The sequence below is a fragment of the Jaculus jaculus genome, chromosome 9, assembly GCF_020740685.1.
Source record: "Jaculus jaculus isolate mJacJac1 chromosome 9, mJacJac1.mat.Y.cur, whole genome shotgun sequence".
NCBI lineage: Eukaryota > Metazoa > Chordata > Mammalia > Rodentia > Dipodidae > Jaculus > Jaculus jaculus.
Window position 1 is genome coordinate 52,905,403 of NC_059110.1, and position 72,089 is coordinate 52,977,491.

General features: G+C 39.1%; 1 protein-coding gene across 2 annotated transcripts; it reads left to right on the plus strand.

Annotated features, from left to right (window-relative positions):
* The first annotated feature begins 8,034 nt into the window (after positions 1 to 8,034).
* On the plus strand, positions 8,035 to 49,066 carry Zup1 (zinc finger containing ubiquitin peptidase 1). 2 transcript variants are annotated; one of them, XM_004651249.2, is made up of 10 exons: positions 8,035 to 8,151; positions 9,660 to 10,228; positions 25,694 to 25,804; positions 30,399 to 30,514; positions 31,059 to 31,227; positions 39,654 to 39,842; positions 40,155 to 40,320; positions 42,917 to 43,068; positions 43,519 to 43,739; positions 48,806 to 49,066. In XM_004651249.2, the coding sequence occupies exons 1-10, from the start codon at positions 8,066 to 8,068 to the stop codon at positions 48,851 to 48,853; spliced, it is 1,827 nt and encodes a 608-aa protein (XP_004651306.2). In that variant the 5' UTR covers positions 8,035 to 8,065; the 3' UTR covers positions 48,854 to 49,066. The 2 variants fall into 2 exon arrangements, with proteins under 2 accessions (XP_004651306.2, XP_045015517.1); XM_045159582.1 differs by having other exon boundaries at positions 9,660 to 9,937.
* The last annotated feature ends 23,023 nt before the right edge of the window (positions 49,067 to 72,089 follow it).

The window sequence follows — 72,089 nt, forward strand, 5'->3', positions numbered from 1 at the left end:
TTGAGCCATCTCTCCAGACCACCAATGCTCATATTTAACAGTGATTCCTACTTCAGTGCATTTTCCTCTCTGACTCTAAAATAATAAACTAATATCATAATAAGTAATAAATTTAGTCATACCCATAAAACCTACAAACCTTAATTTGTGACATATCTGGCCTTTTGTTTCTATTCTAAACTAGCTGGTACATGAAAAAAAAAATTGTTACAAGATAATGTTTGTTATTTGATTTCTTCTGTGATGTAACAATCAATTAGTTCCCCTCGTAGGGTCCTGGTATAATACTAAAATAAATATATACAGGTCAAATTATTATCTACAAATAAGAATTAAAATAATTTGTGCATTTTAAAAATAAATTTTCCTAGAAAGACAATAGCAAGACACTCCACAAGAGATTGTAGCTATAGGGCTGGAGAGATGGCTTAGCGGTTAAGTGCTTGCCTGTGAAGCCTAAGGACCCCGGTTCGAGGCTCGGTTCCCCAGGTCCCACGTTAGCCAGATGCACAAGGGGGCGCACGCATCTGGAGTTCGTTTGCAGAGGCTGGAAGCCCTGGCGTGCCCATTCTCTCTCTCTCCCTCTACCTGTCGTTCTCTCTGTGTCTGTCGCTCTCAAATAAATAAATAAAAAGTTAAAATATATATATATTTTTTTAAAAAAAAGAGAGATTGTAGCTATAGAAACAAACAGGCCAAAAGAAAAACTAAAATTGAAAGATAAATTATTTTATGTGTTCTAAACTTCAAATCAAGTAAAGTATTTTATAAAATAGAAATGACTGTGAACACAGGGCAAAGCATATGATCAATCTAATTTTAAATATATAAATAATTTCTAGTTGGTTAAAATGTCTACTTCTCTCATCTGCTACCTTAACGTTGTTAGGACAGACATATTCTTCATTATGTTTTAATTTTAAATATAACATTGCTATTATATGTCACATGTACATATTATGTCACACACAGAGGATAAAGAAGACCAAATACCATCGGTCAACCTGACGGAAAGAGGGCCATCACCTCGCAGCAGTATGGAAGCTCTGGGATTCTTCCTCTTGTGGAAATCCTCTAGACCTAGATAGTTTTCACTTTCCCCAGGGAATTTTTACCTTGTCATGACGTCTGGCTCAGGCTCATCTGCTTCCACTGAGGAACTTTGGCCCTGGGCTTCATAGTCTCCTAGGGCCACCTGGAAAGGGAACCTGCAATCATGTCAGTGGCACGTGCTTTCCAGTTTCAGGGACCTTTGGCTGGAAGGCCCAAGAGCCTTCCTGACCAACCTGGATCTTGGTGAAGGAAAACGTACCTGGGGCCTCCAAAGATGTTGAAATTTTCTGGAAAGATCACTCCAACACTAAAATGAGTGAAACTAGAGTTTATTACCCAGGGGCCAAGAAGCTTGAGGTAGTCCTCCAAAGTAGCGTTGGCCCAAGATGTGATTTTATTTCCATTTTATAGGTTTCATAGCCAAGGGGAGGGTTAAGTAAATAAGATGTGACAATTTATATATCAATCATTTTTATAGTCAGGCAACCCTACCAATAAATTCCATTGTACTTTGTTTTAGCCTGAACTGTCTTTTCATCATCCTTTTAGGTCTTTTCTGGACAGTTCTTTCTTTGGGGTTTTTCCATCTGCTGACAAAGATAAGTTTTAGCTCCTCAGCAATTAACTCTTACAGTAACTCAATTCTTTTAGCTTCGTTTCTACCACACTTCCAAATATATGCACGATATTTTCATTTGGATCACAACTGGCTACTGAGGGGTGCAACCCAGAAGGCCAGCACCAACAGGGCTAATGGTAGAGACCACTCACCAGGGCAGCACAGTGATTCCCCAGGATCCATCTTTTCTGCAGGCACTGTGGCATTTCCACAGTGACATTTGGCAAGAAGACTTTGTGCCAAGAACTACCAAAAAATGGTGACTAAGCAGGGCTGGAGGCGAGAGAGGATAAGCTGCCTAGAGTGCCTTTCCAAAGTATACCCAGCCCACAAGTGAAGCTCCGTCCCCACCCCCACATGTGGCTGCCTTGAGACCACACCCCGCCAGGCCAGGAATGGATTGAGTCAAAGCAGTGGCCCCAGGATAGCAGCAACAACCAAGTCCACTTGAAACTCTCTGCCCAGCCTGAGTCGCTTCCACTCACTCATGAATGCCGTACCTTAGGGCATCCAGCTTGCCAGTCCCTGGCAGCGACTGCTGCTGTGGATGCACTGGGGCAGTCAATCTTCCTGCGTGGAGCACTAGGACCTGGCTGGCAGCCCTTGCACACCACGGTGGCAGAGGTGCCAGAGCTGGGCCCGCCCCAGCTCCACTCCCTCCCCCGCTTGGAGGCTTAAACCAGACCACCGAACTGTGTGCATACTTTGGGATCTTGTGATTGTTGCTGTCCTCCACATGCCATCAAAGGGAAGGATCTCAGTTCATTAATTATTCATCTAGCCATCTATCCTGCCATATAGTACTGAGGGTTTTAATATACTGGGCACATCTTTAGATACTTATCTAGCAAATATACCTGTGAAAGTTTCAGCCTCATGCAGGTCAGACAGTGTTTTATGTTCTCATTGTTCTACCTTTTATTTATTTATATCGTGAACTAAAGTTCCCACGAAAGCACTGTTTCTGTTGCACCTACCTCCAGTAAGGCCAAAACCTAATTACCTTGGGCTACCTGATCTAACATCCAGTGTGACTATCAGTTGATCAGGAGCAACCTTTTTGAAATATACTGACAGACCACCAGCTTTCACCAACCCAAGGGCTAAGAATGTCATCAGACAGCATATGAGGCCTATGGTGGAGATTCCCCTGCTTTGCTGTAACCGCCTCCCTGATGGTCAGCCAATGTATCAGAAAAGTGCCTTGATTTATGACTTCCTTTTATCTGTAATCATAAAACCTTCATGAAATTATTGACACATTTGAATATGGAATTTGGGGTAGACTAAATCTTTGTTCCCAGGCCATGGTCGCTCATATTTGGCTCCAGAATAAACTATCTCTTATCCCTTTTGAGATGAGAGCTGTGTCCTTTGTGTCAACAATATTTGTTGACCTGTTTATTTATTGATTGATTGAGACAAGATGTTGGTATGTAGCCCAGGCTGACCTAGAACTAAGTAGCTCAGAGTATTCTCAAAGCTGTGGCAATCTGCCTGCCTCAGCCACCCAAGTGCTTTTAAAAGCCTTTTAATTTGGCATTATTTTGTAATTTTCATTACATAACACTTGCAGCTTTTTACAAAAATTTATTCACATCTTAATACAACAAGAAACTCCAGATGAAGTACTCTGAATCATAAAATACAAGTCTCATATTCACCTTGGAGTTCTCCAAGCAGTCTTGTCCAGAGGCCAAGCTAGGTACAAAATATGCAAGGTAAACATGATTCCTTTGAAAACAACAGCTATGTTTTCAATGCTCACTGGCTGATAAATAAACAGAGGAGAGAAAAAGTACATATGAGTGAATGAAGAGAAGGAAATGTTAATGAAAGAACTTGAATGGGACTTTTGAAATATTAATAGGATTTTGACATTTGGCCAGTCTGTTCCTTTATTTTCCCCTCTCCTCCCTCCCAAGAAACAAGAAACGTGTGTTTTTTTTGTGGGGAGGTTTCAAGGGAGGGTCTCACTCTAGCCCAGGTTGACATGGAATTCATATGTATTATCAGGGTGGCCTCAAACTCATGGCAATCCTTCTACCTCTGCCTCCTGAGCCAATAAATTTTTAACACATGTAAACAACTGTCCTCTTATGAGGACTTTTGGAATCACATTGCATCCACCAGGATAATATACTCATCTCAAAATCATCCTTATCTCAAGATCATCCTCATCTCAAGATCGTTAATTCCTTCTGCAAATACCCTTTTGCCATGAAAGCAATACACCCATAGATTCCAGAAATTAAGACAAGTATATCTCTAAAGGAATTATTATGCTTATATATCAATTTAGTCCTAAATAGAGGTGATCTCAGTTACTTCTCCCCACCCCATTTATTTCCTCCTTCATTCAGATAAAGATTTTTGTTTTATTCTTTATTTTTCACTTTCTTTGCTTCTTACCTCATTTTAGTAGGAGCTTCTTGCTACTACTATGTTTGGGGAAAATGATCATTAATTTAATTTCTTTGATAATTTCAAATTTATTTCTTTCTTCCTTTCTTTTCTTTTTTTTTTTTTTTTTTGTTTTTGTTTTTCGAGGTAGCCTTTCACTCTAGTCCAGGCTGACCTGGAATTCATTATGTAGTCTCAGGGTGGCCTCGAATTCAAGATGATCCTCTTACCTCTGCCTCCTGAGTGTTGGGATTAAAGGAGTGAGCCACTATACTCAGCTCTTTTTTTTTTTTTTTTTTTTTTGAGGTAAGGTCTCACTTTAGCCCAGGCTGACATGGAATTCACTATGTATTCTCAGGCTAGCCTAGAACTCACAGGGATTCTCCTACCTCTGCCTCTGCCTCCTGATTGGTGGAATTAAAGTCATGCACCACCACACCCAGCCTTCAGAATTCTTTTTAGTTAGAGGAAGAATTCAATTTATTGTCTGATTTTATAATTTCCTATTTTCCATCCCTTCCTCTTTTTGTTCTGTTTTCAGAGAACATTTATCAGCTTTATCTTCCAAGCTTCGGTTGATTTTTCAGTCCCAAGAACTACTCATATTTTCAATTCAATAATTAAATACATTTTATTTTTTTTTTCAGTAACATTCTTTTTATTATTATTATTTGCATTCATTTATTTGCAAACAGAGAGAGATAGAAGAGACAGATAGAGAGAGAACGGGCACGCTAGAGCCTCCAGCCACTGCAAACAAACTCCAGACACATGTGCCACCTTGTGCATCTGGCTAACAGGAGTCCTAGGGAATCAAACCTGGGTCCTTTGGCCACACAGGCAAATGCCTTAACCACTAAGCCATCTCTCTAGCCCCTAACATTCTTTTTAAAACAGATTTCATTCTGTTACAAATATGGACTGAGAAAAAGGGGAGGGAAAGAGAAGGCCAGGGACATTATGTGACTGCTTGCTTGCTTGGTTTTTTTCCTTTTCATTCAGGATTCCTTCAGCCAATGACATTTGGGCCAAGCCTTCCAAAAGGCCCGTGTTGGCTGGGCCTCCCACGTCACTCTCTGCTGTAGCCTGGCTGGATTTAAAATTGAACAGGAGACTTGAAGGTGAAGAGTGATGGATGGAATGGAGAAGACAGCCTCTTTTCCTTCTTACTGTGTCCAATCCTGTGAAAAGACATCTGGGAGTTGATCCTGTCCTCAGCGCCAACCAACCCTAAATGGCCAGGAACTGAAGCATTTAAACACAGCCCACAGCACACAGAGGGGCTCAGGTCAGAGAATTAACAAGACTCAGAGTAGTCTGGGTGACCTTGGGCTGGGCACAAGCAGCCTCTCTTCCACAGCTTTGAGTGTCCCCTAGTTAGGGCAAGACACATATAAGGTGCCACAGACAAATAAAAGCTCTTCTTGGGCCCTCACTGTTAACTGCTACGGTGCCACGGATTCACCAACTCAGAAATTTTTACCTTGGAAGCTCCACCCAAATCTGCCCCTTGTCTTTCCTAGCAGACACCCACCGCTCAGACGTAAACAATGTACTTCCCCATGCCGGCCGCTGTCTCTGGTCAGGCTCTCGTGGGCTTCATCTGCCCAGCTGCCTGCTTGAGGGGCAGGAGAGCAGGGCAGGTCTCAGGAGCAGAGCAGGGTAAGAGAAATCGCTCCACAGGCCTTTGTGTCACACGCCTCCAGGACCCACAGATCCGTCGGCCCTTCTTTGAAAGAAAGACGTCTATTCTCTGCTCCGAGGGGGGAAAAAAGTTTGTTTACTGGACTCTGAGAGGAGTGCTTCTAGAAGCAATGCAACTTGCTGGCGTCTTACAGCAGACATTTTTTCTCACGCAGTCACCGTACCACATCCCAAGGACTAAATGAAACGCAGCCACAGATCAGTGGACCATTTCGGATGGACCGGACTAATGATCCTGGCCCTTGCTCTCCAGCAGATCGCTGTGAACTCATCAAACTCCACGGAGATACTCTTCACTTAAGTGCACCTAAGCACAGGCCGTCTGGGGACACCTGCAGACCGACGCTAGAGAACAACCTTAATGCTACACTGAGCAGGAGTCTCAGACCCGTCTCACGGCGACCGGGAGCGGAGAGAGCGCGAGAGAGGGATCAGGAAGTTCTCAGTTTTTTTCCACTGTCCTTTCCTCCTCGCTCCCCAGCCCAGAAATGCTCGGCGGGCAGCCGGAAGCGGTCATTTAAGAAGTTTCTGGCGGCGGCGACGGCGGCGGCGGCAGCATCCCCCGGCGACGGGTGTCCCGGGGGATCCGGAGCGCGGGGCGCGGGGCGCGCGGCGAAGAGGGCGCGGGGCAGCCGCTGCGGGTTCGAGTCCCCGGCGCGGCGCGGCGACCCCGGGGCGCAGCCGGCCGGCCTCGCGTCTCCCTACATTTTATTTTCTAATCTCTCTGAGGATATTGAAGTTTGAAAATTTTTCTTCACACTTGGTTATTTTTTCAGAGTTAACTTAATTGTTTTGGTTTTATGTTACCTGACCTCTACTCAAATGCCTGATGATTCTGGCATATCAATTCCTACTTAATAATAAAACACTGAAGATACCTATATACCTACTGCAAGTTATGTATAAGTGAAGCATGCTTATTTATTCACCGGTTCTGTGCACTGTAATGCAATGAGACTCTTGTTTTTTTCAGAACAGACTAATGAAAACGCAGGCCTTAAAGTCTGTTTGTATTCCTTCTTTTTCTCTTGGCCCTTCCCCACAGAAATTTTCATTCTCTTCCCTTGGAGACAGACAGGATGTGATGGGGTAAACAGGAGAAAGGATTCATAATTCCATAGTTAACCATTTTTCTGTTTCCTATTTTCGTACTAGTGCCTTGACCCTATCATAATCTGTGCACTTTTTGGGTTCATGGGTCTGGAAAAGATGCCTCACTTGTGAATGAGACAATAGTGGAAATTTAGAGGTAAAGGTCTAAGTGCCCCTTAATCAGACATTGTACATTTATCATCTTTTTCAGAAGTATATCTTTTCTTTGTTTTCTTCTGTACATTTCTATACTTTTTAAAAACTTCTCAGCTAAATTGATTACTACTGTTAATCCATCCTCTTTATACATTTCAATGTTTTGAAAAGATATTATTCGCTGTTATGACTTCTTTTCTTTTTTCTTTCTTCTTTTTCACTTTTGGTTTTTCGAGGTAGGGTCTGGCTCTAGCTCAGTCTGACTTGGAATTCACTATGTAGTCTCAGGTTGGCCTGAAACTCATGGCGATTCTCCTATCTCTGTCTCCCTAGTGTTGGGATTAAAGGCGTGCAGCGCCACGCTGGGCTTGTTTGGACTTTTATTCTTTTATTGTCTTTTTAGTAGATTGAGTGGCAGAGAAATATATATTTGCACAATATATCATATTTAACATTTCTTTAGAATTATCTTTATTTAAAATATTTTATTTATTTGAGACAGAGAAAGAGAGAGCGAGGCAGTGAAGGAGGGGGGGGGGGGAATGAATGGATGTGCCAGGGCACCCAGCCACTGCAAACGAACTTCACACACATAGGCCACCCTGTGCATCTGGATTACCTGGGTCCTGGGGAATCGAATCTCGGTCCTTTGGCTTTGCGGGCAAGTGCTTTAACCGCTAAGCCATCTCTCCAGCCCAGAATTATCTTTTAAAATATAACAATCAAATGACATAAATATCCCAAATAGATTTAAGTCTGACATAATGTTGCCATTGTAAGAAAGTGCTTTTAACCACTAAGCCATCTCCAGTTCATAATTTTACCACTGTGTACAACGGATCCTCTATAATAATTTACTCAGTCGAAGTCTTGGAAATCTCAGAGCTTAGTTTCTCTTCCTGATGGGTATCCCCACTGGGAAGGACACAAAAAAAATGACTTCGACTCCCAGCATGCTCTACGACTCAGTCAGCATGGACCGGGGCATGCTGGGATTCCCTCTTTTCCGGAGTATTAAGGAAGTGGAGTGGTGTATGTATGTGTGTGTTTTCTTTTTCTAAACGTGATACTGAGCTCTGGAGTTTCTTGGAGTCCTGGATTGTTTCTTCTAGTGCCGTGAAGCTGTGAGTACTTGAAGGCCTGGCGGGGGGTCTTTTGTGCGAGCGGAGGAGCGGGCGCGGCGGGGCAGACGCGAAGCAGGGCGAGCTCTGGGCCTCTGATGGCTTGTTCTCCCGAAGGCTAAGAACTGACCTCACCCTCCCTGTCCCCACGCTTCGAGCTCTGGAACTAGGTCTGGTTAGTTTTCGTGCCCTCGATCTGGACCTTGGCCAGGGTTTGTCAGACTTACCCTTCACTTCCTCTCATCACGCACCAGGCTGCCACAGGCATCAGCAAGAAGCCCATCCCCTCCTGAGTCCGGTCCAGGCATACCTTTTACCTGCCAGTATGGCCCAGGCGCTGGAAGAAAAGAAACGACGTGGCGTTTCTCCCTCTTGGGAGTCAAAAGAACTTCTAAAATTAGAAACTTACTTTCGTTTCTCTGCAAAGAAACGACAAAAAGAACAATGTGGAAGTTTTGTAAAGCTCAGTTTACTTAAATTAAGGGAAAATGCCCTCTTTTTTCTTTTGCTCCTTGCTTTTAAGTACTTCTTAACTGAGCGATGTAAAGTGGTGGTGCGATTCCTTAAAAAAAAAAAGATTTAACACCACCATCATAAGTAGAAAGTACTTTATTACTTCATAAAACTTAAAATTGATGATTGATCAAGTATAACCTGATAGAGGGAACCTCAGAGAGATGAGATCTTTCCTAAAATGATGAAACATGGGCCTACAGTTCAATTCCCTCCAACTGAGAAAGGTTTTCTCCATGTGTGTAGAATGAAGGCAGTAATACTTAGTTTGATCTATTTTAGTAAAGATTTTAAGTGTTATTAAGTTATATCTACCTTCCCCATTGAAATGTACATTAAATTTCAGTGTTCAGATACGTTAGCGGATGAATCGACTTCTTCGGTGTATTTTCACCAAATTTTCCATTGATAATTTGTTACACATAATTTGTTTACATCCCTCCAAACCAAACACACTTTGGAATATTCTTAAGTTATTTGGTTTCATTATTATTATTGTGGATACCTGGAAGAGACAAACTTGAATATCCCTCAACTAAACTGCTTAGGAGTGGAAATGTTTCAGATTTTGGATATTTTAGGATTTTGGAGTGTTTACACACCCATGAGGCATTATGAGATGGAACTGTAAACACAATTCATTTATGTGTCATACACATAATTATATGCACATGTATTAATATTTTTAGTGTGCTTGTGTATTGACTGCCATTCATCAGATGAAGTCAGGTGTAGATCCACTTCTAATAACATGTCAGAGCTCAAGTGTTGTGAATTTTGGAAAATTTGGATTCTCATAGTAAGGATGCTTAACCTGTAATGAGATTTTGCTTGAGATTTGTGAAGTCTATAATTGAGGAAGAGTAAATACTTTGAAAATTTCTTGATCAAAGTGATGTACCTCAATATACAAAAGAATATTTCCAAATCATTTTATGAAATGCATTTTTCTTCATTTATTACTTTGAAACTTAGAGTGACTTTGTGTTCATTTCTAGATACCTGCACACCATGCTTTCTTGTGATATATGTGGTGAAACAGTAACCTCAGAACCAGACATGAAGGCTCACCTAACTGTTCACATGGAAAATGAAGTTATATGTCCATTTTGCAAGTTGCCAGGCATAAATTATGATGAAATGTGTTTTCATATTGAAACTGCTCATTTTGAACAGAACATGTCAAAAAGAAACTTTGAGAAGATAGATACAATACAGTATGGAACTTCATATAGGAAGGACAACACCTTACAGAGCGCAATGGAAGTTAATTCAGGTATTCATTCAGATGGTGCATCTAGTCATCCAAAGAGTTCAACTCAAAACCTACCTAATGATGGTACTTTAACATATGGAGCCTTTTATTTAGAGAACTTAACTGAGTCTGGAAAGTTCCTGAAAAGTAAGGGAAAGCAATGTGAATTATATGGGGTAAAAGGATCAATTTATGAAGCAACATATAGTCCCCCTGTATGTCCATTCTGTGGGGAAAAAGAGAAATATAGCGAAGATATAGAAATTCATGTAAAAACAAAGCATGCCAATCTTTTGGACACTCCATTAGAAGGTAAAATGTTCAATTTATTATTGTATGTCATTTTAAGTAGTAGTAGCCTCCATTTAATATGTGATGTCCTAAAGTTGGTTTATAAGTCAGATTACTACCCAATTTATGACCATAACATTGTTTATTTATTGTCATTGGAATATAAAACTACTATGCTGAAAAACAATTGATACAGACAGAAAATACTTCAGCTACATTTAGAATAGTTTTGGAAACTTTCTGTCTAATTTCTAGAACATATTCAGTTTATTTCCAGCATCACAGTGATATTAGACTATCCTGGGTTCTGAGTTCATCATGGTTATAGAATACACCCAGTATGATGTCAAGTCCTTTCAATTTGTTGAGACTGGCTTTACAGCTCAAGATACATTATATGGTCTGCCTTGGTATCTGTTTCATGGGTGCTTGAAAAGGCTGAAGTTTTGTTGGGCATTGTTCTATTTCTTTTCTTTTTGACTTTTTTAAAATTAGTTTTGCACTCAGTGTATACATTCAAGTTGATACCTTCATTAGCCTCCTCCCTGTTCTCCCCCCTCCACAGGGACCCTCCTCATTGGGGAATATGGGTTGTGCATTGTGGGGTTAGCCATCAGTTAAGGATATGAGGCAATGTCTGTATGTATCAGGACCCAACATGTGGCTCTGAAATTCTTCCCACCCCCTCTTCTGCAAATTTCCCTGAGCCTTCTTTGGGTTCATTTTAGGTCTGTGTCAGTGATGAGGTCTTGGGAGCCTCTGTGTCTCTGGATATCTGGTTTGGTAGGATTTGAGGGTTCTCTGTGTCTATCTCCTTCACTGTGTGCTGGTACCATGTTCACAAGGAAAACAGCACTATTGTTTACTTCACCAATTACTCTTAGTTACAGCTGAAGCCTGTTTGAAGTATGATGGGCAAGTTCTCTCCTTAGGATTTTCTGTCTGAAAAAGACAAGCAAACTCTCCAATGGAGAGTAAAGTTAACACCAGATAAATGTGATAACAAATGCTTTTTTTATGAAGAATTTAATAGGTGTAGGCCCTCTTTAGCCCATGATTGGTAGTAGCTTGATAATGGAGAGTAGGCTCATTTTTGGATATGGTTCTGACTTGTTTCCCAGCTCCAGCTTTGGGTTCCATTCCACTGAGCTGATCAGTTACCCAAATCAAGAGCAGTTGGTTTCCCACCATGGCTGTGTGCCACTATTGCACTTGTGTGAGCATCACATCAGGTTGGTTGCTGCTGAGTAGCTTAGACCACAAGTTGCTTGGACAGATATTGGTCATTTTCCCCCAGTGGCTCATGTAGCAACTTCTGGCATTAGACAAGCTAACTGACTGGGGACTGACTCTCTTCCAGGTTCCAGCCATGTCACTCCATGTTACATGCCAACAGCATATGGCGTCTTCAGCAATGGAGTCTTACCACTAACTTTTGGTGGATCATCAAGTACTCTGACAGAAATCTGTCTTCTTTTGGGAAACCTTGTAGGTCTCTCTGATCAAGAGCTCATTGTGGATGATAGCCACATGCTGGTACTGGGAGTTACAGGTCAGCACCCAAGAAAAGAAGGAAAAAGAAGATAGGCAATATAAAAGAAAGAGAAGAGAAAGAAGTGGCAGGGGGTGGGAGGAAGAAATAGAAACAGGAGAAGATTAAGGTCAGTCTTCATTGTATTCTCTCCAGGACCTTGTGATTCAGGTGTTCCCTCTAAGGGCCTGGTGAAGGTTCAATCATTTAGTCTGTTAGTTAAGATGTAGAATATGGGCTGGAGAGATGGCTTAGCGGTTAAGCACTTGCCTATGAAGCCCAAGGACCCCGGTTTGAGGCTTGATTCCCCAGGACCCACGTTAGCCAGATGCACAAGGGGGCACATGCGTCTGGAGTTCATTTGTAGTGGCTGGAGGCACTGGCGTGCCCATTCTCTCACTCTCTCTCTCTGCCTTTCTCTGTCTGTCATTCTCAAATAAATAAGTAAAAATAAACAAACAAAAAAAAACTTTAAAAAAAAGATGTAGAATATTATGGTACCATTGCCACTTGGGTCTAGTTTTGTGTCCCCAATCTCCACCACTACCCTCCCTTTACTCCCACCCTATTGTCCTCTCCTCAAGATGTTTGTTAGGTACAGTACATCAGCATCTTGGGTAGATTCAGGTTAGGAGCTGTAGATGAGTGAGACTATGCAGCGATTGCCTTTCTGTGATTGGGTGAGTTCACTGAGAATGATTTATTCTAGGTTCGACCATTTTTCTTCAAATTTTATTTTGTCATTTTTCCTTACTGCTGTGTAGAGTTCCATCATGTAGATCTACCACATCATAGTTATCCATTCATCTAATAATGGACATCTGGGTTGATTCCAGCTCTTAGCTATTACAAATTCAGCAGCTATAAACATGGTTGAGTAAATCTTTCTGAACTGAGGCATGGAGCTTTTAGGATACATGCCCAGTAAGAGAATAACTGAGTCTGTTGGTAACTTTATAGTCAACTTTTTTTGCTTTCCAAAGTGGTTGTACCATCTTACACTCCTGCCAACAGTGGATAAAGGTTCCTATTTCTCCACATCCTGGCCAGCATTTATTTTTATTTGATTTTGTAATGTTTGCTATCCTTACTGGGGTAAGATGGAATCTCATAGTTCTTTTAATTTGCAGTTCCCTGATGATTAGGGATGATGAACATTTTCTTAAGCGTGTGGTTACCATTTATATTTCTTCCTCTTAGAATTTCCTGTCCAGTGCTTTGCCCCATTTTGTGAGTGGGTTGTTTGACTTTTTTATTGTTTTTGAGTTCTTTGTAGAGTCTAGAAATTAGGCCTCTGTCAGCAAATATTTTCTCCCATTCTGTGGGTAATCTATTGGCTCTGCTTATTGTATGTTTGTCTGCAGAAACTTTTCAGCTTCATTTGATCCCATTTTTGAGTGATTGTTTAAGGTGCTGTGCTACTGGGGTTTTGTTCAGGAAGTCTTTTCCCATTCCCATATCATGGAAAGTTTCTCCTATTTTTTCTTCCAATAGTAACCGAGTTTCCAGTCTTATATTGAGGTCTTTGACCCATTTGAACTTGATTGTTGTGCATGATGAGATGTGTGGATCAAGTTTCAAGTTCCTGCATTTGTCCAGCACCATTTGTTGAATATGCTATCTTTTTTCCAGCCTATATTGTTAGGGCCTTTGTCAAATATCAAGTACTTGTAGTTACTACACCCAAAGTCCAGTTCCTTGATTCTGTTCCATTAGTCTATACTCCTGTTTTTATGCCAGTACCATGCTGTTTTTGTTACTATGGCTTTGTAGTATAGCTTTAGATCAGGTATGATGATGCCTCCATATGTGTTTCTTTTGCTGAGGATATGCTTGGATATCAGAGGCCTTCTGCCTTTCCATATGAATTTTGAGATCATTTTTTTCTATCTCTGTGAAGAACAATGTTGGAATTTTGGTTGGGATTGCATTAAATCTGTATATTGCCTTAGGTAAGATTGCCATTTTCACAATGTTAATTCTGCCTATCCAGGAGTGTGGGAGGTCTTTCCATTTTCTCAAGTCCTCCTCAATTACTTTCTTTTTTTTTTTTAAATTTTTTTTGTTCATTATTTATTTATTTATTTGAGAGTGACAGACACAGGGAGAAAGACAGATAGAGGGAGAGAGAGAGGATGGGCGCACCAGGGCTTCCAGCCACTGCAAACGAACTCCAGACGCGTGCGCCCCCTTGTGCATCTGGCTAACGTGGGACCTGGGGAACCAAGCCTCGAACCAGGGGCCTTAGGCTTCACAGGCAAGTGCTTAACCGCTAAGCCATTTCTCCAGCCCTTTTCTTTTTGGTTTTTTGAGGTAGGGTTTCACTCTAGCTCAGGGTGACCTGGAATTCACTATGTAGTCTCAGGGTGGCCTTGAACTCATGGTGATCTTTCTACCTCTGCTTCATGAGTGCTGGGATTAAAAGCGTGCACCACCATGTCTGGCTCAATTTCTTTTTCTTTCTTTCTTTTTTTTTTTTTTTTTTTTTGGTTTTCGAGGTAGGGTCTCACTCTAGCCCAGGCTGACCTGGAATTCACTGTGGAGTCTCAGGGTGGCCTCGAACTCACGGCGATCCTCCTACCTCTGCCTCCCGAGTGCTGGGATTAAAGGCGTGCACCACCACGCCCGGCTACAATTTCTTTTTTGATGTGAGAAAACAGCCCCTTCCTTGGAGCTAACACAGAGAGAAGAACCCACCTTACAATGATTTAGATTGAATGCATGGCTCTAGCATGACTTCTTATCTCCTTGTTAAACTGACAGCCCATGCAGTATTCACAGAGTACTACCCTTCCCCACTTCTTTACTCAAAAGACCTTAAAAACCTTCCTTTCCTCTTCCTAGAGGACTCAAAGCCTCCTCCCACTTTCTCTATGCTTGAGTCCTGATAGCATCCTGATTGGTGTTAAGTAAATACTGTGAGCCCTAAAAGAAATTCTCCATGGTTTTCTAATTCTAAACCTCACAAGTAGTTACATGGCTTTTGAGAAAATATTCTTGAAATCCCGATTTATAATTGCAAATCTGTGGGTTTTTTTTTTTTTAACTCAGCTCTTTTGTATTTTGTTTCATGTGTTTTGATGCTCTGTTGTTGGTAAAAATAGGTTTAGGAATTTATATATATATATTTCTTATTGTTGAATTTTTAGAGTCCATGTATATTTTGGATATAAGTGTAATATCAGATAGATATCTTTAACCCCAGTATCTGCATGGTTTGTATTTTAATTTTCAACATATTTCAAAGTCTGCTAGAAAATTTTAATTTCAGTGAAGTACAACCTAATTTTTCCTTCATGGATCCGAATTTTGGTTGAATTTTACATTTTATATTTAGAGTACTGACCTATTTGGATTAATTTTTTTAAAATATTTTACATATAACTTTATAAAAGGCAAAAAAGTATCTAGATTAATTTTAGTACATTTTCCTAATTGTCAGTAGAATAAATATCTTTTTCACAGTTAATCCCTTTTATTGTGATGTGTATGTTACACTAAGTATTCTGTTTTTGTTATGTGAATTTTTTAATTCTTATATTCTTATCTTCTTGCATTTTTGTCTGCTTACCTATTGCCTATCTTTTTCTGTTGCTTAAGTATATTTTCAATGATAATCCTTATTCAGTTATATTCTACAGCTTTTGCTTTTGCTGATGTTTTAATTTTGTGCAGGATTTAAGTTTTGTATATGCTTTCCATATGTTGCCTAAGGCAATGTTTTTGACTCTGAGGTCATAAAGATGTCTATTTATCTATGTATTCTAAAAATCTTAATGTTTATAGTCTTGTTTTACATACTTGTACTCCATTTTAATTGTGTATGTATGTATATTGTGTATGTTGTGAGAATTTGGGGTCTAACTTTTTCCTATGCTAATTCCTAGTACTTTACCTTCTAGTAAGTTTTTATGTCAAATGGGTTAGTTCATGGTCTTTCAATTCTTTATTTACTTGGCTGATATTTTCTCATTACCTCATTATTTTACTAGCTGTAATTTATAACATTCTTTTCATTGTTAACTTAGACAGCTTCATTACTTTTTGTTTGTATTTGAGAACTATTGTGTCAAATTCTGTGACCATTCTGTTGAAATATTATCAGGTAAAAATCCATTTTCATGTAAATAAAGGTTATCATTTACATCCTTTCATAAAATTCTTTTACATTCCTAGTACATGTTATGTTAGTTTCCTTAACATTTGTAACTTGGAATGGTTCCCTTACTCCCTTATTTAACTTTTGCAGATTTAAAGATTATCTTTTTTTGGGGGGGGGGGTTCAAGGTTGGGTCTTGCTGTAGCCCAGGCTGACCTGGAATTCACTATGTGGTCTTGGGGGGTAGCCTTGAGCTCACGAGTGATCCTCCTACCTTTGCCTCCTGAGTCCTGGAATTAAAGGTGTGTGCCACCATGCCCTACCTAGATTATCAACTTATATGTATTGTTAAGATGTCCAGTCTTGCTTAATCTTACTAACTTGGATTCTTGTGCATTGATTTCCTATCAGTATTCTAAGTAGAGATTCATTGTCTGCTGATAATGAAAACTTTATGGACTGCAATAGGAATTCTTACTAATGAGAAATGCCTGGTACTACTGTGTTGGCACACTGTCAGCAAACTATTGCCAAGTGTGGCTTTGAATGAAGAAAAAAAGAAAAGAAAAAGACCTGATTGTCATTAGAGGTACACAAATGGAATAGTGCCGCGGACTGACTCTCGGGGAGATCAGGACTGAGGGAGAACAAGGGCGCAGGCTCAAGGAGAACTCGGGATTCGGCGAGGAAATGACAGACAGACACACTCTAGGTAGAATAAGCTGCTGTAATTTACTGAAGGTTTCATGAAGATTTTATACAGATTGAACAGGGAAACTTAGCAAGCCAACAAGTGATCTCAGAAATCATTAATCTAAACAATCTTAAGTATTGTTCTATTGTAAGCATACATGCAATGTTGATCAGGCAGGAACTGTACCCATTTTTTAAGAAGGACGCCTTGCATCATTGACCACAGCTTTACATGAATAGAAGCTTGGGGTAAGGGATGTAAGGTGAACAATAGGTTATTTATTTTTTATAAACCAAGCAGAGAGCCATCTCTTTCCACTTATTAGATTATTTATATAATCCTCATATTTATTATAAAAGTGTTTCTATCCAAAAGACCACCAATATTTTAAGGCTGGTTTAATGTTTTTCAGGAATTCTTTTCTTTCTTATCTAGAGTATAAGCACCAAGGCTTACGTGTCCTTGCTAAGCATTTCATAAATGGAAGAGAATGCCATAGCCTCCTTTTTCCTTCATAATTCATTCATCTATTACCGAATTCATCATATCCTCCCTCATAGGGGAGTGGAACTAAGTAGATTCCAGCTCTGGGAGTCTACTAACAGCCCTTGATCAAGTACTGGACATATCCCCCAGGAAGTTTCCTGGTGGGAATGCCTAAGTTTTGTAACTCCTTTTCTGCAGAACTGTCATGCTTCTTATGAACATTATTGATCAACATTTCTACTTTTACTTTCTCAGGATCAGTATCGTTCTCAAACATCATAAGCTGTTTTTGCTCTACACCATCAAAAATTGTCCTAAAGTTAATTTTTTATTCTTAGTAGAGTTATACATTCCCTCCATTGCCCTAATCATAGGAGGGGCACATTTAATGCTTAGATTGTTTCTTGTACTCTGATTGCGTGCATGATTACTAATAAGTGTTGAATTAGCTGTTCTTTGACAAACAACCAGAAGAAAGCAGGAAAGAAACAGAACGCAGAAACAGCTCATTGGCGCCAGCAATCAGGTCGTCGTGACTTGGGCAGCAAGAACCATTACAGTAACTGACTGCCAAGGGGTCACCGGGGGCATCCCTCCGAAGAGTGCTAGCCCTCTGTCCTCAGCTCTCTTCCAGTACAGAAGCATCTCTGCTTGCTACACAGGCGAGGTCGCCGTGGACGTAGCAGAATAGATAGATGACTTGATAATAACTAATGTTCCGGTAGAGTAAATGGAACTAAGGAGTTTGAAAATGTTTAAGGGAAGGATTATCATATGGAAAAAACATAGAATCTGTTGGAAAATAAAAAATTCATAAGAGATGAGTGACAAAAAATTCAAAGCCTCTATATGTATTCTATACAGCAGGTTTTAATTAGGCCAAAGGCCTACACAGTGGTAAAATTCTAAGAAATGAGGTGGACAGATAACTAGATTGAAGACAGAGGTTTGTTATAGAGATTGCAGAAGTAAGCTGTAATGATAAATCAGGGATATACTTATGTTATTGGTGGCTAAATTAGGGTAAAGACTGAAAGGGAAGGCAAAGAACCATTCCTCTTAATATTGAAGTTACGAAGAGTGAACACAGTATAAGAGCTAGAAAAATATTCTCATCCAGGTGCTGAAATTATGAATAAATAAAAGCATGTAGTATTTCAAGAAAGATTAATGACAGAAACTACTAAAACAATGGTGTGTTTGCAGAAGGAAAGAAGAAAACTGGTTTGAAAGGGAATACAAGGGACACCTTTTCTACTTCTCAGGCCATGGAATATGATAGGAAAATTTCCTCTGTTCTAAAGAACTGTTAGAGAAATGGGCTAACCAGGTAGCCATTAATGTATGAAGTTGAAGTGACCATTCATTGGATGGTGATGCTGGATCTCTGAGGTTTAGACTTAGGGTAATAAAATAAATTTACAGTGAGAATGCGGCACATAGCTGTGGAAGAAGCTTATGATCAGTTCAAATTGGAAGGAATGAAGGGATCAGTTTATAGAAATATGGTGATAAAGGGAATAAGCAAAGACATCTATAAACCATTATAATAAGCATCATCAGTACATAATTTATTGATACTTTTATGCCATTACTTTTATTATATTACTAAATTGCACATTGTTAGATTTAGTAACTAGATTTTAGCTTGCTTATTTGTTTGTATTTATTTTTATTTTTATTAGCATTTTCCATGATCATAAAAAAACATCCCATGGTAATTCCCTCCCTCCCACCCCCACACTTTCCCCTTTGAAATTCCATTCTCCATCATATTACCTCCCCATCACACATTGTACTTACATATATACAGTATCAACCTATTAAGTACCCTCCTCCCTTCCTTTCTCTTCCCTTTATGTCTCCTTTTTAACTTACTGGCCTCTGCTACTAACTATTTTCATTCTCACGCAGAAGCCCAATCATCTGTAGGTAGGATCCACATATGAGAGAGAACATGTGGCACTTGGCTTTCTGGGCCTGGGTTACCTCACCTAGTATAATCCTTTCCAGGTCCATCCATTTTTCTGCAAATTTCATAACTTCATTTTTCTTTACCGCTGAATAGAACTCCATTGTATAAATGTGCCACATCCTCATTATCCACTCATCAGTTGAGGGACATGTAGGCTGGTTCCATTTCCCAGCTATTATAAATTGAGCAGCAGTAAACATGGTTGAGCACGTACTTCTAAGGAAATGAGATGAGTCCTTAGGATATATGCCTAGGAGTGCTATAGCTGGGTCATATGGTAGACCAATCTTTAGCTGTTTTAGGAACCTCCACATAGATTTCCAATATGGCTGGACCAGATTGCATTCCCACTAGCATAATAGAAGGATTCCTCTTTTTTCAACACCCCAGAACATTTATGATCATTTGTTTTCATGATGGTAGCCAATCTGAAAGGAGTGAGATGGAATCTCAGTGTAGTTTTAATCTGCATTTCCCTGATGACTAATGATGTAGAACATTTATTAGATGCTTATATGCCATTCGTATTTCTTCCTTTGAGAACTCTCTATTTAGCTCCATAGCCCATTTTTTGATTGGCTTGTTTGATTCCACTGATCTACATGTCTGTTTTTGTGCCAGTAGCACACTGTTTTAGTTACTATGGCTCTGTAGTATAGGTTAAAATCAGGTATGGTGATACCACCAGCCTTATTTTTGTTGCTCAGTATTATTTTAGATATTCGAGGTTTTTTGTGATTCCAAATGAATTTTTGGATTGTTTTTTCTATTTCCATGAAGAATCCTTTTGGAATTTTGATAGGGATTGCATTAAATGTGTAGATTGCCTTTGGTAAGATTGCCATTTTCACAATATTGATTCTTCCAATCCAGGAACAGGGGATGTTTCTGCACTTTCTAGTGTCTTCTGCAATTTCTTGCTTGAGTGTTTTAAAGTTCTTATTGTAGAGATTCTTTACTTCCTTGGTTAGGTTTATTCCAAGGTACTTTATTTTTTTTTTGATGCAGTTGTGAATGGGAGTGATTCTCTGATTTCATCCTGTGTGTATTTGTTGTTAGCATATATGAAGGCTACTGTGTTCTGTGTATTTATTTTGTATCCTGCTACGTGGCTGTAGGTTTTGATCACCTCTAACAGTTTGCTAGTAGAGTTTTTAGGGTCCTTTATGTATGGAATTATGTCGTCTGCAAATAATGATAACTTGATCTCTTCCTTTCCAATTTGTATCCCTTTTATGTGTGTCTCTTGCCTTATTGCTATGGCTAAGACTTCCAAAACTATATTAAATAAAAGTGGAGACAGTGGACACGCATGTCTTGTTCCTGATTTCAGTGGAAAAGCTTCTAGTTTTTCCCCATTTAGTAATATGTTGGCTGTAGGCTTGTCATAAATAGCTTTTATTATATTGGGATATGTTCCTTCTAGTCCCAGTCTCTGTAGGACTTTTATCATGAAGGGATGTTTGATTTTGTCAAATGCTTTCTCTGCATCCAATGAGATGATCATGTGGTTTTTGTCCTTCATCCCGTTTATATAATGTATTACATTTGTAGATTTGCATATATTGGACCATCCCTGCATCTCTGGGATAAAGCCTACTTGGTCAGGGTGAATGATCTTTTTGATATACTCTTGTATTCTGTTTGCCAATATTTTGTTGAGAATTTTTGCATCTATGTTCATGAGGGAGATTGGTCTGTAATTTTCTTTTTTTGTTCTATCTTTCCCTGATTTTGGTATCAGAGTGATGCTGGCCTCATAGAAGGAGTTTGGTAGAATTCCTTCTTTTTCTATTTTATGGAAAAGCTTAAGAAGCAATGGTGGTGTTAGCTCTTCCTTGAAGGTCGTAAAATTCAGCAGTGAATCCATCTGGGCCTGGGCTTTTCTTTAGTTGGGAGATTTTTGATAACTGTGCAGATCTCTATGCTTTTTATAGGTGTATTTAAGGATTAATCTCATCTTGATTTAATTTAGATAGGTCATATAAATCAAGGAAATCAACCATGTCTTCCAGATTTTCATACTTTGTGGAGTATATGTTTTTATAGTATGTCCCTATGATTTTTTGAATTTCTCTGGTATCTGTTGTGATGTTATGTCACCTTTTTCCTCTCTAATTTTATTAATTTGTGTCTCTTCTCTCTTTCTTTTGGTCAGATTTGCTAAGAGTTTATCAATCTTGTTTATCCTTTCAAAGAACCAACTCTTTGTTTCATTAATTCTTTGGATTTTTTTTGTTTGTTTGTTTCTATTTCATTAATTTCTGCCCTAATCTTTATTATTTCTGCCCGCCTACTGATTTTTGTTTTGCCTTGTTCTTTTTCCAAGGCTTTAAAGTTAAGCATTAGGTCGTTTACTTGCGACCTTTTGAATTTCTTAATATAGGCACTTAAGGCTATAAATTTACCTCTTAGAACTGCCTTCATTGTGTCCCAGAGATTTTGGTATGTTGTGTTCTCATTATCATTTGACTCTATAAATTTTTTGATTTCCTTTTTGATTTCTTCATTGGCCCATTCATCATTTAGTAGTGTATTGTTTAGTTTCCATGATTTTGTGTATGCTCTATAGCCTTTCTTGCTACTGATTTGTAGTTTAATTCCTTTGTGATCAGATAGAATGCAAGGAGTTATTTCTTTTTCCTGAATTTGTTAAGATTTGCTTTGTGTCCTAATATATGGTCTATTTTAGAGAATGTTCCATGTGCTGCTGAGAAGAATGTATATTCTGCAGCCTTTGGATGAAATGTCCCGTATATATCAGTTACGTCCATTCCTTCTATGACCTCATTTAGTCCAGATGCCTGTTTGTTTGTTTTTTCCTGGGATGACCTGTCAATTGATGAGAGTGGGGTGTTAAAGTCACCCACCACCACTGTGTTTGGTGTTATCTGTGACCTTAGTTTTAATGGTGTTTGATGAATTTGGGAGCCCCCATGTTAGGTGCATATATGTTAAGGATTGTAATGTCCTCCTGTTGGAGTGTGTCCTTAATCAATATAAAGTGACCTTCATTATCTTTCTTGACTAACGTTGGACTGAAGTCTACCTGTCAGATATTAGGATAGCAACCCCTGCTTGTTTTCTAGGCCCATGTGCTTGAAACACCGTCTTCCAACCTTTTTCCCTAAGATAATGTCTATCCTTTGAAGAAAGGTGAGTTTCTTGGAGACAACGAATTGTAGGATCCTGCTTTTTAACCCAGTGTGCAAACCTATGTCATTTGGTTGGGGCATTGAGGCCGTTGATATTAAGAGATATTATTGAAAGGTGTGTATTTATGTTTGCCTTTGTGTGTGTGTGTGTGTGTGTGTGTGTGTGGTTCCAGTTCTACCTGTGCTCTCTTGTGTTAAGTAGTATTTGAGTATTGCTTGTTTTTTCGAGGTTCCTTATTTGTGTGCTTTTCCTTTTCTTCAGCATAGAGGATTCTGTATTTTCTGTAGAGCTGGTTTTGTCTTCAAATTCTCCTTTAACCTGCTTTTGTCATGGGATGTCCTTATTTCTCCATCTATTTGAATGGATAGCTTTGCAGGATAAAGTAACCTTGGTTGACAGTTGTTATCTTTCAGAACTTGGAATATATCACTCCAAGCCCTTCTGGCTTTAAAAGTTTGTGTTGAATAATCTGCTGTAATCCTGATGGGCTTGCTTTTGTAGGTAACTTGATTTTTCTCTCTAACTGCTTTAAATAATTTTTCTTTGGTGTGTGTGTTTGGAAGTTTGATTATAATATGGCGAGGAGAGGTTTTTTCCAGGTTTTGTCTGCTGGGGTTCTAAAGGCTTCCTGTATCTGCATTGGCACCTCTTTCCCAATTTGGGGGAAATTTTCTTCTATGATTTTGTTGAAGACGCCTACTATGCCTTTGCAGTAGAATTCTTCTCCTTCTACCATGCACTGAATTCTTATATTTGATCTTTTCCTAGTGTCCCGAATATCTTGAAATGCCCACTCATATTTTTCTATAAGTTTGTCTTTCTCTTTGTTGGCCTATATTAGATCTGCCACCTGGTCTTCTAGCTTAGATATTCTGTCCTCTCCTTCATTCATTCTACTGGTGAGATTTTCTACAGAGTTTTTTATTTCATTAACTGTGTTTTTTTATTGCTAGTAATTCTGACTGGTTTTTCCTTATTATTTCTATTTCCTTATTTATGTCTTGTATTGCCTTCTTTATTTCATGAAATTGGTGTCCTGCATCTTCTTTGATTCCTTTGATTTCCTCTTTGACTCCTTTGATTTGTTCTCTGACTTCTTTGAACATATTTACAATCATTCTTTTTAAATCTTTCTCAGGCATTTCCTGTAACTCCTTCTCACTGGAGGTCATTTCTGATGCATTAATACTTTTAGGTGGATTTATATCGTCTTGCTTTTTAGTGTTTCTTGTGTTATAATGTATATCTTTTTGCATTTTGGATTAAGTTAATGCTTGGATTTCCTAGCTAGCTGGGTACTCTTACCTGTATCAATTGATTTGATGTTATTTCTTTTCATGGTAGGAGCTTAAGGTATTAGGTGTGGCTCTTAAGACTCTCAGAGTATCTACAAAGGTGCTCCTAGGGGTTGAGTTTCCCTGCTATGGGAGTATTCAAGTAGGCTGAGTGGAATAAAATACAGGTAGATTCTAAAAGTTAACTAAACACTGTACCCATTCAATCAAAAACAGCCCCAAGTATGTATGCCAGAGTAGTTATTATAACAACCAGATCCTCTATCAACATAGAGGTTAAGATTTCTCGTCTGTTGAGGGATCCAAGTCAGCTTGTGACCAAGTGAGATCCTTCCCTGGTGCAATTCCAGTTACCTTTGATGGTTTTGGTCTCAGTCAAGTTGCTGCCTGGTCGTCGGGCTGCTGTTCTGATTTCTGGAGCTGGGCACTGGCTTTTCCTGCAGGGCCAACCGAGCTTGGCAACTGTGGCCCTGCAGATCAGCACACCCGCTGCTGGAACTGCTGCTGCTTAAGCCGCCTCTCCTGGGTCTGTCACCGCTGCTGCTGCTGCTGCTGCTGCTGGGTCTGCCGCTGCTGTCAGTAGTGGATCTGCTGCTGCTGCGGCCTCTGTTACTGTTGCTGGAGCTGCTGATGTTGCTGCTGGACTCTGCTCCTTCTTGGGTCCCGCTGTTGGCTCAAATTGGTGTATCCAGGTCCCAGGACCACTGCTCTGTTTGCTGGAGCTGGTCTCAGGCGGTGTGGGACAGGAGAGAGCCGCAGCTGCTCTGGTTCTCCTGCTGTTCCACATGTTCTTCTACCTCGTGGTCTGCTCCTCTGTTGCTCACTGCCGCTCTCCCTTCACGTTTCTTGAGTTGCGGAGAGCTCCGGGGTGAGTGGATGCTCCCCGCACCTGGCTTTTCCTGTGGCTGGAGCCGAGTCTGGCAGCTTTCTCGTGCACCGCCACAGTTGGCAGAGCTGCCAGGGGCCACTTTTGCTGTCCTTGCAGGCTCTGGATGCTCTGGATCTCTTTTACTTCTCCGCTGCTGCTTCATTTTCCTGTACACCTCACTTTTTAGTAGAAGTGTGTATTTTGCTGAGTTTTTTTGGTCTTTTTTCCTCCCTAGGCTGCTTTGGCATGGTACCTACGCCGCCATCTTAACCGGAAATCTGTTTGTATTTTTAGTAATTAATTTAGAAACATAATCTCACTTTGAGTACAGGCTGGCCTTGAACTCAGATTCTTCTAACTTAGCTTCTAAAGTCTGAAGATTTCACAGGCTATAGAGATGCTTGCCTGCTAACCCTATGGACCCATGTTCAACTGTCCAGATCCCACATAAGGCAGATGCACAAAGGTGAGGCAAGTGCAAGGTCACATATGCCCATTAGGTGGCACAAGCATCTGGAGTTTGATTGCAGAGTCTGAGGCCCTGGCATGCCAGTTCTCTCTCACACACACATGTGTTCTCTAAAAAGTTAAAGTGTTAAGATTTCAGGCATATGATACCACATGCTTAATTTATGTTTTTTCTAGACTACTTTGTTTGGCATTGGACCTCCCAATAGGTTTGTAATTCACAATTTAGAATTCATATCTTATGGAAATTTTTAGTCATATGGTCCTTCCAATTTAACAGCATCATGATTCTTTCACTGTGGCATTGCTGTTTCCATGTTAGACATATATGAATTCCTTAGTGCTTTCACTGTCTGTGTATAACAATTGTGAGCCCCTCCTCTATGCCTGTTATTCTCTAGGCCTCAGTCTCACAGAGCAGAAATATGAATTCTTCTGTGCTGGGTAGATATGACGGATCTAGCTCTTTAATCTTCTACTCCTAAGAAGGAAGTATGGCACCAATGCACAGCTTTATACTCAACGTTTAAGTTCAGCATTGTACCACTTTGTATGGTACAGATAATTTAGCCCCAGAAACTTCATATCCAGACTGGCCCTACTTTCCACTTTGATTTTCCTTTCTACTTTTCTTATTTTGATTACAGATATGATTGTTTATTATATGCTCTGATGTGATGTTTTTTTTGTTTGAACCCTAAAGATAGATAAACAGCTTCAAATCCACCTTCAAAGACCTTTTATTTCTGTAATAAAAGACTACAGAGAAGTAGATAGTCTCTGTCATGTCCATATCTAGTGATAAAGACCTTTTACTTGTATGATGAATTTAGTAAGTGCCCAGTAGTCATTGGTATGGGGTGAAAACTAAAAATTCTACAAATTAAACCATCTTACTTATATTTTTAATACAGACTGTGATCACCCACTCTACAGTTGTCCTATGTGTGGGCTCATATGTACAGATTACCATATTCTTCAGGAACATGTTGACTTGCATTTAGAAGAAAGCAGCTTTCAACAAGGTATGCTTATATGTTTAAAGATAAAAGTATCTTAATTTAATTTCTACTTCCTAAGATACATATCTAGTTTCAAGTTACTGATGCAGAGAAACCATGATTTAAAAATAAATCTGTTCTTTTAAGTAATTCTTATCTAGCTGTAGTGTGTTCTTTAGAAACTGTTTTACCAAAAAGTTGTATGGTGATAACATCAAAGCAAGGCTGTACATCACTTAAGATAACATTTTTATTCCTTTTAAAAGTTTTTATTGGGGCTGGTGAGATGGCTTAGAAGTTAAAGCACTTGCCTGCAAAGCCCAAGGACTCATCCAAGTTCAGTTCTCCTGTATCCGCATAAGCCAGATGGATAGAGTGACATAGGCATCTGGAATTCATTTGTAGTGGCTGGAGGCCCTGGTGCACCCATTCTTTCCCTCTCACTCCCTGCCTTTTTCTCTCTCACTGTCTTTTTCTCAAATAAATAATAAAATATTTAAAAAAAAAAACTTTTTGCCTGGACCAGAGTGAGACCCTACCTCGAAAAACCAAAAAAAAAAAAAAAAAAAAACAACAACAACAAAAAAAAAAAAACCCAACTTTTTATTACACCTATAACTTTTTGAATGTGTGTGAGCTGTGTAACTAGAAAATCTTTTCATTGCATTTCCAGCTGCCTGTCTAATCTTCTAAAACTACTACCTGGTTTAGATTTTCTCTATCCTTTAAAAAAAAAAATATTTATTTATTTGAGAGAGAGGGGAGAGAATGGGCACGCCAGGTCCTCCAGCCACTGCAAATGAACTCGACACATGTGCTACCTTGTGCATCTGGCTTACATGGTTCCAGGGGAAATGAACCTGGGCCCTTTAGCTTTGCAGTCAAGTGCCCTAACTTGCTCTCCAGTCCTGCCTGTCCTTTTTAACTTGTGACATTAATTAATCATTGTGGTGCTTTATATGAGTTTGGTAAACCCACAGAAAATAACAAAGTACACGGTAGGGCTGGAGAGCTGACTTAGTGGTTAAGCACTTGCCTATGAAGCCTATGGACCCCGGTTCGAGGCTCAATTCCCCAGGACCCATGTTAGCCAGATGCACAAGGGGGCACACATGTCTGGAGTTCGTTTGCAGTGGCTGGAGGCCTTGGTGTCTGCACGTGCTCTCTCTCTCTCTTTCTCTGTCCCTCCCTCTTTCTCTCTCTGTCTGTCTCTCTCAAATAAATTTAAAAAATAAACAAAGTACATGGTAAAAGAAGTCCATTGTATTCTACTCATGTTTCAGTTTCTGAATGTGCATATGAGTCTTCAATGTTCAGTGACTTAGTGGCAGCATCAGTGATCTTCATGTTACTTTCTTACTCCTCCTACCTCCAAGAGGAAAGTTACTAAGCAACAGGGAAGTCTTCCACTTTGGTGGTTATTTATTACCTACTCCAGTTAGCACTGTCTTCTTTTGGATGACTATGGGAATACTCTTGTGAGTTTGGAGAAAGATGGACCCTTTCTGGGCTCTAGATGGGCTTACGTTAGGGGTTAGAGCACTGGACATTCAGTGGTCACCAAAATGCCCCAATAATCCAGTGGCTTCAAATTTGTTGTCTTGCAACCTGTGTAAGTGCAAACATGGCAGAATGACAAGTTAAGCAAAAGTTTATTAGAAAAGTAAGTGAAAGTAAAGCAGACAAGCACTTGAGCCAATAGCAACATAGTAACTTGTCTGGGGCTTTTATACCCTTGAGAATGTAAATTAGTTATCAAATTGGGATAGATTAGATTGGTTTCTTTGAATATATATGAGGGGGCTCCTGGTAGGCTAGTGATTTTTTTTTTAATTTTTATTTATTTGGGAGTGACAGACAGAGAGAGAAAGAGGCAGAGAGAGAGAGACAGAGAATGGGATGCCAGGGCCTCCAGCCACTGCAAACGAACTCCAGATGCGTGCGCCCCCTTGTGCATCTGGCTAACGTGGGTCTTGGGGAATTGAGCCTCGAACCGGGGTCCTTAGGCTTCTCAGGCAAGCGCTTAACCGCTAAGCCATCTCTCCAGCCCTAGGCTAGTGATTTGATACCCTTAGGGATGTTTACTAGCCATCAAGTCTAGTGACTGGATTGGTTACTTGGAATATATTTGTGGGGGCTCCTGGTAGACTGATAAGTTAGACAAAAGACTGATTATTTTGTGTATCCACCAGCTGGCCTACTGGTGAGTCAGCATGAGTCAGGGATTTTTGACTTTTGCAAGGGAGAGGAGAAATGTCAATGTGAGCCACCGCTTTGGATTTCAGTTCCCAGATTCTGTTGTCTTTAAACATGTGTTCATCAATTCTGTCGGGACCGTTTATCTGTTTATTCCTCTTGGGCCAGTACCTAGCTGCCTATAAAACGGGCTTCCTTCTAATTCCTATCAGTAACTTCTTTTAAAGGATAATCTTTTAAAAGCTGAATGTCTGCTAATTCTTACTGTTTATGATAGGCTTTTTATGCACATATGTGCTCTAGAAGTCTATAATACTAATGGGAGAAAGATACGGTCTATGTTGGTAGTGTCAGGGTATGCTAAAAATCAGTTATAAATTGCATATCCCAATAATAGGTGGGGGAACCATTTGGTTTAGTAGCAGCTGAGAGGTTTGAAAAGAAAGATGATAGATGAGATAGCTTAGATGGCTAGAGAGATGGCTTAGCCATTAAGGTACTTGCCTGTAAACCTAAAGGCCCAGGTTTGATTCCCTAGTAGCCACATAAAACCAGATGCACAAAGTGGCACAAGCATCTAGCATTTTTTTGCAGTGGCTGGAGGGCCTAGTGTGCCCATTCATATTCTCTCTCTCTCTCTCTTTGCAAATAATTTTTTTAAAAAAATAAAGTATATTCAGTTTCATAGTGAAAACATAATGTTAGGATACTGATGTCTCTTGATTGGAGAATTCTTAGGGAATTATTTCTTCTGAGTGTGTCTGAGAATGTTTCCAGCACAAGCTGACCTATGTGTCAGCAAACTGCAAGGAAACCAGGAAAGCTGACTAAAAGGGTAAACCTGGACTGTTCCTTCTGGGTTGAAGCCTATTTTTCCTGCTATTGCTCTTGGACATCAGACTCTTCAGCTTAGGAATCTGAGACTTGCGTTTGCATGAACAGCTCTTCCAAAGATCCTGTCTTCAGCCACAGACTGAGGTCTGCTACCTTGTCATACTGATTGTGGGGCTTCCACTGGTTTCTCTATCTTTCCAGCTTCATACAGTCTACCATTGAACTTTTTCAAAAAAATATTTTATTGGGGGCTGGAGGGATGGCTTAGTGATTAAGGAGCTCTTCTGCAAAGCCAAAGGACCCAGGTTCAATTCTCCAGGACCCACATAAACCAAATGCATAAGGTGGCACATGCTTCTGGAGTTCATTTGCAGTGACTGAAGGCTCTGGCATACCTATTCTTGCTCTCTTGCTCTCTCACTCTTCCTCTTTCACTCTCAAATAAATAAAATAAAAATAAAACAACAAATATTTTATTTATTTGAGAGAAAAAGTTGCAGAAAGAGACAAAGTGGGCACACCAGGGCCTCCAGTCACTACAAATGAACTCCAGATGCATGTGCCACTTTGTGTATCTGACTTTACATAGCTACTACTGGGGAATCGAACCCAGGTCGTTAGGCTTTGCAGGCAAGCACCTTAACTGCTTAGCCATCTCTCCAGCCCTCATTAAACATTTTAACCCACATGATTGTGCGAACCAATCCACTGATAAGTCCCCTCATGATGTGTTCTTTTAGTCTTTATCAGTTTTGTTTCTCTGTAGCACCCTGAGTAATAAAGGGTCAAGGAAACAAGGTACTATTCAGAAGGCACTGATTAATGAACCTGAGGGGCACTGGGATAGAAGGAAAAGGACATTATATTGCAAAGTTATATAATTTGTGCTTAAACTAAAATTATTGTTTAATTTTTTATACACATAGACAATATATGATGATTATAATCCCCTCCCACAACCTTCCCTTTCCTGCCCTTCCTAATCCTCCCCCCCCCCCCCAATGAATCCCTTCTTTCCAACTAGTCTCTCTTCTATTTTGATGTCATCATTTTTCCCTTCCTGTTATTCAGGTCTTGTGTAGGTAGTGTCAGCCACTATCAGGTCATATTAATATGTTGAATTTACAAATGTATATTATGCAAATTATATTTTTGTGATTTTATTATTCTTTCATTCTCCCTTGGTACTAACTTGGAAAAATTATTCTTTATTTGTATTGAGAGGCATCAGTGCAGTGTTACATAACCTTTTTAAATTTTGAGTTCCTCCATAGATGATACATCACAAAATTTTCAGGAAAATCAAATCAGTTAGTTAATGAAAAGTGCTTATTATAGCTTAAACACTGACTGGATATGTTGGTGTTAGTATTGTTAGAATTAGTATTAGATGGTAGTAATGTAGGTAATTCTCTTAGTAGAAGCATTTCTGAGTTCTGCCAGATTTGTGTTCCCTGATTCCATGACATAACAGTCATGAATAAATGGCAAATAATATAATCTGTTGTATTTTAAAATACTTATTATCTAGTAAGTAAGCTTTGTTTTATAGCAGTTACTTTATCCTGAACATTATAAAATCTGATAGGCATGGACCAGTGTTCTAGTGATCGAGAATTAGCTCACCAGCTTCAACAGGAAGAGGACAGACAAAGGAAATCTGAAGAATCAAGACAAGAAATGGAAGAATTTCAGAAGTTGCAGGTACAAAGATGAATAACAGTTATAACATTAAGTAGTTTTATTTAGCACATGTATTTTTTAAATTTTCAGCCTATTTTGTCTGTTGTTTTAAATATTTTATTTTTATTTATTTATGTGAGAGAGAAAGAGAGAGGCAAAGAAGGAGAGAGAGAGAATGGGTGTGCCAGGGCCTCCAGCAACTGCAAATGAACTCCAGATGCATGTGCCATCTTGTGCATCTGGCTTACATGGGTCCTGGGGAATTGAACCTGGGTCCTTTGGCTGCGCAGGCAAGTGCCTAAACCACTAAGCCATCTATTCAGCCCATCGTGTTTTTGAAACAGATTTTTCTCTGTGTACTTTACAGTTAATTAGTTTAGTTGTATATGTAAGTGTATATATGTGTGTGATTTAGTTTTCATAAAAATCTTCAAGCTGATTTTTTTAGTAAAAGTCCATAAACCAAACTATGTCAACATACATTTTCAAATAAAAACTTTTGTAAGCTCCCATCTCATTGAAGTACAGGGATGTAAAAATAACTCATTTGTGTTGTATTCATTAGGGACAGTATGGTTTAGATAATTCTGGAGGATACAAGCAACAGCAAATACGACATATGGAAATAGAAGTTAATAAGGGAAAAATGCATCCATTTGAATTTCATCAAAGGAAAGCTGACATGATGGAAGCATTAGCTATTGGTATTGATGATGGGCAAACAAAAACTTCTGGTGAGTGCTTAAACATCAAAGCCATAGTTTTGATATTGTACGTGCCACTGAATCATTTGAATTTTCTTAATTTTCACAGTTCAGAGTTTATATAGTTTTAAGTGAGGTGTGTATGTGTGTATGTAGTACATTGTTTTAAGCCTGATATGCTGGATCACACTTTTTAAAAATATTTTATTCTTATTTATTTATTTGACAGAGAAAAAGAAGAAGGGAAGGAGGGAGGGAGAGAGACAGAGAGAATCGGGGCCTCCAGCTACTGGAAACGAACTCCAGACACATTTGCCACCTTGTGCATCTGGCTAACGTGGGTACTGGGGTGACGAACCTGGCTCCTTTGGCTTTGCAGACAAATGTCTTAACCACTAAGCCATCCCTCCAGCCCTGGATCACACTTTTAATCCCAGAACTAGGGAGGCTGAGGTAGAAGGATTGTTATGAGTTCAAGACCATCCTGGGCTACAGAATGAGTTCTAGTACAGGGAGCATTGTATGATACAGATGCAAATAGCACATTTTTGGACAAAGTCTTCAGGAGGTAAAATTTATTCACTGCTGAGCTTGGAAAGAAACAAGATTGTCTGGGTAGCTTCCTCTTTCTTTTCTAATACTCTGTTTCTGTAGCTATGGCCTTTGGCCTGATGTTAACAGTGGGAGAAAGACCAGTCAGTGAGGTCAGGAACCCAGCCCATCTGATGTACCTCAGCTCTGCACTGCTTCTGCAGCAGGAAGGTGGGGATCAGACAGATTTGCTGCCCAGTCCTCATGAGTGTCTGTTCCTTCCCTGTTTCAGCTGTGTAGAAGGTAACATGCATGCTGTCCTCTATTCTTTAGGTATAAAATACATGTGGGGCTTGGATTCCTACCAGCAGTACTGGCTTTGCTGTTAGTATTTGGGCCTAGAAGCTATCCTTATCTATAAAAGTATTTTAAAATCTAAGCCATGAATATTCTTTTAAATTTATTTATTTATTTGAGAGCAACAGACACAGAGAGAAAGACAGAAGGAGAGAGAGAGAATGGGCGCGTCAGGGCTTCCAGCCTCTGCAAACGAACTCCAGACACGTGCGCCCCCTTGTGCATCTGGCTAACGTGGGACCTGGGGAACCGAGCCTCGAACCGGGGTCCTTAGGCTTCACAGGCAAGCGCTTAACCGCTAAGCCATCTCTACAGCCCTGAATATTTTTTGTTTACTAAAATAAAATATTTATGTAAAAAAATCCTTTATATTTAATTTATGTGATCCTCTACTCTATCACTGTGTTATATGTCTTGTTTGTCATGTCCATATGTGTTTGTCATGTCCATATATGTTTGTCATGTCCATATGTGTGTGTGCTATGCATGAATGTATATGCATGTTCATATCTGTATACATACATATGTGCATGTGCTTATGGTGTCCAATAGATAATCTTGGTTGTTATTCTAGAAGTGCTGTCTATTTCTTTGTGAGACAGAGTCTGTCTCTAGCCTGGAGCTGTAGAGATCTCTGCTTCCCCAGTGCTGAAATTACAGGTGCATGCCACCACACCCAGAATTTTTACATGGGTACTAGGTATCAAACTGAGGTTTTTGTGCACTTACCTTTATATTACTGGCAAGAAGCACCTAACCAAAAGCAGCTGATGGAAGGAAAGGTTTTGGGTTTTTTTTTTTTTTAATAATTTATACTTACTCATCTATTTTGTGTAGATACATCATGTGTTGGCACCCTCTTTTCCCTTGTCCCTGAACCCATTCCACCGGGGACCCTAGTCAGTGGGGTTGTAGGTATTTACCATGGGGTTGTGGGTTGTGCATTGTGAGAGTAGCAGTCAGTTTTGGGGGGAAGGAAATGCCTCTGCACATGATGTCTCAATCTGTGGCTCTTAGAATTTTTCCACCCCCTCTTCTGTAAAATTCCCTGAGCCATGGTCAGTGTATTTTAAGTCTACTCCAGTGAGGAGCTCTTAGGAGCCTCCGCTTTGGTAAGTGCTGAGAATTCTCAAGCACTTACCAAAGCAGAGGCTCCTAAGAGCCAAAAACTCATAAGAGCTTGTCGTTGGAGACCATAGTCTTCTGACCTGGTTCTTAATTCCAGATATGGGTTCCATTATACTGAGCAGATCTTAGCCAATCAGAAAGCTATTGGTTACCCACCAAGGCTGTGTGCCACTATTGCACTGGCATGTACATCCTGTCATGGTGTTTGCTTTTGAGTAGCTTAAACCTCTAGTTGCTCAGACTGTTGTTGGCCCCTTTCCCTCAGTAGCTAATGTGACACTTTCCAGCACTAGATAGGCTGTCTGGAGACTGGCTGTCTTCTGGATTCTAGACAGGTCTCTCCATGCTCTGTGTCAACAGCATATGGTGTCTTCAGCAATAAGGCCTTGACTTGTGCCTCAGGGGTTAATTAAGTGCTTTGACAAAAGCCTGTCTTGTTTTGGGAACCTAATGGGTCTCTCTAATCAACAGCATTGTGGGTAGTAACCAATTTCTGGTTCTGGGGGTTGTAGGCCAGAAACAACAGCAACAACAAAAAAAAATTAAGGTTAAGATTCATCCCACACTCTCCAGATCCCTTCTTTTCCGGTGCCCATCCCCTCACACACACATGTTGAGGGTTATATATTTTAGTCTATCTTCAAGGATAACAGTTTCTATGGTATCAGTTCATTTTGAATTTAGTTCTGTATTTGTTTTCCTCCATCCTCTTCTTCTCCCCCCAAACCCTTCCATACCTATTGTCTGGGTGTTGAGTTGTCAATCAGGTATGTCAGCAACTCAAGCTGGTCCAGGTTAGGAACCACAGATGAGTGAGACCATGTAGCATTTGTCATTCTGTGACTGTGTGAGTTTGCAGAATATGATCTGTTCCAAGTCTTTCCATTTTTCTACAAATTTCATTGTATCATTTTTTTTCTTACTGCTGAGCAGAATTCCACTGTGTAAATGTACCACAACTTTGTTATCCATTCATCCAATGTATCCATTCATCCAATCAACCTGGATTGATTGCAGTTCATAGCTATTATGAATTGAGTAGTTATAAACATGGTTGAGCAAATATTTCTGTAGTGAAGCATGGAACATTTAGGATAAATATCAAGCAAAGGAATAACTGGGTCTGTTGGTAGCTCTATATTCATTGTTTTCAGGAATCTCCATATTGATTTTTGTACTGGTTGTATGAGTTTACATTCCCAACAGTGAATGAGAGTTCCTCTTTCTCCACATCCTCACCAACATTTGTTGTCATTTGCTTTTTAAATGATTGTCATCACTACTGGAGTAAGGTGGAATGTCATAGTTGTTTTAATTTGCATTTCCCTAATGGTTTAGGGATATTGAACATTTTGTTAAGTGTGTGTTAGCCATTTGTGTTTCTTCCTCTGAGAACTCCCTATTCAGTTCTCTGCCCCATTTTTGGAATGGGTTGTTTGATTTTTTTATTCTTTCGTGTTTTTGAGTTCTTTGTAGGGTCTAGATATTAGGGCTTTATCAGTAGTATAGCTGGCAAAAATTTTCTCCCATTCTGTGGGTACTGTGTTGGCTCTGCTTATGATATGTTTTTCTGTGCAAAAGCTTTTTAGATTCATGAAATCCCACTGGTTGAGTGATTGTTTAATTTCCTGAGCTACTGGAATTTTGTTCAAGAAGTCTTTCCCCACTCCTCTATTGTGCATATATTGTCCTGTTTTTTCTTCTAGTAGGAGATTTTCAGGTCTTAAATTGAGGTTGTTAATCCATTTGGACTTAATTTTTATATATGGTGAGATGAGTAGATCTGGTTTCATTTTTCTACATATGATTATCCAATTTGTCTAGCACCATTTGTTGAAGATGCTGTCTTTTCTCCAGCTTACATTATTGGCACCTTTGTCAAAGATGAAGCAGCTACAGTTACTTGATCTAAGGTCTGGTTCTTCAGTTCTGTTCCATTAACCTATATTTCTGTTTTTATGTTATACTGTTTTTGTTACTATGGCTTTGTAATATAGCTTTAAATCTAGTATGGTACTATCTCCAGAGGTGTTTCTTTTGCTGAGGATATGTGTGGTTATCCAAGGCCTGCTACCATTCCATATGAATTTTGAGATCTTTTTTTCTATTTCTGTGAAAAATGATGCTGTAATTTTTATTGATATTGTATTAAACCTGAATATTGCTTTTGGTAGAATTACCATTTTCACAAAATTAATCCTTCTTATTCAGGACCATTTTCTCAAATCCTCCTTGACTTCTTTCTTGACTTTTTTTTTTTTATGTTTTCATTATATAGGTCTTTCACATGCTTAGTCAGTGTTCTTCCAAGGTATTTAACTTGTCTTGTTGCTATTGAAAGTGGGACATCCCACTAATTTCTTTCTTTGTATACTTGTCCTTTTCATATAGAAAGACTACTGATTTGGGGGCATTAGTTCTATATCCTGCCACTTTACTGAAGGAATTAATCGCCTTTAGAAGTTTTAAGATAGACTTTCAGGTCACTTATGTATAGGATTGAATCATCTGCAAATAGGGTGAAATTGACTCTTCCTCTCTAATTTGTATCCCCTTTGTTTGCTTGTTTGTTTTTTTTCTCCTGTCTTATTGCTTGGGCTAGTACTTGATGTACTATATTGAAGAGCATTGGTGAGAGTGGGCACCCCTGTCTTGTTCCTGATCTCAATGGGAACTTCTTGAATTTTTCCCCATTAAGTATTATTTGGGCTTTAGGTATTTTATATGTAGCCTTTATTGTGTTGAAATATAAACCCTCCATACCTGTTCTTTCCAGTGTTTGGATCATGAAGTGGTATTGTATTATGTCAAAGGCCTTCTCTGCATCAATTGAGTTCATGTGGTTCTTGTAATTAAGTATATATTATGTATTATGTTTATCAATTTCCATATGTTCAATCATCCCTGCATCCCTGAAGATGGATAATGCTTTTGATGTGTTGTTGAATTTGGTTTGTGAGGATTCTGTTCTAGATCTTTGCATCAAAATTTATTAGGGGCATAGGCCTACAGTTTTCATTTCTTGTTTTATCTATGTCTATTTTTGGTATTAAAGTGATGTTATCTTTTTAAAAGGAGTTGGAGAGCACCCCCTGCTCTCCAAAGATGTGAAAGAGCTTGAGAAAAATTGGTTTCAGTTCTTCAATGAAGGTTTGATTAAATTCGGCTGAGAAGCCATCCAGTCCTGGACTTTTCTTTTTGGGAAGGTTTTGATTATGTTTTCATCTTGATGAATATGATAGCTTTGTTTAGATTAATCTGCTCTGAGTTTAGTTTTGGTAGGTGATATGTGGCTAGCAATTCATCGATTTCTTCTAGATTATTCAGTTTTGTGGAGTAGAATGTTTAGAAGTATGTCCTGATGATTCTTCTATTTTTTTTTTTTTCTTTTTTTGGTTTTTCGAGGTAAGACTTTACTCTAGTTCAGGCTGACCTGGAATTCACTATGTAGTCTCAGGGTGGCCTTGAACTCATGGTGATCCTCCTACCTCTGCTGGGATTAAAGGCGTGTGCCACCACACCCAGCTGATTCTTCTAATTATATTAATATGTGTTGTGACCTGTCCTTTTTTATTTCTGATTTTGTTAATTTGAGACTTCTGTTTGTTTGTTTTTTATTTTTATTTATTTATTTGAGAGTAACAGGCAGAGAGAGAAAGAGGCAGAGAGAGAGAGAGAGAGAATGGGCATGCCAGGGCATGCAGTCACTGCAAATGAGCTCCAGACGCATGCACCCCCTTGTGCGTCTAGCTAACTTGGGTCCTGGGGAATTGAGCCTCAAACCGGGATCCTTAGGCTTCACAGGCAAACGCTTAACCACTAAGCCATCTCTCCAGCCCAAGACTTCTGTTTTTTTATCTTGGTCAAATTGTCAAAGAATCAGGTCTTTGTTTCATCAATTTTTAAATAGTTTTCTAATTCCAATTCATTAATTTCTGCTCCTGCCATTATGGAATGTCCCTTGAGTCTGTTAGTCAAAATAAATCCTGTAAGCCATATCAGATGAGAAATCTCAACCTCCCAATACACACCTTTAGGGACTTTGACTTTATTATATTATCTGTTATAATCCCCAGTCTTGCATAAATACTCCAAGCTGGTTTGGATTAAATGTGTATATTGCTCAGTTGAATTCTAGAATTTGCCAGTAAATTGCTCCACCCCAACTACTAGAGTACATGAATAGCAGGCAAACTCAATACCTAGAGTCACGTCTCCTCTTTTCTTGGAGTATAAGAGCTACACTTGGCACCTTAAACTCCTACCCTGATGGTATATAAAGTTAGATTTACACCTCTAAGAACAATGCAGATAATTAGAAAACCCAAGGATCAGATTAACTCAAGATGCAAAAATCTTTACATTGTAATACAAGAAACACAAAACATCAAGACAATACAATCCTCCTAAAAATTATGAATCCATCAGAAATGAACTCCAGTGGAACTGTTTTAGATGAAATACCTGACAAAGATTTTAAAGAAATGATTATATCTGTACTCAAGAAATCAAAGAAGAAATCAAAGGAGTTAAAGAAGAAAACAAAGGAATAAAGAAGGAGGAGGAGGAGGAGGGAAGATAAGAAAAGCTCCTGAAGGAATTCATAAGAAACCAACTTAATGAAATAAGAAGGTCAATACAAAACATCAATAAGGAAATAGAAATGAAAAACAGTAGGTCAAATAGAAAACTCTGCAGAAAGTCTCACTGGTAGAATGGATCAAGGACAGGACAGAATTCTAAACCTGAAGATCAGATGACAGATCTAATACAGTCCAACAAAGAGAAAGTCAAACTAATGAGAAGACATGAATGGAAATTTCAAGACATTTGGAACACTATGAACAGATCAAACATAAGAATTCATAGCATAGAAGAAGAATTTCCCTCCAAATACAAAGCAGGTATTTTCAACAAATTCATAGAAATAAAGTTCCCCCAAATAGGAAACGTGATACCAATACAGATACAAGAAGCCTACAGAACAGACAAAATAAGGAAAGAACCTTTCACCTTCATACCATAACTAAACTAAACTACTAACCACACAAACCAAAGAAAATATACTGAAAGCAGTCAAATCACATACAGAGGCAAGCCCATCAGGATAACAGCAGATTACTCAACACAAACTGTAAAAGCCAGAAGGCCTTGGAATGATATATTCCAAGTTGTGAAAGATAACTGCTGTCAACACAGATTACTTTATTTTGGAAAGCTATCCATCCAAATGGATGGAGAAATAAGGATATTAATGCCACAACAAAAGCAAGCTAAAGAACTATATGGACACTAAACCAGCTCTACAGAAAATACTTGAAAGGATCCTCCATGCTGAAGAGAAAGAAAAGCACACACATAGGAGCAAGAAAAAATAAACCATACTCAAATAATAGTTAATACAAGAGAGTAAAGGAAAAACTGAATGAATTACAAAACAAGAAGAATGTTAAGAATAAATACACACCTTTCAATAATAATTCTTAATATCAGTGGCCACAATGTCCCAACCAAAACAAAAAACACAGGTTTGCAGACTGAGTTAAAAAGCAGGATCCTTCTATTTGTTGCCTCCAAAAAATCCCACCTTTCCATAAAAGACGAACACTATCTTAGAGTGAAAGGTTGGAAAACGGTGTCTCAAGCAAATAGGCTTAGAAAACAAGCAGGTATTGCTATTCTAATATCTGACAGGGTAGACTTCAAACCAACATTAGTTAGGAAAGAAAGATCACTTTATATTGCTTTAAAGGAACACTCCAACCGGAGGACATTACTGTCTTAAACATACATGCACCTAACATGGGGGCTCCCAGTTTCATCAAACAAACACTGTTAGAATTAAGGTCACAGATAACACCAAATACAGTTATAGAGGGTGACTTCAACACCCCACACTCATCAATTGACAGGTCATACTGGCAAAAAGACAGATAAGCGTCTGGATTAAATGATGTCATAGAACAAATGGACCTAACAGATATCTACAGAGCATTTCATCTAAGTGCTACAGAATATACATTCTTTTCAGTAGTACATGGAACATTCTTCAAAATAGACCATATTTTAGGATACAAAGCAAACCTTAACAAATACCAGAAAATTAAAATAATTTCTTGTACTCTATTTGATCACAATGGTATCAAACTACAAATCAACAAGAAAAGTTATAGAGTATACACAAAATCATGGAAACTAAATAGTATGCTACCAAATGATTATGAATAGCTAAGCAGGAAATGAATGATATGCTAGTATTAGGAAACTTGGATAGTAGAAACAGCATAGACATGAGCTAAGTTTCTTATAGTAAGAAAGTAATGAAGAATGGAGTTGATAAAATTTAGCTCTAAAGCTAAAATTCATATTAGAAATGTATAAATGTCCATATGAAGGTGATGAAAAATATTTCTAAATTTAACTCTCTTTTTATATTTTAGGGATTACTGAAGCCCTTCATAGGTACTATCAGAACACTGTCACAGACGTGAAACGTGTATGGCTCTCTACAGGGGTGGATCATTTTCATTCAGCTTTAGGGGACAAGGGTTGGGGCTGTGGTTACAGAAATTTCCAAATGCTGCTTTCATCATTATTGAAAAATGATGCATATGATGATTGCTTAAAAGGTATGTGAAATACAATTATCTGATATTTACATTATATATTTATATTTATACACACATATATGTATATGGGAATGCATATAGTATAGCATATAGAATATAGTCCATGTAATTAATAGCTTTAACGAAGATGTATTTTGATGGATATTTACATAAGAAATTTGTCTTCTTTGTGGAGGGAGAAAAAATGATATAGCAGAGATGCTAGAAATAAGTATTAAAAACATGTAGGTTCTTCTAGTGTAGAATACACTGCTAAATGATACTTAGTATTTTAGCACCTGCCTTGAAACTTAACGTATTATATAATTTTAGGTATGTCAGTTCCTTGCATTCCAAAAATTCAGTCAATGATTGAAAATGCATGGAAGGAAGGTTTTGATCCTCAAGGGGCCTCACAACTTAATAACAAGTTACAGGGAACAAAGGCCTGGATTGGAGCATGTGAAATATATACACTCCTGACCTCACTGAGGGTAAAGTATGTATCTGAAAGATAAAGTTAATGATACTGCCATGCCTGGAAAATTTTTTTGTTTATATAAGGTTTTTTTTTTTTTTTTTTAATCAAAGATGTAGTTTAAAATTATGGGGCTAGAGAGATAGCTCATAAGAACCAGAGTTCAATTCCCAGAAGCCCCACTAAAAAAAAAAATTCAGGTGTGGTGTTACACCCTTACAATTCCTGTCCTGGAGAGACAGAGACACTCAGATCCTTGGGGCTCTCTGGCTAGCTAGTCTAGACTAATTAGGCAAGTTCCAGGCCAGTGGTAGACCCTATCTCAGAAAGAGATGGATGGCATTTCTGATGAATTGCACCCAAGGTTTTCCTCTGGACTGCATACCTGCACACATGCAAAAACAAATTAATTATGTAGCACTAAAAGGCTTAAAATGAAAATCAACAATTTACAGCCTGTCCAATGAGATCTGTATTCAAGTCCTAGTTTTCAGAGGCAATTGTCACTTCTACTGTTTAAGTAATATACTTTGTGTTTGCATGTGCATGTATAGTATATTTATTCACATGTGTGCAGATGTTTCTAGCTCACATGGAGGCCATAATAGAACCTTGGGTGTCCTCCTTTATCACTCATCCACATATTTTCTCGAGATGAAGTTTTCCTCTGAAGCTGGAACTGCCCTTTTATGATCTACCTCATCACTGAAGCAGATTATATAGAGAATAAAAGGAAGACAGTTAACCAGTAAACAATTTCAATGTATATTAATGAAAACACTTTACACTAAACTAAGGTACCAAAAAATAAGTTGGATATTGTCAGGCATTTTAGAAGGATTTTTTTTCTTTCTGTAAGAATAATATTAAAATCATGCCCGACAGGGTAAGATTCAGTAGTCCAAATCTAAACATGAAACCAAACTGTTAACTCTACAGCACTGTTGCTAAGCATCTTATCCAGAAGTGCATGTGAGCACTTAAACTTCAGCAATTATTTGCATCAACATTAAATTTAGTATGATTAAGGTTAATAACCAATACGCTTTCATGTTTTGGAGATATTTTTGCCAAAATAGATAAGGGCAGGTTATCTGTGTTGGAGTTTAAATTGATAATAATGCTATTAAACTCTGTTGGTTGTGCCTAACCTTTATGTAGTAGCTTTTTAGTAACATGGAAGTATTCCTGGTTAAACAGTTGTTTTTTTGTTTTTTTTTTAATATTTATTTGAGAGAGAAAGTGACAGAAAAAGAGGTAGATAGAGAGAGAATGGGCATGGCAGGACCTCTAGCCACTGGAAACAAACTCCAGATGCATGTACCACCTTGTGCATCTGGCTTATGTGGATATTGGGGAATTGAACTTGGGTCTTCAGGCTTTGTATGCAAGTGCCATAACCACTGAGCCATCTCTACATCCCCAACAGTTTTTATTTAATCAAGGATAACTCCAACTTGGAGAAAATATACCCGTCTAGTACAATATAGGAGATACCTAAATGTGTAGATGTGGGTGCACAGTATTTTCCTAGGATCATCATAAGTATTTTTGACTATAATTGAAATTTGAGAAATTGATGTATGTACATTTTGATGCATGAAAATGACTACTGAGGATTAAAATCTGAAGTCAGCGTCTTTTTAAAAAAATAAATACTCTAAAATTTATCAATTGACTTTTTGATAACTTCTTAGTTTTTGCTATTGTAAATTACTTGCGTAAAAAGTCCTTTGAGAAGTCTGCTTTAGCTGATCAGTAGGATTAAAGATGTTAAAATGAAAGCTGTGTCCCAGATTATAAGTAGATGACTTAAAAATCAAATATAGTCCTCATTTGCTATTCATGAAAATTTTATGTCAGAAAATATTTGTTACCTTTAGATAATTCATCAGTCTTACTGTCCATGGTTATTGAAATGATCATTTTCCTCACAACAATTACAGTTTAGTAAAGAAATAATAAAAGATTTATTTTTTCATATTTATTTGCCAACACACAGAGAGAGAGAGAGAGAGAGGAGAGGAGAGAGTGAGAATATCAGGACCTTTGGCTAGTACAAGCAAACTCCAGATGCATGTGCCATTTTGTTCATCTGGCTTTACATGAATACTAGGGAATTGAGCCTGGGCCATCAGGTTTTACAAGCAAGTGCCTTTAGCCATTGAGCAATCTTCCAAGCCCAATAAAAATTTATACTTTTGGGCTGGAGAAATGGCTTAGTAGTTAAGGCATTTGCCTATAAAGCCAAAGGACCATGGTTTAATTCTCCAGGACCCACATGAGCAAGATGCGGAAAGTGGCACATGCATCTGGAGTTCGTTTGCAGCAGCTGGAGGCCCTGAGGCCCTGAAGTGCCCATTTTCTCTCTCTTACACACACGCGCGCACGTGCACACGCACACACACACACACACACACACACACACACATATCTGCCACTTTCTCTCAAATAAATAAATAAACAAAAAGAAAATAGATTTTTAAAAATTACACTTTTTTTCTTGCCTTCACAGAGAAATAAATAAAATTTGTTCTAAATTAAAATTTTTTGTATTAATTACATCGATGAAAGTATTTCAAAAATATTATCTAATCCTTTTTTTAATATTTTACAGATGCCGTATTATTGATTTTCACAAGTCAACTGGTCCTTTGGATACACACCCATGCTTATTTGAATGGATATTGAATTATTATTCTTCAGAGAGGGAAGGGAATTCAAAGGTTATATGTACATTTAAACCTCCTGTCTATCTCCAGCATCAAGGTTAGTAAACAAATATATTCAATGTTAATTTGGGGTTTTTTTTTCCAATGTTATTTTTTATGTATATTGTGTATATTTACATAGGGCACAAATATGTACCAGCATGTAAAAGCCATAGGATAATCTTAAGTGTCATTTTTAAAAACATCACCCACCTTTTTTTGACACAAGGTCTCCCTTGGTCTGGAGCTTGCCAATTAAGCTACACTGGCTTGCTAGCAAGCCCTTGGGATCCTGGGATTGCAGGTACATATCACCAGTTTCTCTATTTTTAAAAGGTACCAAAGAGCAAAATCAGGTCTTCATACATACTTGTAAGGCAGACACATACATGATAGTGACTGACTATATTTATATTCTAAAATACAAACCTACCTAATATAGTAATGTCTGTGTGTATGTGTAGCTGTAGATAAATTTGGCATATATATGCTTGCTATATTTTGATAGGTCATAGTCGAACAATTGTTGGAATTGAAGAGAAAAAAAACCAAACATTGTGCTTGCTAATATTTGATCCTGGATGGCCTTCTCAAGAAATGCAGAAACTGTTAAAGAAAGACATAGAAGCTAGTACTCTCAAGCAACTTCGGAAAACTGTGGGAAATTTAAAGCATAAGCAGTACCAAATCGTGGCAGTAGAGGGTACCCTTTCACCAGAGGAAAAAGTTGTAAGTATGTCAACATTAGAAGTTGAAAAGGGGGTTGGGGGGGGGGAATTTGAGAAATGGCTTAGCAGTTAAGGCTTTTGCCTGTGAAGCCAAAGGACCCAGGTTCGACTTCCCATGACCCATGTAAGCCAGATGCACAAGGAACACATGCATCTGGAGTTCATTGGCAGTGGCTGGAGGCCCTGGTGTGCCCACGCTCTCTGTGTCTTCTTTCTATCTCTCTCTCTACCTCCCTACCTCCCTACCTCCCTCCCTTCCTCCCTCTCTCTCTCTTTCTCTCTGCTTGCAAATAAATAAATAAATAAGAAGTTGAAAAAGGGAACTTGAAGTTTAAAACTTAGTTAAAAATCAATATTTCCCTTTGTATCAGGTCCTAACACCTCATTCTGTTGTCTTTATAATCACTGAATTTTATATGCTACCTAAGATATCTTTCAATTGCTTTACTCAGCTTTGTTTAAAAAAAAGAAAGAAGACATTTGAATTTATAATATTACTTGATTTTTAATGTCTGATTAGTGATTGGTAATAATAGCATGGTTAACAAACACCTAATCTTACTCTTTGTGTTTATTAAAGTGTGATTCCTAAAGCTGTATTTTGTGCCTAAATAATTACTAAATACACACTGTTCTAGAATTTAACTCTTGCCTTTATCCCTTGTAAAGTATTGAATGTTCTACTACTGAAAAATTTTTAGAAATTGTAACACTTCCACTTGGTATGAGCTGAAGCTACATACTAGCACATTGATCTAAGAAATGCACATACCCTGGAATCTTAGAACAGCAACAACAAAGAGCCATTATTTAAACATTTCATGGTGATTTATTTCCTCTAAGACAGAAGAGATAGAGTACATAGGAGGGAGGGACATGAACAACAATAACATCATGAAGAAGTAAAACTTAGCTAATCTTTTCAGCTTCACAATTTGAGATGAAGGCAAGATTTTTTGATAAGTTTTTTTAAATTTATTTACAATGTCATAAATCATTTCTTTGCAATTACTTAAAGTCAAATACTTTAAGCCAGACATGGTGGCACACGCCTTTAATCTCAGCCCTAGGGAGGCAGAGGTAGGACGATTACCATGAGTTCAAGGCTGCCCTGAGACTAGAGAGTAAATTCCAGGTCAGCCTAAGCTAGAGTAAGACACTATCTTGAAAAACCAAAAAATATAGATATAGATATAAACATAGATATATAGATATATAAATATATATAGGAAAATATATACAGATATATATCTACATATATATCTGTATATGTTTTCCTAATCTTTTAAAAATATTTTTGTTTATTTTTATTTACTTATTTGACAGTGACAGACAGAGAAAGAGGCAGAGAGTGAGAGAGAGAGAGAGAGAATGGGCATGGCAGGGCTTCCAGCCACTGCAAACGAACTCCAGATACATGCGCCCCCTTGTGTATCTGGCTAATGTGGGTCCTGGGGAACCAAGCCTCGAACCGGAGTCCTTAGGCTTCACAGGCAAACGCTTAACCGCTAAGCCATCTCTCCAGCCCTTCCTAATCTTTTTAACACTATAACTAGTTTGGTCTGATAAAGTAAAGAGTTTATTTCATTTATCTGTAAGTGCTTACTTACTTGAATATAATAACTTTGGAGAATGTAGTTGTGATCCCATATTTGTTTTGAAGTCTAGTTGAACATTTAATTAATAGCTTTTATCTTTCTGATTTTCAGAACTGGGTCATTTGGTGTTTATTACAATACTAAAAATATGCTACCTTTATATCACTTTTTAAAAATCACTGTATTTATTTATTTATTTCAGAGTGAGAAAGAGCAGAGAGAGAGTGAGAAAGAGAGATTGGGGGTGGGGGGAATGGGCTCACCAGGGCCTCCAGCCACTGCAAACGGACTCCAGACGCATGCAGTGGGACCTAGGTAATTTAACCTGGGTCCTTTGCTTTACAGGCAAATGCCTTAACTGCTATGCCATTTCTGCAGCCCTTGAATATTACTTTTGATGCTATTCCTTTTTATTGAATCATAGAAAATAGCTGTGTCTAACCATTAGAACCATATCTTAATTCACAATGTATAATAATACTGTGATACAGAGAAGGAAGAATATAAGTATAATTAAAATAGCAATACCAGAGCTGAAGAGATGGCTCAACAATTAACATGCTTGCCTTCAAAGCCTAACAACCCAAGTTCGATTCCTCAATACCCACATAAAGCCATATATACAAGGTAACACATGCAGTGGCAGGAGGCCCTGGCATGCTCACTTTCTTGCACTTGCTCTCCCTCCCCCTCTCCCCCTCTGCTGAACACACCTTTCATCCCAGCATTCAGGAGGCAGAAATAAGAGAATCAATAGTGAATTCCAGAATTCCAGGTCAGCCTGGGCTAGAGTGCAACCCTACCACCAAAAATAATAATAATAATAAAGTAGCACCTATATGTTTATTATGTTTATAATGTTATTGTGCTAGGTGCTACCCTGAGGACTTTACGTATGTTAACTAATTGAAACTATACAATATCCTTGTCAGGTAGCTATATTCCCACTTTAAAGAGTAATATGCTGAGGCACAAAGGTGTGAATATTCCTAAGGTCATGTACCTATTAAGAATCAAAATCAGGCTTGTAATTCATACAGTTTTCATACAGAGCTGTGTCCTGTATTACATCTTTTATTTTTCTTTTTCGAGGTAAAGTCTCACTCTAGTCCAGGCTGACCTGAAATTCACTATATAGTCTCAGGGTGGCCTTGAACTCATGAACTCGTGAAACTCTTCCTACCTCTGCCTCCTGAGTGCTGGAATTAAAGATGTGTGCCACCATGCCCAGCAATCTTTTGAATGGACCCAGGGTTTCATAGTTTTATGGTTGCTAAAGTTTTTGCATAAATTGTTCCACATTTATTGTCAAAAAGACACCACATTTTGAAAAATGAAAAATTTTATTTAACTAACACAAATTGCTTTGCCCCCAATACTTTGGTTTGCTTTTTTTTTCTCTCTCATTTATATACTATCATTATTTGGTCCTTTTTTTAAACAGTGCTTTATATATTTTGTTATACTGATTGATCTGTAGATCATCAGATGGAAGGAAACTTAAAGCTTTAAAAAGTATGAAATAGTGATTTATATTTCATGGGTTTTTGTTTGTTTTGTTTTTAGATTGGATTGTTTTGTTTTGTTCTTTTTTGTTGTTGTTGTTGTTGGTTTTTGGTAGTCTCAGGGTGGCCTTGAACTCATGGCGATCCTCCTACCTCTGCCTCCCGAGGGTAGGATGTGCACCACCACGCCCGGCCCTGTTTTGTGTTTTGAGGTAGGGTCTTACTCTAGCCCAGGCTGACTTGGAATTCACTATGTAGTCTTAGGGTAGCTTCTAATTCCCAGTGATCCTCCTGCCTCTGTCTGCTGAGTGCTGGGATTAATGGCATGTGCCACTATGCCCAGCTCTCATGTGTATTTTTATAGCTTACCTTTTCTTCTCCTTCCTCTTTCCCCTCCTCATCCTTCAACTATTTCTTCTTCTTTTTCTTTGGTTTAGTTTCTCAACAAGTGACCTAGTAGTCCAGGTTGTCTGGCCTAGAACTCACTATATAATCTAGGCTGTCTTGAAATTTCCTTTCTTCAACCCCCAAATGCTGGGATTATAGTGTATGCCACCACACCCAACTCTGTAGCTCATTTTTAAAATGCCTGTTTTACTAAGTAATGACTGTTCTTTTTCTTTTCTGTGTGCAGTATATATGGTGTGTCTATGTACATGTGTATGTATGCAGATGTACATTTCAGAGGTCAGGAGAACATCAAATGTCTTTCTCTTATCACTCATCATATGTTTCCTTGAGATGGAGTCTCTCTCTGACCCTGTGGCTACTATTTTTACAAGCCCCAGAGATTCTCTGGTCTCCTCACAGGACTGGGATTATGGGCATGCTTATGTCAGTGCAGGGGAATCAAATTCAGTGTCTCAGGCCCCCAGTTTTGTGCAGTAAATGCTCTTAGCTACTGAGCCATCTCCCCATCCCCATGTCAAAACAAATTTGATACTTTACAGTATACCAACATACCAACATTTGTCAGTGCATTTTATATTTTTTAATTTTTATTTTTAAGTTTTATTGTTATCTTGAAAAAAATTCAGATTTATATATAAATATATACTTGTGATTAGTTTTGATATTTAATAACCATGCACTATTGAAAGAGAGAGGGATTGGCTTTTAAAATTATTTTGTTCTTGCAGTTATTACCATAAGAAAATTCTGCTATAAATATATTTTGAGTAACTACTTATTCCAGATGTTTAAGTACTTGTTTAGTTGAAGATATAATATCTCCTAATACAATTCAATTAAATAATAAATACAAATTTAGGTAACAGTTTTTTTCTGTTTTTCTTTGGTCTTTCACTTTTTCTGAGACAGGGTCCCCAGGCTGACATCAAATTTGCCATCCCTTTAACTACTACACCAATTCTTTCCATCTCTTTCTTTTTTATATCTTAATATTAATTTCCCTGCATCTATTCTTGGTTTTTTATTGGGTTGTCTCTGTACTCCAAACTTGGTTTAACCTAACTTGTTTAATTTAGCTTAGTTCAATATGCTTTGATATGTAATCAAAATTAGGAAAATAGCATGAACTGAAAAGGGTGTGTGTGTGTGTGTGTGTGTGTATGTGCGTGTGTGTGTGTGTGTATGTGCTTAAGACATAAGGCTATATGGAGATAATTTTTTAAAGGGCCTCTGCTAAGAATGCTTTCCTACTCTTACCATCTTCTCATGTCCTGTGTTGCTACTTTCCTGATTTTATCTCTTTTTCTGTGTGCCAACATTTTTATTTTTCCCTCATACATTAAACAAGTACATTTTATTTCATTCCATTTTGTCTTTTTTTTTTAATGCCTTAACTTAAAAATTGTAAGTTTTGGATCATTAGGAATTTTTATTGTTAACTTGAAAAAATCCAGATTTTATTTTCTATACTAAAATAAGTAATATATAGTGTAATTAATTAATTTCTGGCATACAATTAATAGGATTCTTTCCCCCTCCTATTTCTTTCCAAGGCCAGGAAACAAGCTTCCCAAGTCTTTACAGCAGAGAAGATTCCTTGAAGAATCAAACCCTTCAGTGTTTTCAGAATTATACTTTGTTTTCCAGATTCAGATACTGAGCTTCTTGCCACAAGTAAAGAATTGGATATCTCTCCGGGCGTGGTGGCGCACGCCTTTAATCCCAGCACTTGGGAGGCAGAGGTAGGAGGATTACTGTGAGTTCAAGGCCACCCTGAGAATGCAGAGTGAATTCCAGGTCAGCCTGAGCTACAGTGAGACCCTACCTTGAAAAACCAAAAAAAAAAAAAAAAAAAAAAATTGGATATCTCATAAGCCCTCAATATATTAATTTTTAAAATGCCTTTAAGCCTTATCTTTCAACTTCATCATTTAGTAATTACTTCAATAAAGTCTTTACACAGTTATATTGTAGGTTTTGTTTTTTCTTATGCATGTTTGAGAAACCAGTTTTACGTTTTAGTTATAAGCTGATATGTATTGGGCCCTTATTTGCCTTAGATACTAGGTTAACACTTAGCATCTATTAATAAGTTTAACTTTTTTATTTTATTGATTTAGTTTACTTTTTCAGACAGGTGTCACTCTTCCCCAGGCTGACCTGGAACTCACTGTAACCCAAACTGGCCTCAAACTCATGTGATCCTCATAACTCAGCCTCCTGAGTACTGGGGATTGTAGGTGTGAACCACCATGCCTGGTTTAATAAGCTTAATTTTTAAAAATAGTTCTTTGGGACAAGTACCTTTGTCTTATCCTCATGAGGAAGCTGGAGATCTGAAGGGTTGGTAATTTGCCCAAGAATAGGATTGTGTGGTGGTTTGATTCAAATGTCCCCCATAAGCTTAAGTGTTGTGAATGCTAGGTTCCCAGCTACTGGAGATTTGGGAATTAACACCTCCTGGAGGCAATGTATTATTGGGAGCAGGCTTATGAATATTAAGCCAGTTTTTCCTTGCCAGTGTATGGGACACTCTCCTGTTGTTACTATCTACCTTACATTGGCCAGGAACTGATGTCCACTCTCTGCTCATGCTATTGTTTTCCCCTGCCGTCATGGAGCTTCTCCTTGAGTCCCTAAGCCAAAATAAACTTTTTTCTCAAAAGCTGCTTGTGGTTGGGTGATTTCTGCCAGCAATGTGAACCTGACTGCAACAGATTGTGATCTAGAATGTAAACCAAAGCCTGTTTTACATCTAATATGTAAAAACTGTATTAATCTTAATTATTGCTGTGATTAATTTGTGAAGAACATTTTAAAGGAGGAAAGATTCATTTTGGCTCACTGTTTCAGTCCTTCTTAGGCTGTCCCATTGTTTCTGGGCCTGTGGTAGGACAATATGGTAGAAGGACCTTGATGGAGATCTACTCACCTAATGATGGTCTGGAAGCAGAGAGAGACAAAAAGGGTTCAGGGACAAGGTATATCTTTCAAGAGTGCCTCCATTCACATACTTCCTCCAGCTAGTTTTCAATCTCCTAGTTTTCACCACCTTCCATTAAAGCCATCAGATTATGAATTTATCAAAGGACATGATCAAATCACATATCAATAATTGGATCCACCAGCTGGGGCCCAGATTCTAAACACATGAGCCTTATGGTGAAACATTTCTATTAACCTATAATGAGTGTCCTTACTGCTTGGGAAGAACCTTGATATGTAACAAGTTCTAAAAACAAGAATTTTCTTTGGTTCAATGTTTATGCTAACTACATATATGAGTAATCTTCTGTTTAATGCGTTCTCTAGGAAAGAAACTGAGCTTTTGGCCAAGTATCCCTTGTATGGTTGTAAGCAAGATAGCTAACATAAACAGACATTAAGGAAAGATCATCAGAAGCTCAGAGAACCCTTAGGTAACTACAGAATATACTGGAACCCTGTCAGTCAGAGGCTGGAATTAGATGTCAGTTATTTACACCAGGAACAATCTGATTCAGAACTGTAGGATGCTCAAAATTCAGATTCCAAAGAGGGCATGAGACTAATGGGACAGTTCTCAAAAGGAAATGAAGATATATCTAAGAATGAATATTGAATAACAACAAGTCTATCACAATGAAAGAATGAGCAAGCACTTTCTTGAAATACATGAACTTTAGGTGTTCCAGCAAAAATTGAATTTTGTATTCCTTTTTAATATTATTTTTTTATTTTATATTAATTGTACCCTCCTCAGTGGTATTATGGTATTCACTGTAGGGTCATGAAGGCTTCAGTCAGTCCCTGTGGGGTAGTGGGAAACCATGCCTCAGGATATTCCTGCATACTTTGTGGCTCTTACAATCTTTCCACACCCTCTTCCACAGTGTTCCCTGACACATAACAGGCCTGTTTATAGTCTAATTTAATATTAAGTTCTCTGGATTTCTGTTTTGATAGGTATTGTTTGGTCACTATCACCATCAACCTGGGCTGGTTGTTAAGCTAGCTTTGTTTATGTCATCACTTCCCCTGCAGTTTCTCCTGGGCTGTGGTAGAGATGGCACAGCTCATGGTGAGCAGTCAACTTTTTGTCTTATTGATGGACCTTGGCTCTCCTCCATTTTCTCTACCACCTGTAAAATAAAAAAGATTGTCTAAACAACAGTGAGATAAGCTAGAGTAAAAAAGGGGAAGGGTAATGCAAATTTGAGAGGTGGTTTTGGTTTTTTGGGTTTTTTGTTGCTTGTTTGTTTGTTTGTTTGTTTGGTATGCAAGCCCATTCTTTCCCAAAGAGCAGTGGGGGCTTCTCTCTAGAGTCTATGAGTTTCCTGACAATGTGATTCTGACTTGGTTTCCAGTGCCAGATATGCATTATTTCCCACTGAACAAGCCTCATGTCCAATAAGAGAACAGTTGGTTACCTGCAGAGATGTACCACTATTGCACTAGTGTGTACTTCTTGACTGACTGGTTGATTTCAGTCTGTAGGGTGTCCTGCTTATTCATGCTGTTGGTGACCATTTCCTCCAGCTGCTCCCATGGGCTTTCCAGCACTATAAGGGCCAGCCAGGTGGGAGCTAGTTTGCCTTTCAGTTCCAGATGGTATTCTAGTATTCTGTGACCGCAGCCTGAATTCCATAATCTTGAGAAGAGTAAACTGAGTTGGAGATATGCTTGTTTGCAAAGCCTAATGGCCTGGGTTTGATTTCCCAGTACCCACATAAAGACAGATGCACAAAGTGGCACATGCGTTTACAGTGGCAGGAGGCCCTGGTGTGCCCATTCATATTTTCTCTCTCTCGCTCTCCTCTTTCTCCCTCCCTCTCTTTTCTGCTTTCAAATAATAAAATAATTTTAAAAATTATTTCTCTTTAAGAAAATGAGAAAACCCTACCAATTAGAGTATGTTGGAACCATCTGTTCTAATATTCTGTTCTTCCAACTGATAACTAGTTTTTAATTTTACATCCCTTATCTGTACAGTTGTCTTGTTTTGTGCCATCTTCCTCTTACATAAATAATTTGTTAAACTCAGAACTAATATCTCTGTCTTAACTGTTATCATTCGTCTTCCACACTGAAGCCAAGTTGCTCTAAACTAGAATGTGTTTGTGGGACCTACTTTAATCTTAAAATCCACTATCAAACCTCTGTTTTATCTTTTATTTGTCCATTTACTGAAGTTGTACCCAGTCAAAATGTATCTCATGCTGACTGGAACACCCCCATATCACTTTGTTTTCTTGCTCTTTTATGCTTCCTAACCTGCTAACATTAGCTTCTTGATAGTAAGGTTACTCAAAGTACAGTCCAGTGAACTGTAAGCTTCCATTCTATTACAAGATAAAGCACAGGAGAATTGCTGTGATTTTAAAAAATATGTTTTAACTATTTATTTGAAAGAGAGAGGAAGAGGCAGACAGAGAGAGTGAGTATGGGTGCACCAGGGCTTCCTGCCACTGCAAACAAACTCCAGATGCCTGTGCCATTTAGTGTGTCTGGTTTTACATGGGTACTGGGGAATCAAGCCAGGGAATTCAGATTTTAAACACTGAGACATCTCTCCAGTCCATGCTGTGATTTTCTTTTATTAATAGAATTGGACTAAATTTTTTTTAAAGTTTTTATTTATTACTTATTTACAAGCAGAGAGAAAGCGAGAGAATATGGGCATGCCAAGTACTACTAACACTGCAAACAACCTCCAGATGTATGTGCCTTTCTGTGCATCTGGCTTTACATGGCTCCTGGGGAATTGAACCCAAGCCATCAGGCCTTGCAAGCAAAAGTCCTTAACCACTGAACTATCTTCCCAGCCTTAAAATTATATCTTAATTGGTTCTTTAACATTGAAATGGAAAAGCACTGATGTATGGGACTCTATAATAGTTACATCATGCTGCATGTTAAATTACAATTTCCTTAATTTTCTATTTACCTTTATTCCCCCCTTCAATGAAAGCAGACATTTCATTAACAATGTATAGTTTTTAATAATAGTGTCAGGAATTTCTAGTAGATTTGGATTTTAAATACCTTTTAATTTTATATTTTCTTACTAATTAGTGTATACTAAATGAATATAGTCAAGTAGGTACCATTGTTAGGCTTACCCATGTCCTACCCCCTCCCCCTTGCCCACAGTTATGAGTAGGAGAAATGTCTCTGTGTATCATGACCCAATGTGTGGCTCTGACATTCTTTCTGCCCACTCTTCCATAAAATGTCTCTGAGCCATGTTGCATTCATTTTTGGTCTGCTTCAGTAATGAGGTGTTGGGGGCCTCTGTGTCTCTGGATATCTGATTTGGTAGGAGTTGATTGTTCTCTGAGTCAATATCCTTCACCCTTGTGCTAGTACCCGGTTCACCAAGAAAACAGCACCCTTGCTTGTTTAGCAAATTATTCTTAGTATCAGCTGGTGCCCCTATTGAGATGTAATAGAGTGGTTCTCTCCTTAGGAGCTGCATCTCTCTGCAAAAGAGAAGCAGATTCTCCAACAGAGAGTAAAGTTAGCACCAGACAAATGAGATAACCCTTATTTTTTAGAGAGAATTTAATAGGGGTAGACCCTCTTGTAGCCCATGACTGGTGATAGCTTCATAATGGAGAGCGGGTTTATGTTTGAATATGGTTCTGACTTGTTTCCCAGCTCCAGCTATGGGTCCCATGCCACTGAGGGGATCATTTAGCCAAATCAGGAGCAGTTGGTTTCCAACCATGGCTGTGTGTCACTGTTGCACTTGTGTGAGCATCCCGACAGGTTATTTGCTGCTAAGTAGGTTAGACCATGAGTTGCTTGGTCAGATATTAGTCGTTTTCCCCCAGTCGCCCATGTAGCACCTTCTGGCCCTAGACGTACTGACTGTCCAGGGACTGACTCTCTTCCAGCCATGTCATTCCATTTTACTTGTCAACCACATATGGTGTCTTCAGCAGTAAGGTCTTACCACTAACCCTCTTGTTCTGTTTACAGAAATTTTTGAACTTACTTAAACTTTTGAACTCTTGAACTGTTTCTTCCATCTTGTCTTCCAGATTGGAGTTTCTGTCCTCCATATGGCTGACTCTATTCTTTTTTTTTTTTTAAATATTTTTTTTTAATTTTTTATGTATTTATTTGAGAGCGACAGACACAGAGAGAAAGACAGATAGAGGGAGAGAGAGAGAATGGGCGCGCCAGGGCTTCCAGCCTCTGCAAACGAACTCCAGACGCGTGCGCCCCCTTGTGCATCTGGCTAACGTGGGACCTGGGGAACCGAGCCTCGAACCGGGGTCCTTAGGCTTCACAGGCAAGCGCTTAACCGCTACGCCATCTCTCCAGCCCTATTCTTTTTTTTTTTTAACTTTTTTTTGTTGTTTATTTTTACTTATTTGAGAGCAACAGAGAGAGTGAGAGAAAGAGGCAGATATATAGAGAGAATGGGCGCGCCAGGGCCTCCAGCCACTGCAAACCAAACTCCAGATGCATGTGCCCCCTTGTGCATCTGGCTAACATGGGTTCTGGAGAATTGAGCCTTGATCCAGGGTCCTCAAGCTTCACAGGCAAGTGCTTAACCGCTAAGTCATCTCTCCAGCCCCTGACTCTATTCTTAAGAGCTTCTAGAGTGTTTTGTACTTGTTCAATTAGGTATGCATTTTCTACTACTTAAAAAAAAAAAAATTAGTTTTCTATTCTGCAAGTACAGGCAGTTTGGTACCATTATTAGGCTCATCCGTGACTTCTACTACTTTTCTATGCATAGTTTCTATCCCTCTTTCAAGCTCCACTTCCACATTATTTTCTGATTGTTTTACACTTCTTGGAATTCATCCTTGCATTTCTTTTTTTCTTCAGTTAGCCTTGCCAACTGATTTTTGAGGTCCTCTTTTTTTTCACTCTCCTCTTTGAATTCCTTCCATTTTCTTATCTATTAGGTCTAGTGTAGTGATGGCAGCATCCACATGATTATCAGGCCTTTGTTGCTTTTCTGCAAGTTCTACCAGTAGCTTGGTCAGGGTTACATTGCTCATAGCTTCATTTTGGTGTTCTGATCCTAATGTCTCTTTTATGTTTTGATTGAGATGTTCATTGTAGGATTGGGTGATCTAAGTGGATTTACTTGTTTTTCATGTTATTTCTTTTGCACTGTGGTCTGCCCATCACTGTGTATGGGCAGGTAGAGTAAGACTGTGGTCTCAATGGGCAGGGGAAGTGATGCCTCTTGGGGGAGCTGGTCTGGGCTAGCCGGCAGGCAAGTAGATGGCTGAGTTGTCTTGAGCTAACACGTGGGTGGTTGGATCAGCTTGAGCTCAAGCCCAGTGGGAACCTGAAGTAGCCTGAGGCTGATGCTGAAGCAGTCTGAGCTCTCACTTGGCATAATGCCAAAGCAGCCTGAGCTCCTGCACGGCAGGGGCGCCAAAGTTGCCTGAGCTCTCACACCATGATGTCCCAAAGCTGCCTATGCTCACGTTCAGAGGAACGCTGAAGCACTAAGCACTGAAGCAGCCTAAACTTTCATGTTGCAGAACACTGGGATTCAGAAGCAGTCTGAGCTCACCTGCAACAGGATACTGGTGGTCATCTGGTGTGGCAGAATGGCAGGGCTTGCACCTGAGCTGGCGCAAGCGTACAGGCAGAGTGAGTCTGTGTTTGAGTGGGCAGGTGGAATGGGCCTGGGCTTGCACGTGAACGGGCAGCAGCTGGATCAGTAAGTGGGCAAATGGGCACAGCAGGCTGAGCTTGCTCAAGTGGGGATCAGCAGCACACGTGTGGTGTGCCAATGGACAAAAGAAGCCTGAGGTCCAGCAGACCAGCAGACAGAGCCTGCCGAAGGTCACGCGTTGGCGAGGGTAGCAGGGCAATCGCCCCTGTGCAGTGAGTCAAGTGGAACTATGTTGGCCTGGGTCCCCTTTCCAACTGTAAGTGCAGGGGTATCCTGAAGCTGGGTCTATGGGTAGGGCGACTGCTTGGGTTGATTGGGGAACTGGTGGGCTTCCTGCAAGCAAGGGAATCAGTGATTCCCCCTTTTTCCCCTCTGTGTCCTCCCTCTGGAAATCTATTAGAGATTGTTCCCCCCTAAAAGACCCAGTGAACCCTTAATGCCTTGCCTTTCTTTCCCGGGGATGTGTGGCAGAGTTAGGCAATCGCCACCTTGGCCGGAAGTCCCTTAAATACCTTTTTAAAGATGCAATGGTATATAATACACATCTAAAGTATACCCTAGCTTCTCAACTGTAAATCAGCAAATCAGTTAAAATCAGAGTTTCTATAGGATGAAACAGAAAGACTGATGGAGTAAGCTGAGACGTAGCAAAATATATAAAACTTTGTCCCTATACTGTTTTAGTCAGTCATAGAATTACAAATGTTCCCTTTAGGAAGAGAAAATAAATATATAATACATACAGTATTTGCACTGGCTTGACTATAAGCAATTACAAAGGCTTAAGAATGTTTGTTACAGAGGCTTAAAACATACTTTAGGTTGTTATGTTGTTGTTGTTTATCTTCATACCCCTTGCCATTCATAAACTATAGAACTTTCCAAAAAGCATTATGAATTACAACTTACAATTTCTACCATATAAGAAATTGAATTTGAGATCTTTTAAAAATTAGGAGTATGCATATGTTAATTCCATTAGCTAGATCTGCAACAGTATGATCACAGATCATTTAACCTCTGGAAAATCCACTAGACATTTTTCTGTGACTATTAGTTCTACCTATGAAGTGTCAAAATTTATATTTTAAAGGAACAACTTTTGTGTAATACCTAATTCATATAGATATATTTGTATTTTTTTAGATTTTTTTTCTCGATTTTATTAAACATTTTCCATGATTATAAAAAAATATCCCATGGTAGTATCCCCCTCCCCCCCTTTTCCCCATTGAAATTCCCTTCTCCATCACATCCACTCCCCATCTCAATAAGTCTCTCCTCTCTTTGGATGCCATGATCCTTCCCTCCTCTTATGACGGTCTTATGTAGGTAGTGTCAGGGATTATGAGGTCATGGATAGCGAGGCCAATTTTTTGTCTGGAGGGAGCAAGTAGTAAGGAGTCCAACCCTTCCTTTGGCTCTTACATTCTTTCTGCCACCTCTTCCACATTAGACCCTGAGCCTTGGAAGGTGTGATTGAGTTGTTACTCAGTACTCTAGTTACTTCTTTCCATCACCATGATACCCTCTGAGTTGTTCCAAGGTCACTGCCATCTGAAAAGAGAAGATTTTCTATCCAAAGTGAGAGTAGCATTAATATAAGGGTATGAATATTAAGAGAAGTGCTTACTGGGCAGTTTGATAAGCATAGTATATACACTAATCCAGACATCAGCAGATGTTACGAACCTGGGGCTCATGACTACCCCTGTTTTAAGTTTTCAGTATCAGGGATGTATTCCTTCCCTTGGAGTGGGCCTCCAGTCCAATTGGAGGGCAGTTGGTTTCCACCATGACAGATGTGCCACTATTGCACACATTGGCTCATTTGGCCTGGCTGGCCAATTATAAGGCTTGCAGTGTCCACTGTTGAGTATCTTCACTGGTGGTGTATCTTTCTCCCATTGAACTGCATGTAGAATGGCTTCTTCTAGCTTCCTGTCAGCTGGTCAACATGGAGGAGGTTATCAGCTCAGTTCCAGCAGGATTTCTCAGTGGCCTTGCAGCCCAAATATGTGGAGTCTTCAGCAATAGGGTCTTACCATCTATTCCTGGTGGGAAACCAAGGGCCTTGGCAATGGCCTATAATGTTTTGGGGGCATCAGGGACCTCCCTGGCCAACAACTCACTGGAAGGTATCCCATCCCTGGCACTGAAAATTTTGTAGCAATAGTCTACGGCTCCTGAGTGTGCCACTGTTCAAAACTGAAGAATTCCATATGATTTATTTATGTCCTCTCAGATTTTGATTAGCCCTCCCTCCACCTTTACTTTACTCAGTCTCCTCCCCTGACCTCAGTTTGGGCCTTTTCACTCCCATTAATCTATTCTTCTACTTACATATATACAATACCAACCTAGTAAGTACCCTCCTCCCTTCCCTTCTCTTCTCTTTGTATCTTGTTTTTAGCTTACTGGTGTCTGTTACTGAGGTTTTTCCTTCTCACACAGAAGCCCAATTATCTGTAGCTAGGATCTACATATGAGACAGAACATGCGGCACTTGGCTTTCTGGGCCTGGGTTGCCTCACTTAGTATAATCCTTTCCAGATTCATCCATTTTCCTGCAAATTTCATAACTTAATTTTTCTTTAGTGCTGAGTAGAACTCCGTTGTATAAATATGCCACATCTTCATTATCCACTCATCAATTGAGGGACATCAAGGCTGGTTCCATTTCCCAGCTATTATAAATTGAGCAGCAATAAACATGGTTGAGCATGCACTTCTAAGGAAATGAGATGAGTCCTTAGGATATATGCCTAGGAGTGCTATAGCTGGGCCATATGGTAGATCAATCTTTAGCTATCTTCGGAGCCTCCACACTGATTTCCACAGTGGCTGGACTAGATTGCATTCCCACCAACAGTGTAGAAGAGTTCTTCTTTTTCCACATCCTCGCCAAAATTTGTGATCATTTGTTTTCATGATGGTAGCTAATCTGACAGGAGTGAGATGGAATCTCAATGTAGTTTTAATCTGCACTTCCCTAATGACTAGGGATGTAGAGCATTTTTTTAGATGCTTATACGCCATCCATATTTCTTCCTTTGAAAACTCTCTAGCTCCATAGCCCATTTTTTAATGGGCTTGTTTGATTTCTTATTATTTAACTTTTTGAGTTCTTTGTATATCCTAGGTATTAATCCTCTATCAGATATATAGATGGCGAAGATTTTTTCCCGTTCTGTAGGTTGCCTCTTTGCTTTATTCACAGTGTCCATTGCAGTTCAAAATCTGTGTAATTTCTTTAGGTCCCAGTGGTTAATTTGTGGTTTTATTGCCTGAGCAACTGGGGTTGTATTCAGAAAGTCTTTGCCAAGACCAATATGTTGAAAGGTTTCCCCTACTTTTACCTCTAGCAGTTTCAGAGTTTCAGGTCTGATGTTAAGGTCTTTAATCCATTTGGACTTAATTCTTGTGCATGGAGAGAGAGAAGAATCTATTTTCATCCTTCTACAGATACATATCCAATTTTTCCCAACACCATTTACTGAACAGGCTGTCTTTTCTCCAATGAGTATTTTTGGCATTTTTATGAATATCAGGTGGCTATAGCTGCCTGTACTTACATCTGGGTTCTCTATTCTGTTCCATTGATCTACATGTCTGCTTTTGTGCCAGTACCATGCTGTTTTTGTTACTATGGCTCTGTAGTATAGGTTAAAATCAGGTATGGTGATAACACCAGCCTTATTTTGTTGCTCAGTATTATTTTAGATATTTGAGGTTTTTTGTGATTCCAAATGAATTTCGGGTTGTTTTTTCTATTTCCGTGAAGAATACCTTTGGAATTTTTTTTAAATTTTTATTAGCATTTTCTATGATTATAAAAAAAATCCCGAGTTAATTCCCTCCCGCCCCCCCCTTTATCCTTTGAAATTCCATTCTCCATCATATTACCTCCCCATAACAATCATTGTAATTACATATATACAATATCAACCTATTAAGTACCCTCCTCCCTTCCTTTCTCTTCCCTTTATGTCTCCTTTTTAACTTACTGACCCCTGCTACTAACTATTGTCATTCTCACCCATAAGCCCAGTCATCTGTAGCTAGGATCCACATATGAGAGAGAACACGTGGCATTTGGCTTTCTGGGCCTGGGTTACCTCACTTAGTATAATCCTTTCCAGGTCCATCCATTTTACTGCAAATTTCATAACTTAATTTTTCTTTACCGCTGAATAGAACTCCATTGTATAAATGTGCCACATCCTCATTATCCACTCATCAGTTGAGGGACACCTAGGCTGGTTCCATTTCCCAGCTATTATAAATTGAGCAGCAATAAACATGGTTGAGCACGTACTTCTAAGGAAATGAGATGAGTCCTTAGGATATATGCCTAGGAGTACTATAGCTGGGTCATATGGTAGATCAATCTTTAGCTGTTTTAGGAACCTCCACACTGATTTCCACAATGGCTGGACCAGATTGCATTCCCACCAGCAGTGTAGAAGAGTTCCTCTTTTTCCACATCCCCGCCAACATTAATGATCATTTGTTTTCATGATGGTGGCCAATCTGACAGGAATGAGATGGAATCTCAATGTAGTTTTAATCTGCATTTCCCTGATGACTAGTGACGTAGAACATTTTTTTAGATGCTTATATGCCATTCGTATTTCTTCCTTTGAGAATGCTCTATTTAGCTCCATAGCCCATTTTTTGATTGGCTTGTTTGATTCCTTATTAGTTAGCTTTTTGAGTTCTTTGTATATCCTAGATATTAATTCTCTATCAGATATATAGCTGGCGAAGATATTTCCCATTCTGTAGGTTGCCTCTTTGCTTTTTTCACTGTGTCCTTTGCAGTGCAATATCTTTGTAATTTCATGAGGTCCCAGTGATTAATCTGTGGTTTTATTGCCTGAGCAATTGGGTTTGTATTCAGAAAGTCTTTGCCAAGACCAATATGTTGAAGGGTTTCCCCTACTTTTTCCTCTAGCAGTTTCAGAGTTTCAGGTCTGATGTTAAGGTCTTTAATCCATTTGGACTTAATTCTTGTGCATGGAGAGAGAGAAGAATCTATTTTCATCCTGCAGATATATATACAGTTTTCCCAACACCATTTGCTGAAGAGGTTGTCTTTTCTCCAATGAGTATTTTTGGCATTTTTATCGAATATCAGGTGGCTATAGCTACTTGGGCTTACATCTGGGTCCTCTATTCTGTTCCACTGATGTACATGTCTGTTTTTGTGCCAGTACCAAGCTGTTTTTGTTACTATGGCTCTGTAGTTACCTTTGGAATTTTGATGGTGTGGTGGTTTGATTCAGATGTCCCCCATAAACTTAGGTGTTGTGAATGCTAGCTCCCCAGCTGATGGATATTTTGGAATTAATGCCTCCTGGAGGGAGTGTATTGTTGGAGGCGGGCTTAAGGGCTTTATAGCCAGTTTCCCCATGCCAGTGTTTGGCACACCCTTCTGTTGCTGTGGTCCATCTTCTGTTGGCCAGGAGTGATGTCCACCCTCTGCTCATGCCATCGTTTTCCCCTGCTATCGTGGAGCTTCCCCTAGAGCCAGTAAGCCAAAACAAATCTCTTTTTCCCAGAAGCTGCTCTTGGTTGGGTGATTTCTAACAGCAATGCGAACCGGACTGCAATCGATGGGGAATGCATTGAATGTGTAGATTGCTTTTGGTAAGATTGCCATTTTCACAATATTGATTCTTCCAATCCAGGAATAAGAGATGTTTTTCCACTTCCTAGTGTCATCTGTAATTTCTCACTTGAGTATTTTAAAGTTTTCATTGTAGAGATCCTTTACTTCCTTGGTTAGGTTTATTCCAAGGTACTTTATTTATTTATTTATTTTGATGCAATTGTGAATGGAAGTGATTCTCTGATTTCATCCTCTGTGTGTTTGTTTTTAGAATATATGAAGAGTACTGATTTCTGTGTATTTATTTTGTATCCTGCTACATGGCTGTAGGTTTTCATCAGCTCTAACAGTTTGCTAGTAGTCTTTAGGGTCCTTTATATATAGAATCATGTCACCTGCAAATAATGATAACTTGATTTCTTCTTTTCCAATTTGTATCCCTCTTATGTGTGTCTCTTGCCTCATTGCTATGGCTAAGGCTTCCAGTACTATATTAAATAAAAGTGGGGACAGTGGACACCCTTGTCTTGTTCCTGATTTTAGTGGAAAAGCTTCCAGTTTTCCCCCATTTAGTAATATGTTGGCTGTAGGCTTGTCATAAATAGCCTTTATTATATTGAGATATGTTCCTTCTATTCCCAGTCTCTGTAGGACTCTTCAAGAAGGGATGTTGGAATTTGTCAAACGCTTTCTCTGTGTCTAATGAGATGATCAAGTGATTTTTTTTCCTTCAATCCATTTAATGTATTACATTTATAGATTTGCATATATTGAACAATCCCTACATCTCTGGGATAAAGCCTACTTGGTCAAGGTGAATGATCTTTCTGATATATTCTTCTATTCTGTTTGCCAATATTTTGTTGAGAATTTTTGCATCTGTTTTTATGAAGGAGATTGGTCTGTAATTTTCTTTTCTTTTTTCTTTTTCTTTTTTTTTTTTTTTTTTTTGTTCTATCTTTACCTGGTTTTGGTATCAGAGTGATGCTGGCTTTATAGAAGGAGTTTGGTGGAATTCCTTCTTTTTCTATTTTATGGAAAAGCTTAAGAAGCAATGGTGTTAGCTCTTCCTTGAAGGTCATAAAATTCAGCAGTGAATCCATCTGGGCCTGGGCTTTTTTTTAGTTGGGAGATTTTTGATAACTGTGCAGATCTCCATGCTTTTTATAGGTGTATTTAAGGATTAATCTCATTTTGATTTAATTTAGATAGGTCATATAAATCAAGGAAATCAACCATGTCTTCCAGATTTTCATACTTTGTGGAGTATATGTTTTTATAGTATGTCCCTATGATTTTTTGAATTTCTCTGGCATCTGTTGTGATGTTATGTCACCTTTTTCCTCTCTAATTTTATTAATTTGTGTCTCTTCTCTCTTTCTTTTGGTCAGATTTGCTAAGGGTTTATCAATCTTGTTTATCCTTTCAAAGAACTAACTCTTTGTTTCATTGATTCTTTGGATTGTTTTTTTTTTTTTTTTTTGTTTCTATTTCATTAATTTCTGCCCTAATCTTTATTATTTCTTCCCGCCTGCTGATTTTGGGTTTGCGTTGTTCTTCTTTTTCCAAGGCTTTAAGGTGAAGCATTAGGTCATTTACTTGTGACCTTTCTAATTTCTTAATATAGGCACTTAAGGCTATAAATTTACCTCTTATGACTGCCTTCATTGTGTCCCCGAGATTTTGGTATGTTGTATTCTCATTATCGTTTGACTCTAATTTTTTTGATTTCCTTCTTGATTTCTTCATTGACCATCATTTAGTAATGTGTTGTTTAATTTCCATGATTTTGTGTATGCTCTATGGCCTTTCTTGCTATTGATTTGCAGTTTGATCCCATTGTGGTCAGATAGAATGCAAGGAATTATTTTCAATTTTCCTGAATTTGTTAAGATTTGCTTTGTGTCATAATATATGGTCTATTTTAGAGAAAGTTCCATATGCTGCTGAAAAGAATGTATATTCTGCAGCATTTAGATGAAATGTCCTGTAGACATCTGTTAGGACCATTCCTTCTATGACCTCATTTAGTCCAGATGCCTCTTAGTTTATTTTTTCCCAGGATGATCTGTCATTTGATGAGAGTGGGGTGTTGAAGTCACCCACTACCACTGTGTTTGGTGTTATCTGTTTCCTAAGTTCTAATAGCGTTTGTTCGATGAGTTTGGGGGCCCCCATGTTAGGTGCATATATGTTTAAGATTGTAATATTCTCCTCTTGGAGGGTGCCTTTAATCAATATAAAGTGGCCTTCCTTATCTTTCTTAACTGTTTGTCAGATACTAGGATAGCAACCCCTGCTTGTTTTCTAGGTCCATTTGCTTGAAACACCGTTTTCCAACCTTTCACCCTAAAATAGTGTCCATCCTTTATAGAAAGGTGGGTTTCTTGGAGGCAACAAATTGAAGGATCCTGCTTTTTAACCCAGTCTGCAAACCTATGTCTTTTGGTTGGGACATTGAGGCCGTTGATATTAAGAGATATTATTGAAAGGTGTGTATTCATTTTTGCCATGTTTTTTATTTCTTCCAGTTTTACCTTTGCTCTCTTGTGTTAACTAGTATTTGAGTATTGTTTGTTTTTTTCTCAGTTCCTTATATGTGTACTTTTCTTTTTCTTCAGCATGGAGGATTCTTTCAAGTATTTTCTGTAGAGCTGGTTTTGTCTTCAAGTAGTCCTTTAGCCAGCTTGTGTCATGGAATGTCCTTATTTCTCCATCTATTTGAATGGATAGCTTCGCAGGATAAAGTAACCTTGGTTAACCGTTGTTATCTTTCAGAACTTGGAATACATCACTCCAAGCCCTTTTAGCTTTTAAAGTTTTTGTTGAGTAATCTGCTGTAATCCTGATGGGCTTGCTTTTGTAGGTAACTTGATTTTTCTCTCTGACTGCTTTCAATATTTTTTTTTTTTTTTGGTTTGTATGTTTGGTAGTTTAATTATAATATGGCAAGGAGAGGTTCTTTCCATGTTTTGTCTGGCTGGTGTTCTAAAGGATTCCTGTATCTGCACTGGCACCTCTTTCACAATTTGGGGGAAGTTTTCTTCTGTGATTTTTTTGAAGATGCCAACTATGCCTTTGGAGGGAAATTCTTCTCCTTCAACTATGCCCTGAATTCTTTATGTTTGATCTTTTCATAGTGTCCCAAATATCTTGAAATTCCCACTCATATTTTTCTATAAGTTTGTCTTTCTCTTTGTTGGACTGTATTAGATCTGCCACCTGGTCTTCTAGCTTAGATATTCTGTCCTCTCCTTCATCCATTCTACTGGTGAGATTTTCTACAGAGTTATTTCATTAACTGTGTTCTTTATTGCTAGTAATTGTAACTGGTTTTTTTTAATTAGTTCTATTTCCTTATTTATGTCTAGTATTGACCTCTTTATTTCATTAAATTGGCATTCTCTGTCTTCTTTGCTTCCTTTGAATTCTTCTTTGAGTTCTTTGAACATATTTACAATCATTCCTTTGAAATCTTTCTCAGGCATTTCCTCTAACTCTTTCTCACTAGAGGTCATTTCTGTTGCATTAATAATTTTTTTGGTGGATTTATATTGTCTTTATTTTTGGTGTTTCTTATGTTATAATGTATATATTTTTGCATCTTGGATTATTTAATGATTGGATTTTCCAGTTAGCTGGGTATTATGAGATGTATCAATCAATCTGTTGTTATATATCTTCAGGGTAGGAGCTTAAGGTGCTAGGTGTGGCTCTGAAGACTCTCAGAGTATGTACAAAAATGACCCTAGGTGTTGGGTGTGCCTGCTATGAGAGTATTCAAGTAGGCTAAGAGGAACAAAATACAGGCAGATTCTAAAATTTAACTAAACAGTGTACACTGTCAAGGAAAGGCAGCTCAGAGTATTTATCCAAGAGTAGGTATTATGACAACCAGATCCTCTGTCTGTCCCTTAGGCTGTGTGGTGCCTCACCCACTCCCTTAATCCTGGCAACAAGGTGGTTAAGATTTCTGGTCTGTAGAGGGTTCCAAGTCAGCTTGTGACCAGGTGAGACCCTTCCCTAATGTATAACAGAAGAGTAACCAAAGCCACTATAATTCAAGAAGCAACAAATAACAATCCCAAAATACAGCTTATTTAAGAATGGCAAATTTGACCATCCATCTGATTTAACATATAATTTATTCTGATATGGAAGGTGCAATTAGCACTTCTGGTTCAGACATATATACCAGGTTTATTAGGTGGGTACTGACCTGGTGTAATCCCAGTTACCTTTTGGAATGATTTTGCTCTGAGCTGCGCTCTTGATTGGGTCTCTCTTTGGTGCTCCCGCAATTCAGTAGGCATGGCCGGGTCCCTGGACTGCTGTGCTGTTCCTGTGGACTGGGCACTGGTGGTGGGGAGGGGAGGGAGCCGATGCTGTTCAGTTTGCCCACTGTTCCACATGTTCTTCTACCTCGAGATCTGCTCCTCCATTGTTCACTGTGGTTTTCCACGTTTCTTGAGTTTGCGGAGAGCTCCAGTGTGAGTGGAAAATCCGCTTGCCTGGCTTTTCCTGTGGGTCCAGCCAGGTGCCGCCGCCACAGTCTGGCGTGCAGACCCGCCCCTCAGGAGGCGCTTCTGCCGGCCCATGCAGGTTCTGGATGCTCTGGATCTCTCCTACTTCTCTGCTGCTGTTTCAATTTCTTATACACCTCACTTTTTAGTAAAAGTGTGTATTTTGCTGGCTTTTTTTTTTTTTTTTTTTTTTTTTTTTTTTTTGCTTTTCCCCCCTACACTGCTTTGGTGTGGTACCTACGCCACCATCTTAACTGGAAACCTTGTATATTTCTAAAACAAGTCCTTTATAAAAATATTAGTACCATGAAAGAATTGACAGATTTTATTTGTATTAATCATAATCATTTTCTTCTTCACATTCTTCATTCTGTTCATCTGCAAGTCCAACTGCTTCTTGTGAATCTCTGAAAGCTTGTTCCTTTTCTACATTAGGGTCATCCACTTCAGTAATTTCTGGTCCACTGGGGTGTTCTTTTTTTTTTTATTTATTTTTTTTTTTAATTTGAGATAGAGAAAGAGGCAGAGAAAGAATGGGCCTGCCAGGGCCTCCAGCCACTTCAAATGAACTCCAGACACATGTGCCACCTTGTGCATCTGGCTGTACATGGGTCCTGGGAAATCGAGCCTGGGTCCTTTGGCTTTGCAGGTAAATGCCTTAACCACTAAGCTATCTCTCCAGCCTGGCTATTCTTGATAAACTGGGAGTGTATAATTCTCCACACTGTACTTATGCCCACAGCCTATGTAACAATTTTCAAATTTTCTGTAATTTTTTTAAGTCATTTTATAATCTGTGGTGGCTTGAATGTAAAATGTCCCCCAAACTCGAGTGTTTGAGTACTTAATCCCCAGTTGGTGGCACTGTTGGGAAGGTTATTGTTGAAATTACCTTTGTGTGGCTGGTAGAAAAGCTCCCAAACAAAAGCAGCTGATAGGAGGAAGGGATTTATCTTGGTTTACAGTCTCAAGGGGATGCAATGTAGATTTTAATCAAACTAAAGCCCCTCTCCCTTTTCTGTGCTGAGCAGTGTTTTGCAAACATCTCATTCTAAGCTGAAAAAAAATGAATCTGAAGATCCTACTCTTATCATGACCAGCACAATTGTCCTGAATCAGTGGGATGTCTTATAAACCACTTGATGAGTAAAAGAACCCCACATACACACACCAAACAAGCAGCTTTCTGCTCTGCATTTGTACCTTCTTATCACTGACTTGTTGCTAAGGAATTTTCTGTCTTGTACCCCAAAATCATGTAATCTTAGAAATTTGTAGACTACCAGGAGTGTAAAAGAATTCAAGATGATATCAGATTGCCTACCATACTGTCTATGAAAACACTGGGATATCAGAACTAGATACTTGAGCTTTGGAAGTTAATCTCCTGAGTCTATATTGACATGAATAAGTCTGATTTTCCACTCTGTTTCTGGGGCCAGTTCTGTGTGCCTAGGTTTCCCATAACTGGGAAGCATTATAATGGCAGGGGAAAACGTGGCATGAGCAGAGGCTGGACATCATCTCCTAACCAACATCAGATGGACAACAGCAGCAGGACAGCATGCCAACACTGGCAAACAAGGTAATAAACCTCAAGGTCCACCCCTACTGATACACCTCCAAAAAAGCTCCCACCCCCCCAAATTGCCATCAGCTGAGAACTAAGCATTCAAAATACTTGAATTTATGAGGGATACCTAATTCAAACCACCAGTTATAGAACCTTTAAAAGAGAGAAGCCTTATGGCCTCCTACCTCATTGGCTTTGTTCTCATGGGAGATGGCTTCCCCTCAATGCAGCTGATAGGTTGGGGAGCTAGAGGTTTGAAGACGCTCCCTAATAATAAATTGTTTCCTATTGCTCCTGATTCTTTTACAAATGTACCCTGCAGCCCATTCATTCATTCAGACAACTTTGGTGTGGGGTCCTATTACCCTCCTCAGCTGCCACTGCCAGAGCTGGACTCCCCTACAGGAGTACAATCTAGAACCACAGTGTTACTGTAAAGGGAGCTCACCTGTAATTGGAGGTCAGAGTAAAGAGCACTTTTTTTGTCTGTGGTCTACTGCAAGTTGGTGGGTAGTCTCTGCTGCCTTCAGTAGCAGTGGGAGACTTGCAGCACGACAGTATAGTAAGAAATAGAGCTCACTTCTTCCATTCCCTCAACATGTGTCTACTATACTGCAAATCACAGTCAGTGGCCACAGTCAGAAAATAATCATACATAGTGACTTGTGTTGTACAAAACATTCCGACAGACCAGTAAAGAGTCCACTGGTTCCATTTCAGATTTTCTGCTTAAATTCCTGCCATAAACATAAATGTGTTTTGTTTTTCTTTAAAAAAAAAAAAAGGAGGAGGCTGCTGGAGAAATAGCTAAGCAGTTTGCCTGCAAAGCCAAAGGACCTAGGTTCAATTCCCCAGTACCCAAGTAAATCCAGATGCACAGGATGACAGGATGGTACATGCATCTTGTGGTGGTTTGATTCAGGTGTCCCCCATAAACTTAGGTGTTCTGAATGCAAGGTTCCCAGCTGATGGAGATTTGGGAATTAATGCCTCCTGGAGGGAGTGTATTGTTGGGGGCGGTCTTATGGGCTTTATAGCCAGTTTCCCCATGCCAGTGTTTGGCACACCCTTCTGTTGCTGTAGTCCACCTTATGTTGGTCAGGGGGTGATGTCCATCCTCTGCTCATGCCATCGTTTTCCCCTACCATCATGAAGCTTCCCCTCGAGCCTGTAAGCCAAAATAAGACTCTTTCCCAGAAGCTGCTCTTGGTTAGGTGATTTCTACCACCAATGCGAACCGGACTGCAACACATCTGGAGTTCATTTGCAGTGGCTAGAGGCCCTGGTGCACCCATTCTCTCTCGCTTTCTCTTTCTCTCTCTCTCTCTCTCTCTCTCTCTGAACAAATTTTTAAAAAATGAAGAAAAAGCTTGCTGTGTCACTGGGGGCAGAACATGAGGTTTTACAACACAGCCCAATTTTCGCTCTTTTATTCTCTTTACTTTCTCTGAGGATGTGGGGCTGAATTATGTTCTTCCAAGAAACTATAGATTGTAACTGGAAAATTTCAGTGATAGAGGTGGAATACCTTCCATCCAGTTGTGAGTCAGGGAAGTTCCTGGTATCCCCAGACCATTACAGACTATTGACAAGGCTCTGGTTGTCTTCTTGAACTAGATAATGAGACTTTATTGCTGAAGATTCCAATGCTTGGGCTGCAGGACACTGAGAAAACAAGCTGGAGCTGAACTTGGCAGCCTTATCAAAGTCATCAGTGCTATTAACCAGCATTGGACCCTGCAAGCTTTATAGCTGGCAAGCCAGGCCAAATGTGCCAACTGGTGCAATGGTGGCCATTTCTGTTATGGGGGACACCAACTGTTTTCTGATTGGTCTTTGAGGCCTGCACAATGGAAGGAATTTATGCCTGGTACTGAAAACCTAATCAAAAGCCTGGGACTTGGGAGGTCATAAGCCCTAAGGGGGAAATTACTGCTATTGTCTGGCTAAATCAATATATTATGCTTGCTGTCCTCTAAATAAAGAAGCTTTGATTTTCGTATGACTATTGGGGAGTCTCAAAATTCATCAAAGTGTTGAGAAGTAATGGTGGTTCAGCACTAAGTAAGACACCTCTATCACAACCTATAAGGCTCAGGAACCATTGCAGAAGAGATAGTAGAAAGAATATTAAGAGCCAAAGGATGGAAGAAGTGTTTTGGAATGCTGCCTTCCAAACAAAGTTAGCATTACCTTCACAGTGGCTGTTGCTACCTAAACAAGACCTGCATACTGTAAAAGCAAATAAATAATAAATAAATAATGATATCAGAGGACAAAAGGGACTACTTGGCAAAAGGAGTTCACTGGAGGAGGGAAGGGAGGACAAAGGAAGAAGATGGAGAGGATTATGATCAGGATACAATGAATATGTGTATGGAGGTTGTCAATAAGAAGTTTAAACAGGGCTTGAGAGATTGCTCAGTCAGGTTCTCATTGCTGTAGAAATCACCCAACCAAGAGCAGCTTGTGGGAAAAAGAGGTTTATTGGCTTTCAGGCTCTAAGGGAAGCTCCACGATGGCAGGGAAAAATGATGGCATGAGCAGAGGGTGGAAATCACCCCCTGGCCAACATAAGGTGGACCATAGCAACAGGAGAGTGTGCTGTGGGATAATCCCTTTCCACAGCAGACATGATGCGAAACCAAGGCATTGACTGCATTCTAAAGAGAGTTGGGGCTGGAGAGATGGCTTAGCGGTTAAGCGCTTGCCTGTGAAGCCTAAGGACCCCGGTTCGAGGCTCGGTTCCCCAGGTCCCACATTAGCCAGATGCACAAGGGGGCACACGCATCTGGAGTTCGTTTGCAGTGGCTGGAAGCCCTGGTGTGTCCATTCTCTCTCTCTCTCCCTCTATCTGTCTTTCTCTCTGTGTCTGTCACTCTCAAATAATTAATTAATTAATTAATTAATTAAAAAATTAAAAAAATAAAGAGAGTTGTAGTCAAAGACTCTGACCTCTCTAGCTGGTCATGCTTTTCACATATTTGAATTCCTAACTCAATTTCTTTCATATCTGCCTGGGAGGTGAATGCCCACCCATTTCTACCCTTTTTCCATCTATAAAACTGCTGGAGTCTTTTTTGTCAATGAAGTCCTCATGATACCCACATCTCTGCAGATCCATCTGATCCTCAATTGTTGCCATTCCTTGGAGGAAGAGGAATGATAAAGAAATCAATGCTTTTTCTTGCTTATGCTCTCACAGTAAATCATTCGTCTTAACTCTCACTTTTGGCTTGTTGCTTTAGTGGCAGTCTGCATTTGAGTTCTGAAAATGACTAGGAAGGAAATGGAGTTAAAAAGCAAGTGAAGGGCTGGAAAGATAGCTTAATGGTCAAGGCATTTGCCTACAAAGCAAAGGACCCAAGTTCAATTCCCCAGGACCTACATAAGGCAGATGCACAAGGTGGCACATGTGTCTGGTGTTCACTTACAGTGGATGAAGGTCCTGTCATGCCCATTGTCTATCTGTCTCTTTCTCTCTCTCAAATAAGTAAAATGATTAAAAAAAAAAAAAAAAAAAAAAGCAAGTGGAGCTCTGCTCTTTCTAGGTGAGAGGTAAAGAGATCTACTTTAAAAAAATATGTGGACTGAAGCCGGGCGTGGTGGGGCACGCCTTTAATCCCAGCACTCAGGAGGCAGAGGTAGGAGGATTGCTGTGAGTTCGAGGCCACCCTGAGACTCCACAGCGAATTCCAGTCAGCCTGGGCTAGAGTGAGACCCTACCTCGAAAAACCAAAAAAAAAAAAAAAAAAAAAAGTGGACTGGAGAGATGGCTTAGCAGCTAAGGTGATTGCCTGCAAAGCCAAAGGACCCAGGTTCAATTCCACAGGACCCACATAACTCAGATACATAAAGGAGTACATGCATCTGGAATTTGTTTGCAGCAGCTAGAAGCCCTGGTGCACCCATTCTCTCTGTCACTCTCTCTCTCTCTCTTAAAATAAATAAATATTTTTTTTAAATATGTGTTTATTTATTTGTAACACTTAGCCACTTTGTGTCCAGTTTATGTGGGCTGGCAGGCTCTGCAAGCAAACTGCCTTTAACCAGTGTGGACCATCTTCTTAGCCCCAAAATGGTCTTTTGTATTTGTGTGATCCTAATTTCCTTGAAAGTGCTAGGCTACATAAGGAATACTTTAGGGCTGGGGAGATAGCTTAGCAGTTAAGGCCTGTGAAGCCTAAGGACCCCGGTTCAATTTCCCAGGACCCACGTAAGCCAGATGTACAGGGGGTGCATGTGTCTAGAGTTTGTTTACAATGGCTGGAGGCCCTGGCACGCCCATGCTCTCTTTCTCTATGCTTCTTCCTCTCTTAAACGAATAAATAAAATATTTTTTAAAATAAGTCATACTTTAAAAAAAACTTACAAATGTTTAAGACAGTCTTCAACTAATTCAAATACTGCTATATGTTACTTCTATTAATCTTCTAGATTGATGGATAAATCAATTACCTAAATAATCATAGATAAAAACCCATTCTAATTTAAC

Coding starts and splice junctions, on each gene's coding strand:
- Zup1 (XM_004651249.2), top strand. CDS start 8,066: ATGTGTGTGTTTTCTTTTTCTAAACGTGATACTGAGCTCTGGAGTTTC. Junction 40,321..42,916: donor CTGACCTCACTGAGGGTAAA/GTATGTATCTGA, acceptor AATATTTTACAG/ATGCCGTATTATTGATTTTC. Junction 43,740..48,805: donor TTTCACCAGAGGAAAAAGTT/GTAAGTATGTCA, acceptor TTTCTTTCCAAG/GCCAGGAAACAAGCTTCCCA.